This window comes from Hypanus sabinus, chromosome 16, assembly GCF_030144855.1.
Source record: "Hypanus sabinus isolate sHypSab1 chromosome 16, sHypSab1.hap1, whole genome shotgun sequence".
NCBI lineage: Eukaryota > Metazoa > Chordata > Chondrichthyes > Myliobatiformes > Dasyatidae > Hypanus > Hypanus sabinus.
In genome coordinates, this window is record NC_082721.1 from 44,947,306 (window position 1) to 45,019,394 (window position 72,089).

At 39.4% G+C, this 72,089-nt stretch overlaps 1 protein-coding gene across 3 annotated transcripts; it reads left to right on the top strand.

The window, feature by feature from the left end:
• The first annotated feature begins 10,222 nt into the window (after window positions 1–10,222).
• On the top strand, window positions 10,223–36,085 carry LOC132406260 (procathepsin L-like). Of its 3 annotated transcripts, none has more exons than XM_059991657.1 (8): window positions 10,223–10,262; window positions 14,322–14,463; window positions 17,359–17,481; window positions 21,325–21,492; window positions 27,499–27,714; window positions 31,236–31,398; window positions 32,912–33,017; window positions 35,643–36,085. In XM_059991657.1, exons 2-8 carry the CDS (start codon window positions 14,329–14,331, stop codon window positions 35,740–35,742), a joined length of 1,011 nt encoding a protein of 336 aa, XP_059847640.1. In that variant the 5' UTR covers window positions 10,223–10,262; window positions 14,322–14,328; the 3' UTR covers window positions 35,743–36,085. The 3 variants fall into 3 exon arrangements, with proteins under 3 accessions (XP_059847640.1, XP_059847638.1, XP_059847639.1); XM_059991655.1 differs by lacking the exon at window positions 10,223–10,262 and adding an exon at window positions 13,195–13,215; XM_059991656.1 differs by lacking the exon at window positions 10,223–10,262 and adding an exon at window positions 13,195–13,215 and having other exon boundaries at window positions 31,239–31,398.
• The last annotated feature ends 36,004 nt before the right edge of the window (window positions 36,086–72,089 follow it).

Sequence of the window (72,089 nt, forward strand, 5' to 3'; positions counted from 1 at the left end):
CAAACTTGTATAAGAAACATCATGGAATCCTTAGCAATTTATTCCACAATAGCAGTGTAGCAGGAAGCACTGCAGGAATCAGTTGCTACAATATAGATAGTTTCTTAATATCGTTTCCAGTGGCTGGGCTAGTTCGTTATAACGTCTAACCAAAATTTCCAAATACTTTTTATTTCTGTTGCAGGTTCTCTATTGGTACCATTCTCTTTTCTCTGTAGGTACTTCTACAGTTTCTACACCTTGAGCTCAAGCCATACCTTAACAGACAACATTAGCCTTAAAACTGAGTTACTGGTTGTATTCCTTGGAGCCACAAAGGTCAATTTATATTTAATTTTTATAGTCACCCACAAGCCTACTTTTTAGTGTAACTTACACCATTCAGTAGATCCGATTACTCAGTGAACTGGTGCTCAGAGAACAACCTGTCTCTTAATACAGCAAAGACTAAGGAGCTAATTATCAACTTTGGAAAGTCACAGGATGACGAGTACTCTCCAGTTTATAATAACGGAGACATAGTGGAGAGAGAGTCCAGTTTCAGGTTTCTGGGAATACACATCTTAGAAGACCTTACCTGGTCCACTAACATCACAACAATAGTTAAGAAAGCACAGCAACACTTGTTTTTCCGCAGGATGCTGAAAAAAACTGGTCTACCTGAACAGATACTGGTGACCTTTTACCACTGCATCATAGAGAGCATCTTAGCATACTGCATCTCTGTGTGGTATCTCAGTTGTACAGCAGCTGATAGGAAAGCACTTCAGCGGGTCCTCTCTAGCGGACAGAAGATCATCGGGCACAGCTCCCAGCCCTGGAGGACACCTACAGCTTACGCTGCCTAAGCATCTGTAAGGACAATACACACCCATGCAATCACCTCTGAACTTCTTCCATCTGGCAGATGTTACAAGATTTTCTATGCCTGTACTTCCAGATTGAAAAATAGCTTTTTCCCCAGAGCTATAATTGCTCTGAACCAATCAATCAAACATCATCCATAAATTTGTTATATTGCTACTTTCAATACTGGTTTTATAGCAATCATACATCTGAGTCGCGCATTTGTACTGCTGGACATTGCTTGTACTGGCTGGTTACTTGATTTCATTTATTGTTTAATTATTTTATTTGTTGTTTTATAGCATTGAGTATGAGGGTTGCAAACTCATTTTCGCTGTATTGGTGCATCACAAATTGTACTATGCAATGACAATAAAGATATTTCATTTCATTTCATTTCATTTCAGTTGCTCACCAACAGGGAGTATACCATATGGGCATTTGGTGCTATGAGTCTTCACTGAATTGATTTGATGCCTCATTGTGTCACAACTATTCCACCAAGACCAGTATGAAGGTTGTAGCTCACTAATGTGAAAACTGATTTCCACCTTGGGCCTCAATGACCTGCAAGTCTACAGTGGATATGTCATTCCGAAATATAAAACAAAGATATTTGGAAAGATTTGATCTTGTTTTGTAATGATGATTCAGCTTGACACCAATATCATTAGGAGCAGGTGATATTATTTGTCCACCCAAATTTAGTGAAAACCATCTGGAAGTGAAAGATTTCAACAATGAAACAGATGATAAGCTCTTCAATTCTTCATTCAGATACTTCTTGCATATGGTAAAGGTTTTTGGCTTCACCATTCTTTCAGTCCTGTTATGGCTTATTGTTTTCAAAATTACTTCTTAGTTGCATTTCAAGACTTAAATTAGTTTTTTGTAGCCTTAATTTCAAGTAATGAAAGGTCAGGAGATAGAATGTGTATTTCTACACCGAATATAACAGCATAGTGAGGGTCTCCACTTGTACTGATAACAATGCATTGGAAGCATTTTTATCTCCATTGATGTTTCCTACCTGCTGGATAAGCATTTTTATTTCTGACTTCTATCATCTAAAGTGCTTTGCCTTTCTGATACAGATCCTTATTCACTCTTGTAATAATTAAACACTCTCCCTTCCCGATCTGAGCGGAGAACACATAGACTAGCAGTGTTTATCGGGTTTAAAATCTCCAAATATACCTTTCTGAGTCTGGTCTGGACTCATAATTTTCCCTCAAGACTGAAAAGAGGTTACAGTCTATTCAATATGAATCCCTAGAAGTTACCAAATTCCAGATCAGGAAATACTAATTTTGCCATAAATATATATGGAAATTTTAGTTTGAAAGTCAGAAAGCAGTTTTCCCATCAGAGCCACCAGTTTAATGATAATGATAGATGTCAAGAATTGACCATAAAGATATAATGCTTTCAGTATTTGTCTTCTCTGTGAAATATTTGCCTGTGGTTGGTGTGGTGTTGACTTCACATGCAACCTGTTCTCCTTAACTGTGTTAGTATTTACTTATTCATCGAATGAGTCTATTCAGCCTGACAAATCCCATTAGTCCCATTCTGTGGAATGCTGAGTACTTCCAACATTTTATGTTTCCGTAATATCTGGACAGAGTTTCCACTGAGGAAGTGTGGGGCAGGCTAGGTATGTATTCACTGGAGTGTAAAGGGACATTTGAAACAAATGAGGCCCTGCAGCTCTTGAGAGGGTGAGTGTGGAGATGTTTCCTCTTTTAGGAAAATCTAGAATTTGCAGACATTATTTTAAAAATTGAATCACCTAATTTAGGCAGAGATGCAGTGAAATTATTCTTATCAAAAGGCAGTGGAAGCATAGTCACTAATTTTTTTTAAGGGAGAAGTAAATAGATAATAAACCAAATGTGAAAGGTGACCGAAAGCAAGTGGGTGTGTAAAATTAATGTTATATTCAGAACAGCAGTAAGGGGCCACGTGACTTATTCATACTACCGATTTGTACATTGTCAACATATACATGCTCCAGTACTAGATGGTTTATGCTCCCTGTTTCAAGGAGTGATAGCCTCCTATAATAGATTTATATGTTAAATCAACATATACCCATTTTGCAGACCTATATTTAGAGTTGCAAATTGATAATGTGTATTTGGAGTGTAAGTGCTTTAATTTGAAAGTGAGCACATATTGCTCCACAATTACAGGATATCTAAAAAAAATTCAGACAGTCCAACAATGTCATGAAGCCTGAACATCATTGGTATTGTCCACAAGCAGCAGAGAGTGATTTATTAGATGAGAATCTGAGATCTTTCCATTAACAGAGTCCCATGAACATTCCCATTCCATCATTGGTCAAATGAATTCTTCCCTCTATGATCCCACAAAGGTCTATTTCTTCATAACTGTCTCCACTATTTCCATTGCAAACAGTTATTACTGACAGAGGTTGAGAAACATATTTCCTCAACTCATACGTTATAATTTTTGAGGTCAAGTAGAAATTGTAAAAACGTTAAATGCAATTCTAGCCAAGACTTCTCATACTTAAAAACACTGATAACTTCCCGAAATGTAAACTGCAAAGAAGTTTATTTTGTGCTCCTTACTTGATCTAACACATTGCAATGTGCTTATGCTGGTCAGTGCCGTAGTGGCATCAAAAACAGAATCAAATTTCATATCACTGACATATGTTGTGAAATTTGTTACCCACACCGGACTTCAAGGTAAGTGGACCTGGGTTCAAATCCAGCCAGCTCCTTGCACACTTACCCTCAGCGATGAGCCAGACAAAAAGCAGACAAAATACTAAAGTAACAGCAAGGCTCATGCCTGATGTGCCAAAAGGTGCAGAAAGGAATAACAATCGCAATGTGTTTGCCTATTGAATAGCCTAACACATCACGTATTTGTACCACGGAGAAAAACCCATGTAGAAAGAGTTTTATAGGGAAAAGGTCATTGCACTGGGGCTGTTCTACTCTCTTGGCCTCAAAAATCTTGGTCCAATGGTGACCAAAATCACCTTGGCTGGAGACTTCCTCAGCTGCAGTGATAGTCACAGTGCCTTCAGTGCTCTGCCATGCCACTCGCTCCTCACAAAGCTTTGCAGTACCACCTACTTGGCCATTGGGTCTTATAGTTGATCTCATTTGCCCAGTCTGCTGGAACTGGATTTGCTTACTGGGGTCAGCCGTGGTTAGAGGTTCCCGGCTACGCTCACCTGTCAAAGCACTTGTACCATTACTGCTATAGAAAATGGATACATCCAAGCAGACTGTGCCAGCATCAACATAGCCAGAATATTCAGATAACAATGTCATTCTCTACACAATTGGCCTTTCAAACTTCAACTCACAAACATTTTGGGACTGCAGGTCAATCTAATGGACTGGTCAAACCACAGCCTGACATAGTTAGCTTTACAGATTCATATCTTAAAAGCTTTACGTGAATCTCCTCCATCACAATCCATGGGTATATTTTGTCTTGCTACCAAGGCACATATACCAGAAATGGCCACATTGTGGTTTATAGGGAGCAATGCATAGCCCATAAATTTCTCAACATTGACTTCAAATCCCATTAAAACTCATGGCAGCAAGTCAAACGTAGGCAAGAAACCTTCTTCCCAATTATCGCTGACTTTCCTCTTTCATCTGATAAATTAGTGCTCCTCCATGTTGAACAACACTAGAAAAATCAAATAAGAGTGAAGCAGAACGTACTCAGAGTGCATTGGTAGCTCTGCCATGCACTTAAGTGGCCAATTCCTAATTAGCATATCTGCCAGGTTATGTCTGTGAAGATTAAAAATTAATTGCTGACAAAAACACAAGATATTCAGCAGATGCTGAGAATTCAGAGCAACACACACACACAATGCTGGAGGAACTCAGTAGGTCTGGTAGCACCTATGGAAAGGAATAAACAGTTGGTATTTTGGGCCAAAACGCTTAATCAGGAATGAAAGAGAAGGGAGAAGATAACCTCCTCCATCACCACCATTCAGTCCTTCCAGATGAGACAGCACTTCACCTGCTAGTCTGTCGAGGTCATCTACTGTATATAGTGCTCCCAGTATGTCCTCCTCTACATCAGTGACATCCAACACAGATTGGGGGACCACTTTGCTGATCTCCTACGCTCCATCCACAATAAGTAGGATTTCCTGTTGGTAAACAACTTTAATTGCAGTCTCCATTCCCATTCCAACATGTTGGTCTATGACCTCCTTTGTTGCCTTAATGAGGCCACGCTCAGGTTGGAGAAGCAACACCTCATATTCCATGTGGATAGCCTCCAACCTGATGGCATGAACATTGATTTCTCCAGCATCTGGTAATTTCTCCCCCCACCCCACTACTTCTTTCTTTCTCCATTCTCCATTCTGCACCCCCCCCCCAATCCCTTCTCTTCTCGCTAGCTTATCACTTCCCTCTGGTGCTCTCCCTCCTTCTGTCTCTCCCATGGTCTACTCTTCTATCAGATTTCTTCTTCATTAGCCATTCATTTGCCCCCACCCAAATACCTTCCCCCACACCTGGCTTCACCTATCACTTCTAGCTTATACTCATTCTCCTCACTCCCACTATCTATGTAGGCTTCTTCCTTTTTTCTTTCCAGTCCTAATGAAGAATTTCAGCTCAAACCATCGACTCTTTATTCCTTTCCATAGATGCTGCCTGAAGTTCCAATAGCGTTTTATGCTGGAAAAACAGTCTGTTGAACAGCAAAGGGATGGTTGATATTCTGGGTAGAGATGCTGCATCAGGACTGGTGAAGGGTCTTGGCCCAAAACATTGACCATCCCTTTGCCTCCACAGATGCTGCTTGACCCACTGAGTTCTCCCAGCAATTTGTTTTTTGCTCCAGATCCCAGCATCTGCAGTCAAGTCATAAACCTTCACAACCTCAGACTATCTGTGACAAATATGCCTGCCGCTGAGAGAAGTGGCAGAAATGACAGCTGTAAAATCCTTGTGAAGACAGAATACATCTTCATCCTCCATTGTGTCACCTGCAATTACAATTGTGCTAAATCAGAGACTCAGAACAGATCTGGCGGCACAAAACTGGGCACATGAGAGTTTCTGTGCACTATCAGCAGAAACAAAATGTGCACCACCTGATCTGCAACCACTCTGACTTGATCCTTTTACCATCAAACCAGAAGGTAAATCCTGGTTCAATGAAGAGTGCAGAAGAACAAGTTGGAAGCAGCTCTGGAAATATCTACAAATAAGCTGGCTGACTTGAGAAAGTGCAATGCAGGACTACATACCACTAGCCAACAAAAGCAGCCTTAAGTAGATAGCTTCACTGAAAACAGATAGGATCCAAGATCAGCAGACCTGTGACACCTCATTGTAAATGTTGATAAGCAATTAAACAGTTAACTGGAGGAGGCAGTTCAAAGACCGTCCCTGTCCTCAACATATGAATGCAGCAGGTCAAGGTGAAGAGGTTGTAATAATTTATAACCAGAAATGCTATGGAATGGATAACACCTCGGCTTCCCTCTGAGATGTTCACCATCACAGAAGGATATTGAATCCAGTGCATATAATGTCAAGTATTGGCTAAGCATATTAGATGCAGCAGAAGCTGTGGAAGCAGGAGGCATCCCTGGTGATAAACTGAAGATCTGCACTCCAGAACCAGCTGCGCTTACTGGAAAGCAATTCCAGTGCTCTATATCACTGCCAATTACACAGCACGTGAACTTCTCCAGTTGCATTCAGTCAATAAAAAACACAACAAAATTAGTCAGGCTAATTACTGCACAATCCATTTACTGAAATCAGTCAAGAGTAGGGCATTCAGAAGACCTGATAAAACTGATGAGAGTTGGCGGCATAGCAAAAACATGATAGGGCTGGAGTCTTACTCGCACCAAGCAAGATGGTTATATATGTTGAAGGTCAATCACCCAGCCCAAGGACATGAATGCAGAAGTTCCTCATGGCAGTGTCCTAAGCCCAACCACGTTCATCTGCTTTATTACTGGCCGAACTTTCATCATAAAGCCATCGAGTGGTTGTTTTCTGATGTTCGCACGATATTCAATTTCATTCATATTTTCTCAGCAAATGTAACATCCCATGCCTGCAAGTAACAGGACTTAGACTACAGTCAGGCATGCTGACAAGTGGCAAATGAAACTCGGGTGGCCTCTAGTTGAGCTGCTTCCTGGAAGCGCCATGGACTCAAGTTCAGTCCTGACCTTCAGTGCTGTCTGTGTGGAGTTCGCACATTCTCCCTGTGACCACGTGGGGTTCTCCACTTTCTTCCTACCTTACAAAGACATGGTAGATTAAGATTAATTGACCTTTGTAAATTGCCCCTCACCACCACACTTATCATTCAAAGTCATTACCATTCCCTCTCTCTACCTGCTGTTGGAGGAGAATGCAAGAATCTTGGGTTCCATGTTGCAAGGATTGATCAGCAATGCTCATGGCTGTGGACTAGTTTTGGGAGACTTTGTGGATCGTGTTGTGTTTCTGGATTCTGTTTACTTTATTTTTGCTGATTTTGAGCAGATTGATAGGGGCGATCATACAGACTGGTGCACTTTGGCGAAGACCGGCCTTCGGCACAGCGCTGAACTGAACTAAACTGAATAAATACTCCTGGACTCCTGTTTTGATGTTTGATATCCTAAGTGCTGTTCGCACGCTTTTTGCCATTTGCACAATTTGTTCTCCTTTTCACACATTGGGTGTTTGAGGTTTTCTTAAGGAATTCCATGGCGTTTCTTTGTTTCGTGGCTGCCTGTGGGAGGGCATCTCTCAGAGTTGCATTTTGTATACACTGTTCGATAATAAACTTACTTTGAATCTTTGCTAGATTTTCCACCAATAACATCCTCGAAGTTAGCGTTAACCAGAAACTCACATGGACAGTCAGAGGCTGGGTATCCAGTGCAATCGCTTCTGTCACAGTCACAGAGAGATACCGCATTGAAACAGACTCTTCAGCTAGTGCCAGACACCAGCCTCCTATTTGGATTAATCCCATCTGCTTTCTTCTCCTTCCATATTCCCACCCCTTCCCCCTCCCCTCAGATTCAGCACTGACCTACACGCCAGGGTCAATTTTCAGCAAAAAAATGAACTTTCCAAGCTGGACACCATTGGAATGTGGGAGGAAACTGTAACAGCTGAAGGAAACCCACAGGGTAACATGCAAACTCCACACCACCGGTCAGAAATGAAGCCAGGTCTCCCGCGCTGTGAGGCCGAGGCTCAGCTGGTAGTGCTAAGATGCTGCCCACTTCAAAGCACCAGGGAGCAATGTGATAGAATATTTACTGCAAGCACAGAACTCCAGCAATACTTAAGAGGTTTAGTACCATTCATGCCAAGATACACAGTTAAACCACTTTCCAGCAGAGGTCGACCCATTTCACTGGCACTCCTTCCACCATCCAATCCATTTTTTCCCTCCATCATCAGTGCCATTAATAAAACTGTATTACTAACTCTGGCAGCACCTCCAAAGCTCAGAGCAATCACCAGAAAGATCAAGATCTGCGGGCTCATGACAGTGCCAGCATCCTTGGATTTAACCTCCAGGCCACTCATTGTTATGACTAAACAGAGATTGAGTAAACTGGACAAAGTAAAGTTTATTGTCAGATTACGTACAACCTTTTTTTGGGCATACTTAGCAAATCTATGGAACAGTAATTGTTAACAGGATCTGTAAGCTGTAAACATTGGAAACCATAAACTGTGCAAATGCAGACAATGAATAAATAGCAATAAATAATATGCATGAGATAAAGTGTCTTTAAATGAGCGTAGTTATCCCTCTTTGTTCAAGAGCCTGATGGTTGAGGAGTAGTAACTGTTCTAGAACAGGGTGGTGCAAGTCCTGAGGCTCCTGTACCTTCTACCTGATGGCAGCAGCGAGAAAGGAGCATGGCCTGGGTGGTGAGGATCTTTCCTGATGGATGCTGCTTTTTCATCATTGTTTTATGTAGATGTGGTCAATGGTTTGGAGGATTTTACCTGTGACGTACTGGGCCAAATACATTAACTGTTGTAAGATTTTCTGTTCAAGTGGTTTGGTGTTTCCATACCAGGTCATAATGCAGACAATCAGTACACATTTCTCCACATATTTATAAAGGTTTACCAAGATTTTTGAATACATGCCAAATCTCCACAGACTGCTAAGGAAGTAGAAGTACTGTTAGGCTTTCTTTGTAATTACATTTGTATGATGTATCCAGGACAGGTCCTCTGAGATGGTGACACCCAGGAAATTAAAATTACTGACCCTCTCCAACTCTGATCCTCTGATTTCTGCCTCAAGGACCTCTGGTTTTCCCCTCCTAAAGTTTACCATCAGTTCCCTGGTCTTTTTGACATTGTGTGAAAGGTTGTTGTTATTACACCACTCAGTCAAATTTTCAGTCTTCTTCCTGTGTGCTGATTTATCACCCCGTTTGATACTGCCCACAACAGGGGTGTCAACAGGAAACTTGTATATGGAGTTGGTGCTGTACTCAGCCACACAGTCACAGATGTAAAGCGAGTAGAGCAGGGGGCTAAGTACACATCTCTGTGGTGCTCCTGTGCTAATGGAAATTATGGAGGAAATGTTTTTTCCAATCCAAACTGACTGGGGTCTACAAGTGAGGAAATCCAGGATCCAATTGCACAAGGAGGTACTGGAGTGTACTGATTAGGATGATGGTGTTAAATGCCAAGCTGTAATCAATAAAGAGCATCCTGATGTTTGCATCATTGCTGTCCAGATGTTCCAGTGAAGAGCCAATGAGATGGCATCTGCTGTAGACCTGTAGATTCGGTAGGAGACTTGGAGTAGATCCAAGTTACCACTCAGACCGCAGCTGATATGCTTCAATACCGGCCTCTCAAAACACTTCAATAGTGCAGGCAGCTAAGTGAAAATTACCTCAGAAATCTCTCCTTCCAGGTGCTGACAATCTTTAGCATGGTGATATATGCTTCATAATCATTCTAGTCAACGCTGTAGTGCAGGAAATACCATTTATTCTTAACCACCTCCTTTTCAACGCAGGGGGCTGGGGGTACATCAGTACACTGCAAGGTCAATGAATGGAATGTCAAAGACTGTTGAAACACTAATCCAAGGATATCTGTTAGCAGGCCCAGTTATAGAATCCAGATAAACAAAACCTTAATCAAAAATAAGAACTAATAGGAAAAATTATATCTCATACTCCTTTGTTTACCCTTGAAAAAGAGGAATTTGATTTTGAGGTATTGCTCTAAAGGGCATGAAAAGTGTGATATTACTTCTCTAAGTTTCTTAATCAGTGATGTTGCCATATGAACTGAAGGCGGATCCTGGGATGCTGCACATGTATTTAACTGGGATACACCCAATGTTCAGTGAGACTTCAAGGGCACCATCATACCAAGGTGAGTTTGCTAATTCACGCCTTGTGTCTGATTCATCACATAACCTGAGTGGAACAGGGGACAGGATTGGATGGGGTGGAATCAATCTGTGCATATTTTATGCTAAGGTGAATGGAACAGGGAGCAAATTCCTTGGTTACAGTGTTTTGTGGAGTATATACCCGGTAACTTGTTACCTGGATGTTCCAAGTTTGTTACTGAGGCTGGAGTGCTTGAGTTATAGGGAGAAGTTCCATCGCCTGGGACATTTTCCTCTGGAGCATAGACCTTATGGGAATGTATTAAAAGGACATAGATTGGAGGGATAGTGACAGTCTATTTCCCATGGTACCTTCTACCTGATGGCAGCAGCAGGAGAAGAGCATGGCCTGGGTGGTGATGAATGCTGCTTTTCTGCGACAATGTTTCATGTAGATGTGCAGTGTCTAGTCAATTGTAAGACAGTGATGGAACCATTCAATTATCAAAGCACAAATCCTATCCTTACCCCAGCAGTACACCCTAACAGAAAAACTACTCATTTCTTTCTGCATTTTTCCACTGTCCTTTTCTGAATGCCAGTTTGGTGTCACTTTAGATTTTGAAATTGTCTCCAAAATTTGTAAGTTGCAAAAGGGTGATCCAAGCGTCATTCATCATTCATTGTAGAATATCACTTCCTAGTTTGAATAGCTTCCTTTAGTTCCATTTGCTTTATTTCAGGTTCTATTTGAGTTCTATTTTAGGTGCCTTTTTATTGACAGAGATAGGCAGTCACAAGGATAGAAAGAGCCATTACTCGTACTATTCCATAAACATTTACAAAACAAAGAGTACATTTCTGTTTCCACCAAAGGCATTAGAGATCATTTAATGTAAAACAGCAAAGAAAAATGCATGGCATTGCAGTATGCATCTACATATTGTATTACTTGGATGTTGGCCAGCATTCATTGCCCATCTCCTGTTGCCTGTGAGAAGTTGGTGACGAACTACCTTCTTGGATTTCTGCGGTGTTTCTGGTAAAAGGTTCTCCCATGGTGTGGTTGAAGATAGAGCTCAAAGATGAGTAGACCAGTGACAATATATTTTCAAATCAGGCTGGTCCATGACTTAGAAGGAACGTATAAATCCAAGCACCTCCTTCCCTAGACATTTTCAGAGGTTTGCAGTTTTGGAATCACTGTTGGCTTAGCAAAAGTGCCTAACCACAAAGGTTGGTCTGTGTTCACACTTTTGCAATTAAAAGAGGAACAATGAGATTGGGCAGGGCCAGGAGAGAACAACCACATTTCTACAAATAGCTGAACTGCCAGCTCCAAGTACTAGCTTCAATTATTATAATATGCAAATAATGTGTATAATTATTTATGCAGCTATCAGTGCATGATTAATAATCAGCACAGTATAATTATAATTTATTTACAGTGGTTAAAAAAAAAGTTCTGTTATGCAGAGTTTGGTGTCCTGATCTCACAACACTTGAATGGAGAAGTGTTCTGTTCCAAGTCCCTGCAAATATCATTGTGAATGTTTAATCCAGTGTTTGTGGGGCACAGTTCTTGCACTCTTCTATTGTAGAGCCTTTTTAGATGCATTTTTTGTCCACTTCCATTTGGAGTGGGACTGGATTCAAATGAGGTAAGGTCAAGTAAGAATAATTATTTGGAGAAAGAAATGAACAGATATTTTTCTATGACAGTCATGCTTTACGGTCACATTTCTGGTTGTAATAACATTTGCTGAGGAGAACTTGGGCACCAGATCCTGGCAGGCATAATATAGGACTAGGAAGAGTTAAGGAAGAGGGGCATTGGTTGGTTGACACCAGGTAAGTAAAGTACATCACAATCCTGGCACAAATACCTTACATCAAAATCTACAGTCTGCCCGCAGTCTAGTTATCCCTCTAACTTCCACTGAAGTACCAGTCCCACATCCCCAACATGAAACTGACCACATGCTTGTCCCAATCAGATCATTCCCCTTTCCTAAAATTCTGATTTCTTGACAACTTCCAAAACACAGCCTAGGCTCCTCTCATTGATACCTACCCTTCCAACAATGCCAGCAGGTTGAGGGCCAACATTATTTCAGGTAATTGATCTTATTTTGAAAGAATTAAGTCAATCTAAAGTAGATATTGAAAGAACTAAAGGAAATAAAAATACAAGTTGATGGAGGAACTCAACTGGTCAGGCAGCATCTGTGGAGCAAGGGGATAGTTGAGACCCTGCAATGGAACTCAGAGTGTGAATGTGAGGCAGAAATTAGCAAGCAATAGATGGACCCAGGCCAGGAGTTCTTAATGGGCAAATGACCCTGGGTGGGAGGAGAGAGGGGTAGAGATAACGACCGAGGCTGAGAGGTGATCATGGAAATAACAAAGGGCTGCAGACTATGAAATCTGATAAGGAAAGGTGTAGAATGGAACCAAAAGGAGAATAATGGGGTGGGGGGAAAGATAAGGAGGAGGACCCAGTAAATCCAGAATGTGAGTGATAGGCTGATAAACCAGGTCATGAAAGGAAAATAAACTGAAGTAAGTGATGGTGAGGTGGGTGACTGGAAAGAAGGGAATGTGTGAATGCACCTGGGTGAATCAGGAGATGAGGGAAAGCATTGGAAGGGGTGCATGCTACCTCAACTTGGAGAATTCTATGTTGATACTGCTGTGTTATAGACTACCCAGGCAGGCCACGAATCACTGCTCCTGTAGGCTGAGTTTGGCCTCACCCTGGCAATGGAGAAGACTGAAGACAGGCGGGTCAGTGTTGTAACTGGGAAGCATATTCAAATAGCTTGCAGCCTTAAGCTCAGAATGATCATTGCAGACAAATCAGGATTGTGCATGACTTAGAAGGAACATATAAATCCACGCCAGTTCTTCTTTTGTCCTGCCCTCTCCCACAGTTTTTTCTTGCTCCAACTCCCTACGTTCCAGTCTCTTGTGACTCCACTAATCATAAACCATGTGAGTATTGTATTTTTCTATTTAATGGGGCTAAAATATGAAAATGTGAGAGGGATTGCCGCAGTATGATATCAGGACCATTGCTCTCAATTTTAGAGTTGCCTATATAAAACAACTATCCTCATAACTTTTCTGATGGTAGGACAGTGTTTTGCCGCAGGGATCATTGTTAGTCATATTCATAAATGATTTGTATGAGAGTGAAGGAGATATGATTAATAAAATTTAAGATAACCCCAAAAACAGAGTCTGGTTTTCAGTGAACGTCTGAAGTCACAACAATATATTGAATAACTGGGAAGATGGGCAAAGGAACAGCAGATGCAGTTTAACTCTGACAATTGGGAGTTGATGCATACTTGTAGTTAAACTAGTCTAGGACATACACAGTGAAAAGCAGGATACTGGGGACTTGTGTAGAACTGAGGGACCCAGGGACACGATTACAAGAGTCCTTTGAAATTGGCAATATAGATAGACATGCTTGCCTTCATCGACTGTGGCATTGATTATAGGACTTCGGACATCAAGTTACTCTTGTACATTTTACACTCGGCCCAAGTGCAATTCTGGTCACCATGCTATCGGAGGGGTGTGACTGAGCTGTTAGAGGGTGCAGAAAAGATTCACATGAAGGTTGCCTAATCTGGAGGGCTTGTGTTAAGAGGAGAGATTCAATAGTTTGGGACTCTTTTCCCTGGAGTGAATAATGCTAAGGGATTGCCTGATAGCAGTTAAAAAAGGCTGTGCACAGATAGGCTTTGTCCCAAGAAAGGGAACCCTAAAGCTAGAAGGCATAGGCTTAAGGTGAAAGGGGGAAAATCCACAGGGCAAGTTTTTCACAGATCTGTCTCATTGACAGATTTATCTCAGGGCCTATAGAGAAGGTGGTAGAGGCAGGTGCAATTACAACAGGTACATTGATAGGAATGGTTTAGAGAAACATGAGCCAAATGTGGCCAAATGGATTAGCTTAGATAGGGATCCTAGTTGGCATGGATGGATTGGGCTAAAGGGTCAGTGTATGTGTTTTATTATTCAATGAATCTATGAATAATTGGAAATGACCTGCTCAAAGTCTGACGTAATTTCTATTATTTCTTTAGGTTGTCCATGATGAAGTTCACTTTGTTCCTGGGCTTTGTGGTGGGGTTTATTCTGACTGCAGCCTCAGACTACACATTCAACACAGAACTGGATGAAGAATGGGAGAAATGGAAACTACGGCACAGCAAACAGTACACAGAGGTAAAACAGAATTTGTTCTCTGACAGCGTATGACAGGAGGAGGAAAAACAGCCAAAGCAGCTTCATTCTCACTATCTCATCAGTGACCATCTCATTAAACTAACCTGCCCTTGATTCCTGATTGCCACTGGTCTAATATATTACTTCCCCATTGATTACCACAGTGTTACCCTGCTACACTGTCAAAACAAGCACTCCTACCGCACTGATGAATCATATAAATCCCTTTTAATTAATGGATGTTGACACTTGCCCCCTACGTACCTTTACATGATTAAAGGAGGCAGGGGTCACAAAACATGTTAGAACATAACCTGGAGTACGACCAAGAATGGCCAACTGTGCTAGCGGTATGCAGATTAAGAACAAATAAGCAGGGCTGCTGGCTGCTAGCAGAATGGTAGGGTTTTTGGATGATGGGAGGAAGTAGTGGTGGGGTAAAGGAATTGCGCTGCGAATGGTTGTGTTTGGGGAAAGGTGTAGTGAGAGGAAGAGGTTATGCTGGTGCTCAAGTTTTGTGAGAGTAAGTGTTTCTTGGTGAGGGAGGTATGGATGCCATTGATGCGATCATGAATGCTGTCTCATAACTTTTGTGTGGTACCTCAGATAAAGGACGGGTGAAGAACTAGTTCCTGGAGCTGTCAAAATCCTTTCCAACACAAAACCAAAAACACATTGACAGTAGTCTGAACTTGGATATTGGGTAACTCTTGCTTGTACTGCAATTGATGCCAAGCCTTTGGGTACCAAACAATTCATATGGTTGTGTTAGCAAGAATGCTAAGAGTAAATGGCAGGGACCTGGGAAAATTTACACAAAGGGTAGTGAAAATCTGGAATGAGTATCAGAAAAGGTAGTGAAGGCATTTGTAAAGGCACTTAGAATGTGAGCCAGTAGGAGTAGTTAGATAGGAAATGAGTGGAGAGAAATGGGTTAACATGAGCCAGTGGGAGTAGTTAGATAGGAAATGGGTTAACATGAGCCAGTGGGAGTAGTTAGATAGGAAATGGGTGGAGAGAAATGGGTTAATGTGAGCCAGTGGGAGTAGTTAGATAGGAAATGGGTGGAGAGAAATGGGTTAATGTGAGCCAGTGGGATTAGTGCAGATGAGCAAAGTAACCGACTGGTTTAAAATGCCCCATTTTGGTGCTGTACATATCAATGATTTTCTGATTCTGCCATTGGTGAGTTCACCACTGTCAGCTTCCTAGTAGTCACCACTAACCAGAAACTCAACAGCTCCAGTCACATTAATACCAAAATCACAAAAACATGTCGGGGCTGGGGTTCTGCAGTTCTTTTTGGGCAGACACATCAAGACCTTTCTCCATCTACAAGTGAGAGTCAAGTATGTGTCTGGATGAGTACAGCTCCAACATTCACGTTGACACTGTCTAGGATAAAGCAGCCTATTTGATGGGGATCACACTGACTACACTCCACATTTGTTTTCTCTAACACATTACACAGTGGCTTCAGTATGTGGCATCTGAAAACAGGGACAGCATTTACTACTTCAACTACTCTGACAAGCACTTAGCAAGCCCCTGATGCCCCCCACCATCATAAAGATCAGAGAAAGGAAATGCATGGGGTTTCCAGCACTGCCAGTTCCACCCCCCCACCCCACCAGCTCACACACTCTGCTTACTTGCAAATGTGTTTCCAGTCCTTCATCACAACAGGGTTAAAATCACGGAACACCCTGTAAGTAGTGCTGTAGAAGCATCTTCACGTAATGGTTCAGGAAGGCAGCTCAGCCATGGCTTCTCAGCAGCAATAAGCACTGGCCTCGCTAGTAGTTACCACATCCTGAGAAACAAAGAAATGAAACACAGGACATCTTTCATGTCTGGTAATACCATTTTGAATCTGTCTGCTGGGTTATGTGGAGCATTAGTACTTGCGCCTGTGGTTTCAGAAGTTATAAAGTGACTATGTGAATTCACTGTCTTCTCTAATTCCTTAGCCAAGTTCCGTTGTTGAAAGGAAAAGGCTTGATAATGGAGGATGGTTTGGTGGATGGTTAGAAGTGGTTAGCTACAACATGTGTTGCTTGCAAATCAACTTGTAGGATGAGGGCACAGAGGGTCATGGAATATGCTTGTGTTTCCACCTCACTGCTATATAACAGCTCAATGGCCACAGATGACATGCTCTGCCTTCTCCATTGAAGTAATATAATGCTGTCTCATCTAACACTCTTCAGGCAGCTTCTGGTGACTCTGGTTGTCTGCCACCCTGTAAGAGAAAGGAAATTTGCCCTTGAAGGTCTGTATTCTAACAGTGGGTAAATGAATGTTAGGTAGGTGATGTACAATTGACGGAGTTTGTGGGTAAAAGAGAAGTAAAGATGTGCTGCAATGAGTTGCACAGGATATGTCAATCAAGCATGTATTCAAAGCTGGTGGTTGCACATTAAAACTGTTGAACTGTTTGCAGCATTGAATGCAACAGGCATTGTCACACTGTATTGTGTGTGTGTGTGTGTGTGTGTGTGTGTGTGTGTGTGTGTGTGTGTTTGAGACTGATGTCAGATATCTCCTCCTGGGCCGACTCACCAATGTTAGATAACACTTCAAACTAACCTTTCCCAGGTTCTGCCATTCTTGAAAGTGTTCTGAATAAGCCTCAATGCATCCTACCACAGCCACCATGTACCGCCCCTTTAAGATGAAGGCTATTTTCAAATGGCACTGGTTATTTGCAAAATTGACTGACATGGTGAAATGTTGTCCCTACATGTGGAATAAGTCTCTTGTCTCAGACAAACTAGGGGCAATTTAAACATTGCTGTAAAGCATTAATTCAGATTTTGCATGCAGCCTTTGAAAAATTTGTAGAATGATAATGTAGAAAGGTGCTACAGATTGACGTCATGATGTCTTTTTCAGGACGAGGAGATCAACAGGAGAATGATTTGGGAAAGTGCCATGAGCTACATTGAACAGCACAATCGAGAGTATGAAATGGGGAAGCACACATTTACTGTGGCAATGAACCAATTTGGAGATCTGGTGTGTACAATATCTAAAATATTTCTCTATCAGATGCTAGTTATGAGGTGCTTTTAGTGACTGAGCTGTTTGCACTCATTGATATCATGTAACAAAGTCCAATCTCTTTTGTCGATGTCTGATTCTTTCGTCTGATCCCTTAACATCATATTTCATTATTTCTGCTCACCATCGTGGTGAGCTGCTGCCAAGAGGCTAGTGCCACCTTTGTATTTGCTGCTGTGAAGTAAAGAAACATGATGGCCGCAGATGCACCAGAACAGGAAGCACTAAGGAAATGATAACCATATACAGGTTGTGTTACATGCCTCCCTGATCCTCACTCCTTCACTGGAATAAAATAAGCTTCGATAATGATAATTATTATAAGACAGTTGTTGGAAAATTGGTGAGAAACAAAGTTGACTGTGAGAATGAAAATGAGAAATATTGACACTTAGTTCAAAATGTCAAGAGATTCTGTAAGTACTAGAGGTTATATTCACAACGTAAGATGGCTTCTACAATCACAATAGAAAGTGGTTCACATTCAATTAGATGCATGAATAATAATAGCTCCACTTCTGAATGGCCTTTTTGGGTTTTTTTCAATTTAAACATGGAAAAGATTCTGAAGAAAAGTGGTTTAGAATTTGTTCACAAAACAAAGCTTTAATTTAAAAAGGTACTATAAGTCATTTGCCAGTTGAATTCATACCAATCAGATAGATTTCCAATTATGATGTACTAAAGCACTTTCCCTGGAGTCTAGCACATCTAATTTAGGACTCATTTCTGGTAGAAATTTCATCTGCTTTGTTTGGAACCATAACTGTCCCTTTCCTTCACAGAACAAAAGTGTCTTTAATAATACCATAGGCTCATACTGAGTATTATTTAAGAGGATAGACACGTCTTTCTTTCAGCCACAGACTGCAAAGGACAAACCTCACATAGACTAACTAGCCCAGGGTCCCAATTAGCACTGCCGTACCCCATCCACACACCCAGGTTATTTTAGCAGGGTGATCCCTGAAATTAAGCAGCCAGAAATGAAGGAGATAGGTTGCTGAAACAGAAATTGTACCCTCCCCACCATATCAGAAACAAGTAAAAGAGGAGAAAGACATGAGGAGGGAGTTTTTGCAAATAAGTACCCGGGGCCTGACGGAATATTCCATAGGCTGCTCCATGAGGCGAGGGAAGAGACTGATGAGCCTCTGGCTAGGATCTTTATGTCCTCGTTGTCCATGGGAATGGTATTGGTGGATAGGAGGGAGGCAAATGTTGTCCCCTTGTTCAAGAAAGGTAGTAGGGATAGTCCAGGTAGTTATAGACCAGTGAGCCTTACGTCTGGTGGGAAAGCTGTTGGAAAAGATTCTTAGAGATAGAATCTATGGGCATTTAGAGAATCATGGTCTGATCAGGGACAGTCAACATGGCTTTGTGAAGGGCAGATCATGTCTAACAAGCCTGTTAGAGTTCTTTGAGGAGGTGACCATGCATATAGATGAGGGTAGTGCAGTGGATGTGATCGACATGGATTTTAGTAAGGCATTTGACAAGGTACCACACAGTAGGCTTATTCAGAAAGTCAGAAGGCATGGAATCCAGGGCAGTTTGGCCAGGTGGATTCAGAATTGGCTTGCCTGCAGAAAGCAATGGGTCGTGGTGGAGAAGGTACATTAGGATTGGAGGGTCGTGACTAGTGGTGTCCCACAAGGATCAGTTCTGGGACCCCTAATTCTTGTGATTTTTATTAACAACCTGGATGTGGGGGTAGAAGGGTGGATTGGCAAGTTTGCAGACAACACAAAGCTTGGTGGTTTTGTGGATAGTGTAGAGGATTGTCAAAGATTACAGAGAGACATTGATAGGATGCAGAAGTGGGCTGAGAAGTGGCAGATGGAGTTCAACCTGGAGAAGTGTACACTTTGGAAGGACAAACTTCAAGGCAGAGTGTGAAGTAAATGGCAGGATACTTGGTAGCGTGGAGGAGCAGAGGGATCTGGGGATACATGTCCACAGATCCCTGGAAGTTGCCTCACAGGTAGATAGGGTAGTTAAGAAAGCTTATGGAGTGTTATCTTTCATAAGTCGAGGGATAGAGTTTAAGAGTTGTGAGGTAATTATGCAACTCTATTAAACTTTGGTTAGGCCACACTTGGAGTACTGTGTCCATTTCTGGTTGTCTCACTATAGGAAGGATGTGGAAGCATTGGAAAGGGTACTGGGAGATTTATCCGGGATGCTGCCTGGTTTAGAGAGTATGCATTATGATCAGAGATTAAGGGAGCTAGGGCTTTACTCTTTGGAGAGAAGAGGATGAAAGGAGACATGATAGAGGTGTACAAGATATTAAGAGGAATAGATAGAGTGGACAGCCAGTGCCTCTTCCCCAGGGCACCAATACAAGAGGACATAGTTTTAAGGTAAGGGGTGGGCAGTTCAAGGGGGATATTAGAGGAAGGTTTTTTACTCAGAGAGTGGTTGGTGTGTGGAATGCACTGCCTGAGTCAGTGGTGGAGGCAGATACACTAGTGAAGTTTAAGAGACTACTAGACAGGTATATGGAGGAATTTAAGGTGGGAGGCTATATGGGAAGATGGGAAGCAGGGTTTAAGGGTTGCTACAACATTGTGGGCCAAAGGGTCTGTACTGTGCTGTACTATTCTATGTTCAATGTTCTATGGATGTGCCTGGGAAGGATCACTAAGGGCAAGAGTGTCCTCAGTAAATAGTGATACTTTGGAAACCTTCAACTCTGGTTCAATACCCCTTCCAAGTGTAAATGCTGAGGTCATACCAGAAATGAAAGGTTCCCCACTTTGCTATTGGGACTATTTTTGATAACTCCATAGCAGCAACGAACAGCAAAGAGTTTCATTAGAGATAACCTGTGAAGGATCAGAGGCAGGGTTTCTGAGAGTAAACCCAGACTTTACTGCAAGAATAAGCATCTGTTTGGTTGCTGGTTAAAAATCTCAAGTAGCTACATTGTTCTCAATTACTAGACAAGGGTCACCCTCTCAGAAACATTTCCTGAGGATTCCTGCAGGCTGTTCTTTCTGCGGTGAGCTACATCATGCCTTTACGGTGCTGCAAAGTTAAGATTAGTTCCACTGAGAAAATAAGAAGTACTTCTGATAATGCAGCAATAACATTCACAACTGGAGCTGGCATTGGACTATGGTGCAAACATTTGAAAAAGGCACATATGCTTACGGCCTTCTCCTTAGCAAGTTCTTGCCACGAATGCCCTTTGTAGGAAGAAGCTGTTACCTGGACAAAAACTTCTTCATTAGCATGGGTTGGTTCCACTCTCCATACCTCACACCACCTTCCCCGGGTGACTTTGCCAGGCACTTCATCAATTACTGTAGCACACATTTATGCTTTACCAGTATTCCCCAGTAGCTCTTTGAGCATGGCTGTATTGTGGCATAGCCCATTAAGAGCAACTTCTTGATTCCAGAAACATATCGCTATTACAAGAAACTTAATCCCCTAGTATCCTCAGCTCATGAAACATGAAGGAGATTGTTAGTGAACTTTGAAAAGCTGCTAAAAAAAATCTGGTTTTGGAAACTGTTTTAGAGGTGCCATGATCATTGTTTTAACACCAAAAGATGATGTAGACAGCTTCTAGAGCAAAGTAGCTATAAACACTTTGGCTGTCTTGGCTGAAAAACTGGATTTCAGTCAAACGGTATGCAGGAGCATAAGAGTGCTTGATACTCTCATCTCTTCTGATATTCTAAACTAAATATTGGTGCTTTGTAATCCCAGGAGGTTTCCTATCCTCCTCCTCCTCCATATTCCTCATGATCTATTACTTCAGTATCTTTGCAATTGTTTTTCTAGACCAATGAAGAGTTCAATACACTCATGAATGGTTTCCTCAGTAACGAAGCTGAAAATTCAACAGAGGAAGAATTTGAGGAATTTGATGATGATAATGAAGATGGTTTCGAATTACCACGTACTGTTGACTGGAGGTCAAGGGGTATGGTTACGCCAGTGAAAAACCAGGTAAATATCGGAAAACAACAGTCCAGCCCAAATTGTGACATTCTAATGATGTCTTTTAGGAACCAGTGAGGTTAACGTCTTATTTATCTGAAAGTCCTGCCCTACTTGCTAGATAATTCTACTGCTGTCCACTGAGTTCAGCCACACGCATGGAGTCATGCACTCGGTAAAATTCATCCTCAATCCCACATTGGATTTTGAGAAGGAAGGTATAGTATGCATATTCCTGCAATAAGCGTACTGTTCTGTGTTTCCCAAAACTAGTTTTTTTCAAGTCAAAGAAACTGAGTGTCAGATGTGGACTACAACATTGATACAATGCTACATTAGGAATTTAGAGTACGTTACAAATTCCATTACAGTTGACGGCATTAGATCGATCCTCAGTACATAGAATGAATTTGTAATTTATTTCAAAATATACTCTTCATGTTGCAGGATATTATAGATTCTAAGATGCAATATACAGATAGAATTAAAACAAATTAAATCAGATTTTGAATTAAAACCTGGTTATTCTCGAAGTCAACTGTGTCATGAGATACACTCTTGACATATCCAAGATCTGCATATATACCTTCATTTTGTCCTTGTTCCTGAAACCTTTAACATAAACAGCTCTCAATATTACTTAACTAAGCTTCACATTCCATCTCCAAGTAAGTTAAAGTATTTGGTAAAAGCAGTAAGAAATGGAATGTTTTTGGATGTTATATTGAGTCCCGTAGTGTCCACAGGGCCTGCAGCCCACAATATCCATGCTGTCTATGGTACCTACCTAACTAATTCCACTTATTGACACTAGGTCTGTAGCTTCTGGATCTCGGCAAAAGAAGTATTTGTCTAGCTACACCTTAAATATTATGAGAGTATCTGCCTTCACTATTGAGACAGCACATTCTAGATCACAACCACCCTCTGAGTGAAAGATATCCCCTTCAGATCCCTTCTAAACCTCCTCACTCTCACCTTAATCCTGAATCATTTGACTTAGACACCCCCACAAGGGCTTAATGAGTAGAACCATTTCCTCATGGCACCAGAGTCCTGGGTTCAGTCCTGCCCTTGGGTTTTGTTTGTGTGCAGCTTGTACCTCCTCCCTCTTAGGTTGACCAATGTAAACTGCCCTGCTGTAGAAGTGAATAATAGAAACAGAGAAGTCAATAAGAATGTGGGGTTAAAACACAAAATTTTAAAACTGGATTTCTGTAGGATTAATGTAACTGGATGGTGATGGTCAATTCAGACTCATTGAGCAAATAGGTTTGCTTTTGTGCTGTGTCTCTGTGATTAAGGGCAAGGCCATGGCTGTAATCCAAGATGGAACTACTGAGGGATTGACCGGAGAGGTTTTTGGGTGGAGCTGAAGGATATTGAAAAACAAAGGTTGCCTTGTTGTGATTCTGCTAAAGGCCTCCTAATAGTCAACAAGAATCAGAGAAACGGACATGTAGGGAGATTGCAGGAAGTTGCATGTTATCAAGATTGGGACTTCCATAGTGCTAAGGGCATAGATGTTGTGGAATTCATTAAAGCAAGTGTACCAAAAACTTTCCTCAGGCAACATATAGAAGGCCAAACTTGGGAGAGGGCAAAGCTTGACCCACTCTTGGGAAATAGGGCAGGACATGTGAGTGGGGGTGCACTTGGGACAGTGACCATAGTTCTATTAGATTTAGATTACTTATAGAAAGAGCCCCAAGTTCTTTTCTTTTTCAATATGTTTATTGATTTCTTACAAAAAAGAATACAGAATACAGGAAGATATATATCATATATCAATTACAATATATTTGAATCACACTTATCGTCTCATTACCCCAAATTCATGTAAATTAAATTGAATCGTAATATTGCAAAGTAATAATTTTATTATACAAAAAAAATCTACACCCACTACCGAGAAAAGCTGTTTGGTAAAGAAAAAAAAAGGGAAAAAAATCCTTATCATATAGTAAAACATATCATTAGCCAACATCTATACTTGATAACAAATCAAAGATTTTGAAAATAATTCAAAAAAGGTCCCCACAATGGTAGAAAGTCTTGTCTTGATTCAGAAATTGAACAACAAATCCTCTCTAAATTTAAGCATGACATAACATCACTTAACCATTGAGCATGTGTAGACAGAGCAACATCCTTCCACCTAAGCAACATTGCCTGCCTAGCTATAAGAGAAATAAAAGCCAAAATGTGCAAATCAGGTGTCTCTCAAGATAATATCTTTTCCTCCAACAATACCGAATAAGGCAGTCAAAGGGTTTGGTTTAAAATTTACTTTAAAAAGTACAGAAAAAGTTTGAAATACATCCTTTCAAAATTTTTCAAGACTTGGACATGTCCAGAACATACGAATTAATGAAGCCTCTCCATTGTTACATCTGTCACAATAGGGAGATATGTCTGAAAAAAAAACGAGACAGATTATCTTTAGTCATATGGGCCCTATGGACCACTTTAAATTGTAGAAGGGAGTGAAGGGCACACAACGATGAACTATCAACAATTTAAAAATTTCAGTCCAAGTCTCCTCAGAAATTGAAGTCTGTAAATCTTGTTCCCAGAGATTTTTTAATTTTGTCTAAAGGAACGTTTCTCATTCCCAGCAACATACAGTAAGTATTAGATATTGATCCATTATGAAAAGATTTCAAATTAAAAATTACATCTAATAAATTCTTATCAGGACATTTAGGAAATGTATGTAATTAAGATCGCCGAAAGTCTCTAATTTGTAGATATTGGAAAAAGTGGGGTTTTGGTAAGCTATATTTAGCTGACAACTGCTCAAACGAAAAGAGACTTCCTCCAACAAATAAATCCTGGAAGCATTTAATACCCAGTCTATCCCAATCTTTAAAAATTACATCAGTCATAGAAGGTTTAAAAAATAGTTAGAAAAAATGGGACTTGAAAGAGAAAATCTCAATAAACCAAAATATTTTCTAAATTGTACCCAAATCCTCAAAGTATGTTTAACTACAAAATTATCAGTTAGTTTACTTACCTCGATTTTACCCTAGCGTTAGTCCTGTTTGTGATGTGTAAAAGTGGTGAGGCTTCCCTTATTCATATGTACTGGGTCTGTCCTAGTCTAGAGAAATTTTGGAGAGAAGTTTTCCTAACCTTATCCCACGTTCTTATCTGCCACTTAGAACCTAATCCTCTGATTGCTCTTTTTGGTACCTTGGGTGAGACGGATATACATTTGAGTCCAACTAAACGTCGAACATTATCTTTTGCTTCTCTTTTGGCTAGACGTTTAATTCTTCTTAGGTGGAGAGATGTTGCCCCACCCACTCATGCTCAATGGCTTAACCATGTTATGTCCTGTTTAGATCCTGAAAAAATTCACTACTCACTTCTCAATTCGGACATTAAGATTCATAAGGAGTGCAGACCTTTTCTTGAATATTTTCATAACTTCTCTTTAGATTAAGTTTTTTTTTCAGTCCCTTACTTTCAGCTTTTTTTTTCCCTTGGTAGTAGGCATTATTATCTTTTGTTCCTATTTTCATTTACAGTTTTGGGACTTTGAATGCTCTAATTTATATTTCCTACATCTTGCAGTGGTTGGTCTGGAGCTTTTTTTTCTCTGTGGGAGGGGGTGGACACTAACTTTACATGACTTTATTTTGGGTGCCTTTTCAACATTATTTAGAACCATATTATTGTATGTTTATCTTGCACTGTATTAATCTCTTATTTTGTAGTTGGGTTTTTGTCATGCATAAAAAGTTAATTTAAAAAAATTAAAAATAAAGGAATTGAGGATCTGAGAAGAGAGATGATAGAAAATTCATTAACAGAGTTAACTTCTAAAGAAACCCAAACCGGACAGTCCTCTCAGTTAATATAATATAATCAAAACATGAGATTCCGTATATTGACTGCCCAGTGATAAAACCTAAAATTTGGTAAAGTTAAACCTCCATTCTTTTTAGCTTTTTGAAGCTGAACTTTATTTAGTCGAGAGTTCTTATTTTTCCATATATATGAAGATCTGATAGAATCAAGAGAATCAAAAAAGGATTTAGGAATAAACACAGGTAAGGCCTGAAAAAGGTGTAAAAATTTAGGTAAGATATTCATTTTAATAGAATTAATTCAGCCAATCAATGATAATGAAAGGGGCGACCATTTTGATACATTCTCTTTCTAGCCACCAATTTTGTCTACACACTGTGATCCTCTCCCTTCATATTCAATATATTCAGAAGCACCTTAACGAGAAAGTTCTCCACCAGTTATTCTTTTTATTAATTTTTTATGTTTCTACACTACAACAGAAAAAAACCACCAACAAAATGGAGATTTATACAGTGCAAAACAAACGTGTCTAATATACAATTCATAACAATACAGAAAAAGCACCCAAAATGAAGTCATATAAAGTTAGTATCCTCCCCACCCTCCCACTACAAAACTCCAAGCCAACCATTACAATGTAAAGAAAACTTAATCAGAGCTTTCATCACCACAGAGCTGTAAATATTAAAAAGTATAATGTCTTCTACCTAAACTATAACATATTTCACATCAAAAACAGTAAAACTTAACCAGGGAAAAAAGCTGTAAGTAAAGGATTGTAGTACAAAAAAAGGATATACCTTTAATCTAAAGAGGAATTGTGAAAAATTGTGAAAATATTCAAGAAAAGGTCCCCACACCTTATGAAACTTTATGTCCGAATTAAGAAGTGAATGATGAGTCTTTTGAAGGTCTAAGCAGGACGTAATCTCTCTAAGCCATTGAGCATGAGTGAGTGGGGCAACATCTCTCCACCTAAGAAGAGCTAACTATCTAGCCAAAAGATGCAAAAGATAATGTTCGACATTTAGCCGGACTCAAATGCATGTCAACTTCACCCAAGCTGTCAAAAAGAGCAATCAGAAGGTTAGTTCTAAATGGCAATTAGGAATATGAGATAAAGTTTAAAAAAAATCTCTCCAAAATTTCTCCACACTAGAATAGGCCCAATACACATGGGTAAGAGAAGCCTTGCCCCCTTTACACTTATCACAAAAGGGACTAATATCAGGACAGAACCATGATAATTTAGTTTTAGACATATGAGCCCTATGTACAACCTTGAACTGCAAAAGGCAGTGGCGACCACATAAAGAGGTTGAGTTAACTGATTTAAGAATTGAATCCCAAACCTCATCGGACAGAGAAATATTTAAATCATTCTCCCAGGCAGTTCTGATTTTAGCAAAGGGGGCATGTCTCAAGGTTGCAAACTTATCACAAATAGTAGATATTAAACCTTTGCCCAATGGGTTTATACAAAGAAACAAGTCCACAACTTATTTCTCGGGCATCTCAGGAAAGTTTGATATCAAAGGGTTAATAAAATGTCTAATTTGAAAATATCTAAAGAAATTAGTGTTAGGTAGGTTAATCCTTGCAGACAATTGTTCAAAAGTTGCAAAACAATTATCAATGAAAAGATCTTCAATGCCCTAATGCCCTTTCTATACCAGTCATGAAATGTTAAGTCTTGCATAGAAGGTTGAAAAAGAAGGTTATGTAAAATAGGTCTCTACCAGTTATTCTTAATGACACATTGGTAACTTAGGCATTCTTATCTCCTACACCAAAAATTCAATCTGGCTCTGGGCTCCCTTTGGGCTCTTTTTGATGTGGCTCTCATGTTCATCCAGAAATGAGTTGATATGGTCCAGCTTTTCCTCTGACTCTCTGTCAGCAGAGAGAACCAGGTGTCCAGAAGCATGCTAACCTACAGTGATGCTGATCTGATGCCTCATTTATCTTGCTCAAATTCTTCTGTATTAATCACATCTCTGTCCAAAAGAACAATGGTAGACACACCACTTTCATAACTCTGATGTTCATAGTCTCTGTGAGTCTCTAAACATTTCCTAAAAGAAGGCAGGTTAGTTTATCCAGTGTAGAATTGTACTCCATCTCAGTAAAGATGAAAATGATGTGATGTCAACATTGGATTGTTTTTAGTGTGACTGTGTTTCTAATTTCCAGGGATCATGTGGCTCCTGCTGGGCCTTCAGTGCAACGGGAGCCCTCGAGGGACAGTGGAAAAAAAAAAATTCACTTATATCTCTGAGTGAACAGAACCTGGTGGATTGTGATAGAGGATCTCATGGATGCAGAGGAGGATTTATGGGAAGTGCCTTTCGGTGTATAAGGAAAGAAGGTGGCATAGAATCGGAAAAAACTTATCCCTACAAAGCACGGGTAAGTCTCTTTTCAACATTTATTTATTTCCCTAGGTCATTAACAGTGTTAGCTGACAAAGCATAACATACGTCCAAATGGGATGTCCTCTCTGCTCAGATACATACCTTAGTTCAGAAGATGAGAAGATATAATGAGTACCTTATTATAAGCATAGTCATTTGCTAAGAGATTTATCCATTAAGAATAAAAACTGAGCCATTATCTGACAAACTCAGAGTTTTGTATATTGAGTTTAAATCAAGAAATAATCACTTAAATTGTCAGATAAATATTTATACCATTAATCTGCATCAGTGCCATTATTCAATTAAACACATTATATTCAATAAAAGTTAATTTCTTGTTTCTCCAAATTCCTACATGATACAACTAGTCTGAAATTGTATTTGTGTTCAGCTTCAAGTGGTCTGTCATAAACAAAATAAAAATTCCGAGGACGCTACACTTTTGAAAAAATTGTTGCCGAGTGTAATGATTAGAAGTGTTGTTGGGTAAATATTTATACCATTGATCGTTAACACTGATGCTGTTTCTACAGTAGTACACCTCCTGCTATTGAAGACACTCAGAGAATTAAAGTTAAGTGCTATCCTGATTGGTACACCACAAACATCTCCTGACTGTTTTACCAATACCGTGCAGCTTCAGCTTCCTTAAAATTGCTCCTTCGGCAATTCTACACACTCATCTTTGAATTCCTTACCTGCATTATATATGTTGCCAGGGTTTATTCAAAGCAGATTAGCTTTTTTTTGTCTCAGCACCTCTCATTGGCTTCTGATGTCCTAAGTTTTGATATCTATAATAGCTCTGATGTGTTGTGATATTCAAAAAAACGTCTGTGGATGCTGTAAATATCAAATATAAACTGAAAATGCTGAAAAAAAATCTCAGCAGGTCAGGCAGCACTTGTGGAATGGAAATCCGAGTTATTGTTTTGGTTCAAAGCCCCTTCATTCCAACAACAAGTAATTGACTTGAAACATTAACTTGTTTTCTCTTTCCATAGTTACTGCCTGACCTGCTTGGTGCTTCCAGCATTGTCTGTGTTGTGAAACTTGTCGGGGTCTCCGATGTGCAGGGGGATTTCACGTAGGTAAAATATAACAGGAGAGTATTACAACAAGAGACACTAATGACAGCTTTGGTGGAACCTGAGGAACATACGCAGCATTAATTAGTAATTTAGTTTGTTTATTATTGTCACAAGTAGTGTGGTAAATGCTAAAAATAACTATTTTTTTTACATCTCATCCCCTGCAGACATTTCACCAGATTGGTACAAGGGACAAGTCATAACAGAATATAAAATATAGAGTTAGAGCTACAGGCAGACAGTAAGGTTCAAGACCAGAAAAGAAAGATTGTAATGTCAAGAGTCCATCTTATTATACAAGAGGTCCATTTATTAGTCGTATAACAGCAGAATTGAAGTTGACCTTGAACCTGGTGCTGCGTGCTTTCAGGCTTTTGTACCTTCTGTCTGATAGGAGAGAAGAGAGGACATCCAGAGTGGGAGGGTATTTGATCACGTTGGCTGCTTTTCTAAGGCAGTGAGAAATGGAGACAGGAGGCCAGTTTTTGTAATATGCTGAGCTGTGTCTACAACTCTCTGCAGTTTATTGCATTATGGGCTCAGCAAGCAATAATGCATCTGGACAGGATGGTTTCAATGGTGCATCTATAAAAACTGGTGAGGATCAAAAGGGATATGCTTAATTCCCTTAGCCTCCTGGAGAAGCAGAGGCATTGCCACACTTTCTTGGCCATTACATCTATGGGTTGGACCAGGACAACAACTGGGAATTTGAAGCTCACATCAGCTCTATTGATATAAACTGGAACATTCTTACCAAAGTAAATGAGCATTTCTTTTGTTTTGTCAATACAGGGGCAAAGGTGGTTGTCATGTCACCATGCCACCAGACTTTCTAATTCCTTTCTGTACTCCTACTGTCATTATTAGAGATGTGGCCCAGTACTGCGCTGTCACCTGCGATTTGTAGATTGAATTGTAGCATAATATGGCCACACAATTATGAATTATTGAATAAGGGGCTAAGGACGCAGCTTTGTAGTGTACCAGTTTTAAGCACAATTGTGGAGGATGTGAATAATCTCCTCCCGGGCTTCCAGCTGGATACGGAATCAGAATCAGGTTTATTATCACCAGCATGTGACATGAAATTTGTTAAATTAGCAGCAGCAGTTCAATGCAATACATAATAAAGAAGAAAATAAACAATAATAATGATAATAAATAAATAAATCAAGTTCAGTGTATTACAGTATACGGTACATGTATTAACTAGATTAAAAATCGTGCAAAAAAACCCAGAAATAATATATATTAAAAAAAGTGAGCACAGCCAGCTGGTGGCGTAGTGGCATCAGCTTTGGAGTGAAGGCTCCCAAGTTCGAATCCAGTCGGCTCCCTTGCATGTTTTCCATCTGTGCTGGCTTGAGCATCGAGCTAGCAACTCGGCCTCGTAGAAACAAGAAAGCTTGTTAAAAAAAAAACTCGGTCACAACGGTGTCCTGATGACTCCACTCAGAGTTCAGGGCTTTCTTCTTCCTCTTCAAGGGATGAAGCTGTTCCTGAATCACAGTGTTTGTGCCTTCAGGCTTCTGTACCTCCTGATGGTAACAGTGAGAAAAGGGCATGTCCTGGGTGCTGGGGGTTCTTAATAATGGATGCTGCTTTTCTGAGACACCGCTCCTTGAAGATATCCTGGTTACTTTGAAGGCTAGTGCCCAAGATGGAACTGACTCAATTTACAAACCTCTTCAGCTTCTTTCATGCAATATCCCCACCCCTATACCAGACAGTGATGCAGCCTGTCAGAATGCTCTCCACAGTACAACTATAGAACTTTTTGAGTGTATTTGTTGACATGCCAAATCTCTTCAAACTCCTAATAAACTCCATTGTCTTGCCTTCTTTATAACTATATCGATATGTTGGGACCAGATTAGATAGATCCACAGAGATCTTGACAGCCAGGAACTTGAAGCTGCTCACTCTCTCCCCTTCTGATCTCTCTTTGAGGATTGGTATGTGTTCCTTCATCTTATCCTTCCTGAAGACCACAATCAGCTCTTTGTCTTACTGACATTGTTGTTGCTACAACATCATTCCACTAGTTGGCATATCTCACTCCTGTATGCCCTCTCAACACCACCTGAGATTCTACCGACAATGGTTGCATCATAAGCAAATTTATAGATGGTATTTGACTTATACCTAGCCACACAGTTATGGAACCTTGGATTGAAGTAGGGAGAGGTTAAGCATGTAATTGTTGTTATGAGGAGACTTTTCAATATTTACCTTGTTCTCAATTTTTACCCTTTTTAGTCAAATGTTCAAACGGTGGTTGTACCTTCAATTTCCAAAACTGTATGAGTCTAAAATTTGCAAAGCTAGTAAAATTAACAGCATCTATATTACCAGCACTTTGAAAATCACCATGTTGCTGTAATAAACTTCAAAACCTAATGGTTAATTTATAATTTAGCAGGAAGGCTGCAAATTTCAAAGAAGTAGAGCCGTGGCCAGGCTCAGAAGTTGGCGAAGAGTCAGACGCTGTGAACCTTGTTTAGCAAGAGCAGTAGCAAAGGTTGGACCAATTGCTGTTGCCATTAATGCAAGACGTAAAACCTTCCAGTTTTACAAACGAGGTAAGAAGCAAGAATTAGTAATGATATGCTTCACTTTCCATTCCATGATTTATATTAACAACCGTATCCATGCAAACAGATGCTCTGTCAACTTCCTCATCGTCAACCACTCCCATTGAATACTTATAATGGAAAAAACTTATGTTTCTGTCTGCTTTTACCATCCCACTGGCATAAGCATCCTGGTCCTGTTGAAAGCTACCTGTCCATTCCAGTGTTCCCATTTACCAACACCTCCTTTTGCTGTTCGCACTTTCCCTCTCCCTGAAAGGAAATTTCACAAGACCTGCACTCTCCATCCCATATCATCTTGTCTATCCATTTCATTCCAGAGAGGAACATGTCAGAAAACACTGAAATCACCCTTCCACTTTATTCAAAACCTGCAGCTTAAAGATAAAAGATTAGCCTACAAAAGCTTCCTATCAAGTTTTGCATTCCTGTTTTGAATAGAATATGATTAGAATCCCAGCAACTGGAATTGCCATCATTGTTATTAAACTCAATTCCAGGACAGAAATCATAACACATCTTAAAGTTATTTCCTCTCATATTAGCCATTTCTGTCCTAGGAAAAATTCTCTGGCTGTCCATTCTCTTTACGCTTTTTATCATCTTATGCATCTCCATTGTGACCTCTCAACCCCCCTTTGCTCAACTTATTCTCAGAAAACTTGTGCTCTAATCCAGGCATCATCCTAGTAAATCTCATTTGTACCTTCTGTAAAACTTCCACATCCCTCCTGTAATGAGACAACCAGAACTGAACCTAATACCCCAAGTGTGGTCTAAGCAGAGTTTTAAAGAGCTGCAATATCACCTTATAGTTCTTGAACTCAGTCCCTGACTGATAAAGGCCAACCATATTCTTTCTTAACCACCCGATCAACTTGCATGACAACTTTGAGGGATCTATAGATGTAGACCTCAAGATCCCACTATTCCTCCACACTGAGGAGTCCTGTTATTAACCCTATATTCTGCCTTCAAGTTCAGCATTCTAAAGTGAATCACTTCACACTTTTTCTAAATTGAACTGTGCCTGTTACTTCAGCAAACTATCCATCACACCACCAACCTTTGTATCCCCCACAACAATATTGTTGCATCTTTCAATAGTATAGCCAATGGCCTCTTCACATTCCTCATTGTAAAGCACTTTATTTTGAGAAGAATTTTTAAAAATTGATCCCCAAATTGGATTCATTGAAGCCAGCATACTGGCTATACTAACTGTTCCATCTGCTGCCTTTTCTATCCTGACTTTTTTGCTGTGCTCCCACTTTTGGCAATCCCCAGAAACAGCTTAGAAAATATGACAAAATGAAATTAACAAACTTTATACGGATATGGAAATGATACCACGGGACAAGGTTCCTCATTGAATGCAATTCTAGCATCAGACGTTTAACTGGAGTGGTGATAAATGAATGGCAAGATAACAAAGAACAAATTTCAAAGGAATGTGAGGTTAGTCATGTTTTTCAATTATATGATAAATGTTTCCTTCCAGGAGTCTACTATGATCGTCGCTGTGGCCACAGAGTTGTGAACCATGCGGTGCTGTTGGTTGGATATGGTTCAATGAGGAGAAGGAAGTATTGGCTTATTAAAAACAGGTATGTATGGTAAAGGATGAAAGACTAAAGATGAGTGTTCAGCTGATTACCATCTTAAATCAGCAGAGAAAGGAATCACAAGACTGATAGATGAACCAAGAACTATGTTTATCAGGAGAAGCTGACAAAGGTAAAAGCAGGGTGACCTGAAGTCAATCTATAAAATTATAAATTAAATGAATATGCAGAGAATGTTTCAATTTGTGGAAATATCCACATCTAAAGGTGTGTACTGATACTTATACATCCATTGGGAAATTCAAAGAGTGTCTTTATCTGAAGCATTTAAAAAATACAGAATGTACTAACACTGGGAATACAGAGGATGTAATCAAGGAGAAGATGAACAAATACCTGGGTGAGAAAGTACCAAAAATACACTTAAATAGATGAGTTTCTTGTAGAACATTGACATTTGGCTCAAATGATGTTGTAGATGATGTAACTTTGTGACTAACACCATATAAAGTGTACTTAAGTGGATGTGAAAATTTAATATTTGGATGGAAGCTGTCCTCAATTATATCCAATCCTTTCCCACCCTTCTCCCAGTCCGTAGAACCAGGATAGGATTCCTTTTGTCCCCTGCATCCTCCCCATTGATCATCATCTGCAACTTCCAATATTTCCAGTATCTTTCCCCTCTTTTAGTTCAACCATTCCAAAAGGATTCTCCACTCTTTCATGTGTCCCACCACAGGAGATGTAGTTATTCCTCTTCCCTCTACCTTCCAAATTCCAAAGTATGCATTTCATGTGAAGCAATAAATTGCTCATACTCTCTTCAATTTAGCATACTATGTTCACTACTTATTAATATGGTTTCTTCTACATTGGATAAACCAAATGAAGATTGAATAATGTGAAGCTGGAAACCTGCGATCAAATCACAAACCTGATTCTGAACTTCTCTTATTTATCATTTTAATTGTCATCTCACTCACAATGGGGCCTTTCAATCCTTCACCATCTTCATTATTCCAGCAAAGCTCTAAGTAAACTCAATGAACAATACCTTATCTTCTAACCAGCATATTATAGCCTCCAGACTCATCAATTTCAAATAGCATTTACCGGATTTATATTTAATTTTCTACATTCCTTCGTTAATTTCAGGTAATAGTCAGCATTTACATCTCACTTGGCAATCACCTCTATTTCATTTACTTTCTCTTAGTTTCCAATCCATTAAAACCTTCCCTTTTATTGTCTCCTTGCTCTTCCCACTTTCTCAGCATCTGGCAGTTTATTTTATTGCTAACCTTTTCCCATTTCTGACGATCAGTCATTAGTCCGTGAATTAGTTCTTTTTCCCTCATTATGGATGCTGCATGACTATTGAGTATTCCCAAGATACTCTGGTCTATTTGTGGGATGGATTTATGAGGCCAGTAGTGGATAGGATTGGTGGAACAACTCAAGGGAATGTATTGTAGCAGCATCTAATGGAGTGGGTGGATAGAATGGTGGTTTGCAGCAGGAAGCAAAGGAAGGTGGCAAAGTTAGATGATGTGAATGGTATTAATGCTTGTTGACATATTAGAATTGTTGATTGAAACCCACAGTAGATGTGTTGACTGGAAAAACAACACTTGTAAACAAGAAAATAAAGTAATCTGTCCACGAGTAGGCTACTAAGCTTTTCCAGCCTGTTCCATCATTCAATGTGATCATGGCTGATCTGCCCCAGACTCTACACCTATTCTGTGCTATTCCCAGATTCCCAATTAATTCAAAATGCACTTACCCCATATTAAATAGCTCAAATGATCTATTTTCCAAAACACTCCAAGGTAGAGAATTCCAGAGGTTCACTATCCTATTGATTGGTCAGGGCATGAAGGGAGAAGGCAAGAGACTGGGAATGTGAGGAAAATTGGATCAGCCATGATGAAATGGTGGAGAAGATTCAATGGGCGAAATGGCCTAATTCTGCTCCTAAATCTTATGGTCTATGCAAGAAAAAAATTTCTCATTCTCAAATGAGAGTTAATAGTCAACATTTTGATTACTCTCACTAAAGTACGGGCTTTTTGACATTAGATTTAGGGGCAGGTTTTTCCACGGGGGGGGGGGGGGGGTGAATATATGGAATGGGTTGTCAGAGGAAATGGTAGAGGTATGTGCAATTACGACATTCAAATGGGTTCATGGATAGGAAAGGTTTAGAGTGATATAGGTCAAATGCATATAAATAGGATTAGAGTAGATTGCCATCTTGAAGACACAAGAGGTTACACATGCTGGAATGTATAGCAATAAACTAACTGTTAAAGGAACTCAGTGGGTCAAGTGGGGAGACAGAAGTTGATTGTGTTTTGGGTCAAAATCCTGCATTAGGACTGAGAGTGGAGAGAGGCAGGGGTGAGACAGGGCCAGTCACTAAAACTTGTCTCATGTCTCAAGTCTGGAGCCTCCCACCTTTCATAAGCTTGCCTCCACTGTCAAGTCATGGACTGCCTAACTCAAATAATCTATGTGCCTTGATATTAATTTCAATAATCACTTTAAATAATAATTTCCATTCAAAATCCCTTTTTTGCAAAGTATAAAACCTTGTTCTTCAAGATAAACACTTTAACAGAACAGTGAAATTAACACCATCTTGTTTTTTTAATTTTCCAGTTGGGGAAAAACATGGGGTGACAAAGGCTACATTAAGATGGCAAAGGACAGACGCAACCATTGTGGAATAACTAATTACGCACTCTATCCTATTGTGTAACTGCTTCTCAGCCTTTTAGCTAACATCAACTATGTAGTTTAAAAAAAAAAGAGGTCCACCATTCAACCAGAGCTTCAGAACTTGGCCTGAAAATCTGTGGAAATTCTTCTGCTTTTGCTTATTAATTTAGCACTGTTGCTTTAACAGTCTATAGCAAATAAAAACCTGTTCAGGGGAATAATCACAGCTCTGTATCTTCTACTCTGTAGTATAAAATGCAAACTAATGATGTGTTGTTAAATGCAGTCCTAAGTGAGACTGCTATACAAGATGTGATGAGACAATTTATTATAGTGCTGAGAAATTAATAAAAGCTGCCGGCAATTACTTCAACTGTCTCTTTTATTACAAGCATTTTGAATGCTTTTAGTTCTCATTTGATGGCCTTGTTTAATTTAAAGCTATGTGTTCTTTTTTGATGCCAAAATAATTAAAGGCCAAATTGATCAGTGCTTACTCAGCACTTTTCCAGCCTGTCAAACTGCATATTAACACATACTCCGTAGAAGCAAATTCAGACAAGATGTGTTGTTTAATCCAGTCAATGGACAAAGTGTTGCCTAAATTCACAACTTCAGATAAAACACATTAAAACCTATTACCTTTAGAAATAATGTAAGAATATGTGATGAGACTGACACTACTGTGTTAATCACATAGATTAGATTTGGTCAGCATGGATCAGGAAGTAGAATTTCCTCTCCTCTATATCCTTAGTTCAAGTTCAGTGACCTGAGCACAAAACTTACTTCTATGTTGAGAGAGTGCTGTTTTTTCAATGAGGAATATATTGAACTGAGGTTCTGCTGGACCAAATAATTGAATTCCAGAGAACTGATGTGTTACATCTCCCGTGGGTAGCTTGTGACTGTCTTATGACCATGATGTAATTGAGTATCTGGTGAGCTTGATGTAATGGTCTTGTGAAGGTGGGGTGATGTAATTTCCTGCCAGTGTAAGGTCACACGATGTAACTTTCCCACCAGTGTGAGGAAATGTGATGACATGTTCTCAACAGGTATGAAACTGAGAAGTCTGCTGTGACGCAGAAGTTTTTGTGTTGAGATGTCAGTTAAGTCATCAGTTACTCCGTTATGCTGCGTATTTGGTTTCCTGACACAGTTTCATTTTAAAGTGGAGGTTTAACTTCTACTGTATGGTACATAATCGTTGTGCCGGCAGTTTTTTAAACCACTGCCAGTTATGTTTGATGTATCTTCGATTTAATTTTAAAGTCTGAAGTACTTAAATCCTTACCTCCAATGTTTTCACTTCTTGACCAGTTTAGCCAGTTCTCTGGCTATAAACTTAATTTACATAAGAGCGAACTTTTCCCAATTAATAAAGAAGCACAAGAATTAACATTTCGTGATCTCCCTTTTAAAGTAGTTCATAATCAATTTACCTATCTTGGGATTACAGTCACAAGGAAGTTTAAAGATCTCTTTCGTGAAAATTTTGCCGATCTTTCATATACTATAAAACAGAGTCTGTTACAATGGTCACCTCTATCTATGTCTTTGGTAGGTCGCATTAATGTTGTTAAAATGTATGTTCTCCCTAAACTTTTATATTTATATCAATCAATACCAATTTTTATTCCTAAATCTTTTTTTGATTCCTTAGACTCTATTATTTTGTCATATCTGTGGAAGAATAAGCGCTCTAGAATTAATAAAGTCTATCTCCAAAAACCTAAAAAAGAGGGTGGCATGGCTTTACCTAACTTTTGTTTATATTATTGGGCAGCCAATATACGTTGTGCTACCTTTTGGTCTTTTTTCCATGGCCAACCCGAGTGCTCTAATTGGGTGGCAATGGAGTTGAGCTCCACTAAAGAATTATCTATCTCTGCAATTCTTGGCTCTGCACTCCCTAGTAGCTTGTCCAGATTAATAGTTAATCCTCTTGTTAGACACACTTTGCGTATATGGGCTCAGTTTAGGAAATTTTATGGTTTCCATGGTTTTTCCGTTTCTAGCCCTATTTTACATAATCACCTTATTTTTACCTATTATGTATGACTCAGCATTCCGTGATTGGTATAGGAAGGGCATTAGACATTTTGAAGATCTTTTTATTGATAATCGCTTTGCTTCTTTTCAACAGCTCTCTGCTAAGTTCAATCTGCCTAATGCTCATTTTTTCAGATATCTCCAAATTAGACACTTTATTGTTCCTTTAATTCCTAACTTCCCTGAAATGCCTGAGAAAAATGTTATGGACTTATTTTTTTCCATTAATCCACTAGGTAAAGGTTTAACATCATTTATTCGAGATAAATTAGTAGCCTTACGACGTGCCCCTGTGGATAAAATTAAAATGGCATGGGAGCAGGATTTAAATACCTCCTTATCTGATGAGACTTGGGACTCGATTCTCAAATCGGTTAATTCATCCTCACTTTGTGCTTGCCATTGCCTTTTACAGCTTAAGATTTTTCATAGAGCCCATATGTCTAAATCAAAATTATCTCGATTTTACCCTAACATTAGTCTGCTTTGTGATAAATGCAAGAGGGGCGAGGCCTCTCTCATTCATATGTACTGGTTTTGTCCTAGCTTGGAGAAATTTTGGAAAGATGTCTTCATAACATTATCGTATATTCTGAATCACCACCTAGAACCAAACCCTTTAATTGCTTTGTTCAGTTTCTGGGATGAGACAGATTTACGTCTGAGTTCGACTAAGTGTCGAATATTATCTTTTGTCTCTCTCCTGGCTGGATGTTTAATCCTCCTTAGATGGAGAGATGTTGCCCTGCCCACGCATGCTCAATGGCTTAATGATATTATGGCCTGCTCAGACCTTGAAAAAATACATTATTCAGTTCTTAATTCAGATTTAAAGTTCCATAAGGTCTGGGAACCTTTTATTGAGTACTTTCATAACCTTCCTCTTAACTAAGGTTTTTTTTCGGTCCCTTGCTTTCAGCTCCTTTTTCTTTTGGTAGTAGGCATTAATATCTTCTGTTGCTAAGTGTATTTACAGCTTTGGGGGTTTGATTGTCCTGATTTATACTCTCTATATTGTGTTGTGGTTGGTCTGGGGTTTCTTTTGTGTTGCGGGGCTTGGGGAGGACACTAATTTTACTTGTCTTCAATTTGGGTGCTTTTTCAATGATCTTTCTTTGTATCATATTGTTATTGTATGTTTATTTTTGCACTGTATCAATGTTCTTCATTTTGATCTGGGTTTTTTTATCTGTAGTTATGTAGAAAATGTATAAAAAAATTAATAAAAAGAAGAAAAGTCTGAAGTACTGGAGAGTGAAAATTTTACCGAAGTACAGGAACCCAAAGGATCGAGTAAAGTTCAGCGGTTTAATACAAGGTCTACCTTATTGGATCTTTGTTCAAAGAAGTAGTAACCTGCATCCTGTGCTGGCACGTGGTGAAGTGGTTAAGGCATTCGTCTAGTGATCTGAAGGTCGATAGTTCAAGCCTTGGCTGAGGCTGTGTGTATGTCCTTGAGCAAGGAACTTAACCACAGATTGCTCTGTGACGACACCACTGCCAAGCTGTATGGGTCCTAATGCCCTTCCCTTGAAAAACATCACTGGCGTGGAGAAGGAAGTTTGGGCAACTGCCAGTCTTCCAGAAAAAAAAACCTTGCCCAGGGTTGTGCCCTGGAAATTTTCCAAGGTGTAAATCCATGGTCTATCAAGACTAACGGAGGCCTACACTACACTACACAACCTGCATCCGAAATAACCCCTGCCTGTAAGAACCCTGCAGAAAGGGTTGGAGCAGTGCTATTCACCAAGGAAAAAGTCAGTTCCTTTAAGTCATTTTTATTTCCCTCATCGTGAGTCTTTTGGGCAAGGCATATTTCGACTGGGATCAGCAGTAACTTCATGTCATCGAGCAATTCGTTACTTCAGGAAAGTATCTCCTAATTGACTGTATAAATCATTTGGACTTTCACTTTTACCACTTTAAGAACTGTAATTGCATTTATCACATTAAGAACTGTTCGAGTTGCTGTATAACAGATAACTTCCAGTTAAGTTAGATGTTTGTTTACATTTCATTTTTGTTGAGCAGAGTTAAATAAATGCTTATTTGTTTATAAAAGTAAACCTGTCTCAGCTGTATATTCATTGTTGCTGGAGACGTACCTGTAAATAAGCTTAAGTGCTTATTTAATTATCAGTCGGATTTGGAAAAGGGTAATTCCTGATTCTTTAGTTTGATTGGTTTGTGGGTGGTATTCAGCAGCAATGAATATTGATGACTTTCTGGCATCGCCAGACCCAGAGTTATTAGCAAAGGTGAAAAAGTGTGATGTATCTGAGATTGCTAGCAGGTTGGACCTTAACAGTATTTCGAAGGCTACAAAAAAGCCTGTAATTCAGAGGAAAATTGTGTCACATTATGTAGAGTTGGGTGATTTTGATGAAGTGGTGGTAGATACGTTAACAATAAGTAATCTAGAGATGTAGTTACAAATCAAAGAAATTAAGTTAGAACAATGTAAAGCGGACTTGGAATGATGTAGGTTAGAAGATGAAAATAAAAGGAGAAAATCTGAAGCTAAAGAAGCTGGGAGAAAGAGGGAGTTTGAGCTGGCAATGGAGAAATTAAGATCCGACAATCAGTTTTTTTGGTACTAGGAAACAGTTTGTCACTAGTCAAGAAGCTATATTAGCTCCTCCATTTAATGAAACAGAAGTGGAAAAATATTTCCAACATTTTGAAACTGTTGCTCTGATTTCAGTGGGACTGAAAGAGAAATGGCCAGTGATGTTACAGAGTCAAGTCACTTTTATTGTCATTTTGACCATAACTGCTGGTACAGTACATTGTAAAAATGAGACAACATTTTTCAGGACCATGGTGTTACTTGACACATTACAAAAACTAGACTGAACTACGTAAAAACACAACACAGAGAAAAACAGACACACAACAACTACACTAGACTACAGACCTACCCAGGACTGCATAAAGTGCACAAAACAGTGCAGGCATTACAATAAATAATAAACAGTGTAATTTGGCAGTTTAATACAGGATCAACCTTATTGGATCTTTGTTCAAGGAAGTAGTAACCTGCATCTGAGATAACCCCTGCCTGTAAAAACAGAGAGGGTTGGGACAGTGTTATTCACCAAGGAAAAGGTCAATTCCATTAACCTGTTTTTATTTCCTTCATCATGAGTCTTTCAGGCAAGGCATATTTCAGCTGGAATCAGCAGGAATGTCACATTGTTGAGGAATTTGTTACTTCAGGAAAGTCTCTCCATTTGACCATATAAATCATCTGGACTTTCACATTTACCACCTTATTTTTTTTTCCTTTTTCAATCTTTTTATTTTTATCAAAATAATGGATATGCATAGAGTTGGTACATAATTGTTAAAGTTAAATTCCTAACAGAAAACATATATAATTGCATATTCAGTTAGTGCAAAGGAAATAAACCTCCCATGGATGTTCAAAATAAAAATGTAAAGTTAACAAAAAAGAAAAAATTGAGTTATCCAAAAAGTCAAAAAAAGAGAAAAAACCAAAAAAGAAAAAAAAGAAAAAAATATATCCCCCTCCCAAAACAAACTAACCTAACCAATACTAAACTAACATAAAAAGAAAAAAGAAAAAGAAACATGGGCTGTTTATAACATCAAAAAATAAACACTATCATTAGTGTCACCAGCTTTGAACCTCCCTACATATATTAACACAAAAATAGGTTTGGAAAGGGGTCAACTCACATCATATGGAAGTGTTGAATAAAAAGCCTCTAAGTCTGATCAAATTTAATAGAAGGGTCATATATAACACTTCTGATTTTTTTCTAAGTTTAAACATAACATAGTTTGAGAAAACCAGTGAAATATGGTGGGAGGATTAGTTTCCTTCCAATTCAACAAAATCAATCTTTTAGCCATTAAAGTAAGAAATGCAATCATTCGACGTGCTGAGGAGGTTAAGTGGTGTGGTTCTAACATTGGCAAGCCAAAACTTGCCATAATAGGATGAGGTTGTAAATCAACATTCAAAACTGTTTAAATGATATCAAAGATTTCTTCCCAATATTTTTTCAAGGTGGAACATGACCAAAACATATGAGTTAAAGAAGCAGTCACACATTGGACTTATATCAGAGTAATAGCAAGCTAATTTACCTTTAGATATGTGAGCTCTATGCACTACTTTAAGCTGTATCAGCGAATGTTTAGAGCATATGGACGATGAATTAACTAATTGAAAACTTTTTCTCCATTTTTCAGTAGGTAAAGTAAGCTTAAGTTCCCTTTCCCAATCATTTCTAATTTTATTAGATGCATCTGAACAAATTTTCATAATTATGTTATAAATAAATGCTATTGCACCTTTCTGCAAGAGATTTAAGTCTAAAATGTTTTCCAAATTATCCGTAGGGTATATATTCAGGAAAGTAGGAAGGACAGTATTTAAAAAGTTTCTAACTTGCAAATATCTTAAAAATGAGATCTAGGTAAATTATATTTATTAGATAATTGTTCAAATGACATGAAACAATTATCCAAAAATAAATCACAAAATCATGAAATACCTATAGATTTCCAAATCAAATAGGCTTGATCTATAATAGAAGGATTAAAAAATTAGATATAATAGGACTTGCTAGAATAAATTGGTTTAACCCAAAAAAATTCTGAAATTGAAACCATATTCATAATGTATGTTTAACTAATGGATTATCTAGTAGTTTATGCAATTTAGAAAGAGCAAAGGGAAACGAGGTCCCCAAAATAGAACCCAATGAAAACCCTTATACCGAGTTACATTCAAGGTTTACCCAGTGAGGGCTTAAAGTTCTATCCAAGTCCCATAACCAAAATTTCAAAATTCTAATATTAATTGCCCAATAATAAAATCTGAAATTCGGCAATGCCAATCCACTCTCCTTTTTAGACTTCTGTAAATATTTTTGGCTAACCTCGTATTTTTATTCTGCCAGATCTAAGAAGAGATTTTAGCATCAACACTATCAAAAAAGATTTCGGAATAAAAATTGGTACTGCTTGAAATAAATATAAAAATTTGGGTAATGTAATCATCTTGATAGCATTGATCCGGCCTATCAACGACAAAAACATCGGTGACCAATTAGTAAATAATGGTTTAATCTCATCAATTAAAGGTAGAAGGATAGCCTTAAATAAATCTTTATGTTTTTTTGGTAATTTTAACCCCGAAATATATGAAATAATCGGTAACCAATTTAAAAGGTAAACGTCCATATATTGGAATGTGCTTATTTAAAGGGAATAATTCACTCTCATTAAGATTCAATTTATAACCTGAAAAATTACTAAACTGATCCAATAAAGATAAAACTGCGGGAATGGATTTCTCAGGTTAATAATCTCAGGTTAATCAATAATAAATCATCTGCTTATAATGACAGTTTATGTATCTCATTCCCGCTGGTAATACCAAAAATATCAGATGATTCCTGAATAGCAATTGCTAAGGGTTCCAAAGCAATATCGAATAGTAATGGACTAAGAGGGCAGCCTTGCCTGGTACCCTGAAATAAATGAAAAAAGGGAGAACTTTGATTATTAGTATTGACCGAAGCTACTGAGGTATGATATGTCAATTTAACCCAAGATATAAATGTCGAATTAAAATTAAAATTCTCAAACACAGTAAATAGGTATGGGCAAATACTCTGTCAAATGCTTTCTCAGCGTCTAATGAAATGACACATTCTGGAATGGTACATGAAGGAGTGAAAATGATATTCATTAATCTCCTAATATTAAAATAAGAGTACCAGATTTTAATAAAACCAGTTTGATCCACGGAAATAATTCTAGGTAATACCTTCACCAACCTAGTCGCCAATATCTTAGAAAAAATCTTGGAATCTACATTCAACAAGGATATCGGTTGGTAAGATGCACACTCAGTAGGTTCTTTATTCTTTTTTAATATTAGAGAAATAGAAGCCCTATAAAATGATTGTGGTAATTTACCCAATTTAATTGCTTCTTTAAAAACTTTGTCTAACCAAGGCGAGAGAATAGGAGAAAAACATTTTAAAAATTCTGTTGTATAACCATCTGGACCTGGTGTTTTACTAGAATTCATTGAATGAATGACAATTTTTATTTCTTCATCTGTAATAGGAGTTTCTAACATTAAACAGTCTTCAGGTGATAATTTTGGAAAATTCAATTTTCTTAAGAAGTCATGCATAGTATTAGAATCATTAGGAAAATCAGATTTATATAAAGCAGTATAAAAATCTTCAAAAGATTTATTCATTTCATCATGATTAACTGTGAAATTATCATCTTGTTTACAAATCTTAATGATTTGGCGTTTAACCGAGGCAGTTTTTAATTGATTAGCTAATAATTTACCTGATTTGTCACCATGTATGTAAAAGTCACTTTTGGTTTTCAATAATTGATTTTCAATCAAGGATGTAAGTAATAAGTTATATTGCATTTTCATTTTTAAAATCTTTTTATTAATACACAATCTTCTATAATTATAGAATAATATAAAATGTCAACAAATTAATATGTATACAATTAATAGAGCTAAATAAAAACTAATCATAATATATAAAAATGAAAAAAATCATATAGAAAAAAGAAGGAAAAAAAGAACCCCATCTAACTGAGTAAAAAACCCCATTAACTACAAAAAAAAACTATTAGGAAACAACCGCCAGAAGCAATATGTTTAACCATCATCTAGATACATAGAAAAAAATTCATCAACCGCCGGTTCACATTTAAAAAAAAAATTGGAAGGAAACCATATAGGAAACCATTCAAATTAAATGGTAATATTTGGCAAAAGAACCCCATCTTCTCTCAAAATCAAATCGAGGTTCAAAAGTTCTACTAATTTTTTCCAAGCTGAGACATATCATTACTTGAGAAAACCATTCAATTAATGTAGGGAAAGAAATATCTTTCCATTTTAATAAAATAGCCCTTCTTGCCAACAATGTAACAAATGCAATTACATGTTGATCTGAAGATGAAATACCCGGACTATGGTGGGGAACTATTTCAAATAGAACAGTTAATCTATTAGGTAGTAAATTAATTCTCAAAGCTTTAGAGATTGTAGAAAATAAAGATTTCAAAAACAATTTTAATGAAGAACATGATCAGAACATATGTGACAAAGTAGCTACTTCAGTTTTACATCTATCACAATAATTATCTACACTAGGAAATATTTTAGATAGTCTCTCCTTTGTTTATTAATAACGATGGACAATTTTAAATTGAATTAAACAGTGATTGGCACATGTAGAAGAATTTACGTTTTTCAAAATTTGAACCCAATCTTCATTCACAAAGGTCATATTAAGTTCTCTCTCCCAAGCTTGTTTCATCTTTAGAGATAGGTTCTTTTTTTGTAACAAGAGTAAATTATAAGTTCAGCTAATGGAACCTTTCACTAAGGGATTCAATTTCAAAATGGTATCCAACAAATCAGATTATTGTAAGTATGGAAACTTAGGTAAATATTGTTGTAAAAAATGTCTAACCTGAAAATATTGCAAAAATGTGTATGAGCAAGAGAGTAATTATTAATTAACTCTTCAAAAATCATCAATCGACCATTATAAAATAAAACGGTAAAAAAAAACGGATCCCTTTATTTTTCCATAGGAGAAAAATGGGGTCGGTTATTAAAGGTTTAAATGAAAACCTATTTTAGAATAGGTATATTTTAGAAAATATGTAAAAATCTAGGTAAAATCATCATTTTCACAGCATGGATGTGACCTATTAAAGAAAGAGTAAGTGGATTCCATCTAGAAAATAGTAATTCCATGGAGTCTACTAGAGGAACTATATTGGCTTTACAAAGATCTTTTGTTTTGAGTAATTATAATACCTAAATATCTAAATGTATTAACAATTCTAAAAGGAATATCATTATATGTACTAACAGGAGCATTTAATGGAAACAATTCACTTTTATTCAAATTAAGTTTATATCCTGAAAATTTTCCAAAATCTTTAAGTGTTTCCAAAAGATTAGGAATTGATTCCTCAAGATTCGAAATAAAAATCAAAAGATCAGCTGCTTAAAGGGAAATCTTATGTATGGTTCCATTTATAGAAACACCATGAATGTTTTTGGCCTCCCGTAATGTTATAGCTAAAGGTTCCAATACAAGATTAAATAATAAAGGGCTTAATGGACATCCCTGTCTAGTACCATTAGAAAGTGAAAAGAAAGAAGATCTTTAATTGTTAGTAATGACCATGGCAATAGGGTTCTTATAGATCATTTGACTCCATCTATTAAATTTATTACCAAAACCAAATTTTTCTAATACTTTGAACAAGTATAGCCACTCAACTCTATCAAATGCCTTTTCTGCATCAAGAGAGATAACACATTGCGTTTGCTTAGATAATGGTGAATAAATAATGCTCATCAATCTCCGAACATTAGGAGGAGTTACGGGCTTTAATAAAGCCCGTCTGGTCCATAGAGATAATTTTAATCAAAATATTTTTCAAGCATTTAGCCATTATTTTAGAAAGAATGTTTGCATCCACATTTAATAGCAAAATAGGTCTATATGATGAACATTCAACAGGGTCTTTATCTTTTTTAAGAATTGAGGAAATAGATGCTTCATAAAAAGAAGAAGGTAAATTACCCTTCTCAAACGATTCATGAAACATTTCCAAAAGATGCGGAGAAAGTAATCTTTCAAATTTTTTGAAAAATCCCACCGAATAACCATCAAGTCTGGGAGCTTTACCTGATTGCATTGATAAAATAGCTTTCTGAATTTCATGTTCGGTAATTGGTGCAGCAAGCATTTGTTGATCTTCATCAGAAATTTGTGGAAATTGAATCTTATGTAAAAAGCTTCCATTTTGGAGGAATCTGTAGGAAATTGAGATTTATAAAGATCAGAATAAAAATCTTGAGAAGTATTATTAATATCCCCATAGTTACTTACTGTATCTCCCATTGTTTTTACGAATCTTTAAAATTTGTCTTTAGCTCTAACTGCTCTTAGTTGGGAAGCTAAGAGCTTATTATTTTTATCCCCAGAGATATAAAATTGACTTTTCAATTTAAGCAAATATCCTTCAATAGGATATGTTAGTAATAAGTTATACTGTGTTGTAGTTCTAATCTTCTTTTAAATGAAACAACATTTGGAGAGATTACATTAATGTTATCCAATTCTTTAATTTGTTTAGAAATTTTATCTAATTCCATTCTCATTTGTTTCTTCAATTTAGTTATATACGATATAAGTTGACCACGTAAATAAGCTTTCAATGTATCCCAAATTAATAACTTGGAGACGTTTCCTATATTATTAAAGAGCAAAAACTCTTTTGACTGAGTTTCAATAAACTCAACAAATTGTGCACTTTGTAATAAATGTTCTGGAAAACGCCAAAATGATCTGGTAGAAACAACGTCTTTCAATTCAAATATTAAATTTAAAGGAGCATAATCAGAAATACCAATCGCAACATACTCACATTGCTGAACATTACATAAAAGTCGAGAGTCGACTATAAAATAGTCAATTCTGTAATATTCATTATGAACATATGAGAAAAAGGAATATTCTCTATCATTAGGATGCATATGCCTCCAGACTTCAATTAAACCATAATCAATTAAAAAGGAATCAAAAAGTGATGCAGAATGGTTAGGAAGTTGATGTTTGGATGATGACTTATCCATTAAAGGATTTAAGCAAGTATTAAAATCACCACCCATTAATAACATATATTCATTTAAATCAGGTAATAGAGCAAAAACGGCTTTAAAAATGAGGGCTCATCAACATTTGGTCCATAACTATTAGCCAACACCATTTTCTTATTACAAATTATTCCTTTAACAAATAAAAATCTACCATTAATATCAGCTATAATATCCTCCTGACTAAAAGGAATATTAGAATCGATAAAAGTAGAGACATGTCTAATTTTACTCTGGGAATTTGCATGAAACAGAGGACCCTTCCAAAATGTTAAAAATTGATTTTTATCACATAAACTGATATGCGTCTCTTGAGCAACAATTATATCATGCTGGAATTGATTTATAACCTTAATTGTTTTCTTATGCTTAATAGGATGATTCCAACCACGAACATTCCAAGTTAAAACATTTAACTGTTCAGTTGTCATCATGAAACTTTGTATCTAAATAAGTAGTTTGATGCATCTCAGGATAAAGTGATCAAAAATGGTGGAGATGAACAACAGTAAAAATAATTAGCGTATGCTCCGGGATTCCATAATAGGGATAAAAAAAGAAAAAAAAAACACCCAAACTACAAAGCCCAGAAACAAGTCGATGTCAATCAACGCAAGCCCCAAGAAAAGCATAGACGCAAATACAGGTCTGCCTAGCTGAGTAAAAAAAAAAATTAAAAGTAATCTCCATCTCCCTCTACCGAATATAAATCTAATTTCAGTCAACATATGTCTCAGTGTAATTAACTTGGAAGGATAGTGTTTTTCTTGTGAAAGCAAATAACCTTCAATTTGAAAGTAACCTTCATAATATTAGATAGGGGAAGAAAAACACATCCAAAACAATTCTTGGAATATTTTCACAAAAGAAAACAATCACCATCTTTAAATTGTCTAATCTGTCTTTAAAACACAAGGAAATCCAAATAATTACTTTAAAAAAATCTTCATAAAGCATACGGAATAAAAAAAAATTGATTCATTTAAATACTGCAAAAAAAGTTCTAGATAATTCAAACTTAACTACAACCTAACAATAGTTCTCGCACTATATCTTCTAAGGTTGAAACCCTCCAAATTAGTCTTTTTCAAAAATAAAAATTCATTTTAAAACAAATACTTTCTGTGACCATCAAATCTTCCAATTTTATCAGTCTTTACACCACGAGACACTCAAACCATTATAAGTCATTCAACTTCAGGCATTAAATTCGTCATCATTGAAATATTTGCACAGAAGGAAAAAAATCACCATCTTTAAATTGTCCAGTCTTTCTTTGAAACATAAGAAAATCCAGATAATTACTTAAAAGAAACTTTACAAAAGCACATGAAACAAAAAAAAACAGTTGGTACATTTAGATGCTTGAGAAAAAAAAGTCTAAATGGTTCAGACTTATCTACGATCTTTCAACAGTTCTCCCGTTATATCTTCAGAGGTTAAAACCCTCCAAACCAGACTTTTACGGAGATAAAAATACATTTTAAGGTAAAAACCTTTATAACCATCAAATCTTCCAATTTCTCTCTTTACACCACTAGACAATCAAACTATTAGAAATCATTCAATCTTCAAACTTCAGATTCACCATCAGACTTATCAAAGAGTTAATAAAATGCAATGCTTCAGCTGGATCATGGAAAATACGAATTCCAGAATTTTTAATAATGATCCTTAATTTCGCTGGATACTGTAGTGATGGAAAAAACTTCTTTTGAAAAGCTAGTTTCATGGAAGGACCAAAAGCAGCGCATTGTTTCACAATTTCACATGGAAAATCATCATAAAACGGATTTCTGAGCCTTGAAATGAAAATATTCTTTGTTTTCTTGCAAGCTTAATAATGTGATCCTTATCTCTAAAATGGAGAAAATGCACCACAACATGCCTGTTTTTACCTTCATCCAAAGATTTTAAAGCCTGGGTTCTGTGAGCTGATTCGATCTCCGGGATTTGCGAACAAACCTCTGGGAATAAAGACTGAAACAGTTTAGCAAAATAATCCAGTGTGTCGGCAGATTCTGGTTTTTCTTTTAATCCAACAATTCAAATATTATTCTGATGTGATCGAGCTTCCAAATCCACGATACTTTTTTGAGCCTTTTCCAAATGAGAAGAAAGATCAGCCACATTTCAACTGACTTCTTTAAGATCGACGTTCAAAGAGTCAATTTTTTCTTCAAATTTCCCTTTTCATTGAGCTACTTCAGTGCAGATACTGCTGATTTGAGATTCTAATCTCTTAACCCAAGGAGGTTCTTCCATGTATTCATCGGTCTTCTTAGCTCTCCCATTAGACGGGTCCAGATTTTGTCTGGTGGTCTTCGAAGAAACCATAACTATTGCTGTACAAATTCGACTGAATAAAGTTGAAATTTCAAAGTTTAAATTGGAAAAGGGAGAGATTAAAGGCAGACAGTAAGCAACTGGGCCTTACATGTCCGAAAGCTGGAGGCGTAGTCTTATATCCCATTTGAAGCTCAACTCACTGTTTATAAAGTTCTTTACCAGGAACAATAGAATATTTCTTATCAATTTCTTTGATCTTATCAACCAATAATGATGCTTCCTTCTTGATACGTTTCCTCATACCAACAGAGTAAGAAATAACCAGTCCATGAATATATCTTAAAAGTGTCCCAAAGTGTCCCAAAGGAAATTTCTTCTGTAAAATTAGTTGAAAAGAAAAAATCAATTTGTTCCTTCATAAACTCAATGAAATCCAGGACTTGAAGCAAATTGGAATTAAATCGCCATTGTCTGATGGTAGATGCTGCATCCATTAATTTATTCGAAAGTTTAATTGGAGCATGGTTGGAAATGGCGATAATGTCATAATTACAGTCAATCACAGATGGGATGAGACAAGAGTCTATAATAAAGTAATCAATTCTAGAGTAAGAATGATACATATGAAAAAAATGAAAATACGTTGTCCTTAGGGTGTAAGAATCTCCAAATATCCAGAGTTCCAGAAACATTCATGAAAGAATTGATAAGAGTAGCCGACTTGTTCGGTAAGACTTGAATAGATTTGGATCTATCCATCGAAGGGTTCAAACAACGATTAAAATCACCACCCAATATCAGCATATATTCATTAAGATCAGGAAAAGTAGTAAATAAATTCTTTAAAAATTCGGGGTAATCTACATTCGGAGCATAAAGATTTGCCATAAGCACTTTTTTATTAAAAAGTAACCCAGTAATAAATAAAAATCTACCATTCGGGTCAGAAATAGTATCATGATGAGGGATAGTATCAATGTAATTGAGGAATCAATAAAAATTGACACACCTCTTATTTTTGCCTGAGAATTCAAGTGATACTGAAATTCCTTCCAAAACCTAAAAAGACGCTGATTATCCTCCTTCCTTACATGAGTTTCTTGTATAAAAATAATATGAGCATTTAGTCTTTGGAATACTTCAAAAATCTTCTTCCATTTAAGTGGATGGTTTAAACCATTTGTATTCCAAGAGACAAAATTAATATTTTGAGCCATAATTATAGACAATAGACAATAGGTGCAGACGTAGACCATTCGGCCCTTCGAGACTGCACCGCCATTTTGAGATCATGGCTGATCATCTACTATCAATACCCAGTTCCTGCCTTGTCCCCATATCCCTTGATTCCCCTATCCATAAGATACCTATCTAGCTCCTTCATGAAAGCATCCAGAGAATTGGCCTCCACTACCTTCCGAGGCAGTGCATTCCAGACCCCCACAACTCTCTGGGAGAAGAAGTTTTTCCTTAACTCTGTCCTAAATGACCTACCCCTTATTCTCAAACCATGCCCTCTGGTACTGGACTCTCTCAGCATCTGGAACATATTTCCTGCCTTTATCTTGTCCAATTCCTTAATAATCTTATATGTTTCAATCAGATCTCCTCTCAATCTCCTTAATTCCAGCATGTACAAGCCCAGTCTCTCTAACCTCTCTGCGTAAGACAGTCCAGACATCCCAGGAATTAACCTTGTGAATCTACGCTGGACTTCCTCTACAGCCAGGATGTCCTTCCTTAACCCTGGAGATCAAAACTGTACACAATACTCCAGGTGTGGTCTCACCAGGGCTCTGTACAAATGCAAAAGGATTTCCTTGCTCTTGTACTCAATTCCCTTTGTAATAAAGGCCAACATTCCATTAGCCTTCTTCACTGCCTGCTGCACTTGCTCATTCACCTTCAGTGACTGATGAACAAGGACTCCTAGATCTCTTTGTATTTCCCCCCTACCTAACTCTACACCATTCAGATAATAATCTGCCTTCCTGTTCTTACTCCCAAAGTGGATAACCTCACACTTATTCACATTAAACGTCATCTGCCAAGTATCTGCCCACTCACCCAGCCTATCCAAGTCACCCTAAATTCTCCTAACATCCTCATCACATGTCAAACTGTCACCCAGCTTAGTATCATCAGCAAATTTGCTGATGTTATTCTCAATGCCTTCATCCAAATCGTTGACATAAATTGTAAACAGCTGTGGTCCCAATACCGAGCCCTGTGGCACCCCACTAGTCACCACCTGCCATTCCGAGAAACACCCATTCACCGCTACCCTTTGCTTTCTATCTGCCAACCAGTTTTCTATCCATGTCAATGTCTTCCCCCCGCTGCCCTGAGCTTTGATTTTACCCACCAATCTCCTATGTGGGACCTTATCAAATGCCTTCTGAAAATCGAGGTACACTACATCCACTGGATCTCCCCCATTTAACTTCCTGGTTACATCCTCGAAAAACTCCAACAGATTAGAAAAGCATGATTTACCCTTGGTACCCTTGGAGCCATGCTGGCTCGGCCCAATCCTATCACTGCTATCTAGATATGCCACTATTTCATCCTTAATAATGGACTCTAGCATCTTCCCCACCACCGATGTCAGGCTGACAGGTCTTCCAGTTAGGAAGTCGAGGATCCAGTTGCAGAGGGAATTACAGAGGCCAAGGTTCTGTAGATTTTCAATCAGAACTGTAGGAATGATGGTGTTAAGTGCTGAACTATAGTCAATAAACAACATCCTGGCATAGATATTAGTATTGTCCCAGTGATCCAAGGCCATGTCAAGAGCCAATGAGATCCCCTCTGCCATAGACCTATTGTGGTGATAGGCAAATTGCTGTGGGTCCAGGTACTTGCTGAGACAGGAGTTAATTCTAGCCATAACTAACCTCTCAAAGCACTTCATCACCCTAGGTGTGAGTGCTACTGGACGATAGTTGTCAAGGCAGCTCTACCTGCTTGTCTTGGGCACTGATATAATTGTTGTCCTTTTGAAGCAGGTGGAAACTTCAGAATGTAGTGTGAGAGATTGAAAATGTCTTTGAGCTCACTCGGCAGTGGGATGGCACAGGTTTTCAGAGCCCTACCAGGTACACCATTGGGGCCTGTTACTTTGCAAAGGTTCACCCTCTGGATAAACAGTCTGACATCGGCCTCCAAGACAAGATCACAGGGTCACCAGATGCTGCAGGGATTTGCACAGGTGTAGTTTTATTCTCCCTTTCAAAGTGTAGATAAAAGGCATCGAGCTCATCTGCGAGTGAAGCATTACTGCCACCCATGATGTTAGGTTTTGCTGCGTATGATATAATGGCCTGCAAAACAAGTCAGAGTTGATGCGTATTAAATTCCGCCTCCAAACGTATTCAGAATTGTTCCTTTCATCTTGAGGTAGCTCTCCATAAGTCGTACCCAGTTTTCTTGTATAGTCCTGGGTTGCCAGATTTGAATGCCACAGATCTATCCCTGAGCAGGCTATGAACCCTCTGGTTCATCCACGGCTTTTGATCTGGGTACGTACAGTATGTTCTTGTATGCACACACTCATCCACACAGGTTTTAACGAAGTCAGTAACAACTAATTCAGACTGCTTTTCTCTGTTTATCAGCCATCTAAGGGATCTCATAGCTTTGGATCAGGAGCACAATCTGAGGAGATATCTCTGATATCACAATTCTGTTCTCACACATTATATCCAGAAGTAAGTTCTGCCCTGTTACACTAAAAGGTCCTCAACTACCTCTGGTAAAAAGGAGGCAAAAGGAATATCAAATGAAAGTGTTACATGTCCTTCTATTAATACACTGTAAAATCCAGGCAAAGAACTGTGCACTGCATTGGCGTGTCAAACTTAAGTCCCAGCTTCATTGCAGTAACAGAGGCTCTGAGAGCTATGATAATCAAAGGAAAGGACTTCAGGGGGTGTACATAAAGCAGCCGCAGAACAGGACCTACCTTGCAACTCCGCAGAACAGATATGTGAGAGGTCTCCATAGTTCTGGCCACTTCTGGTTTCAATTCGAAAGTCTTCTGTGAACATACTTGGGTCTCTTTTCAATCGGAGATGAAATTGCCTGCAACAAAGATGTAAGTTATTTGTTCCATCTCATGTTCACAATTAGCCCTGGGTGTGTATAACAATGGAGACCAGTGAAGTGGCCTTCAGTATACAGGGGAAGCCCCCTCATCTCCCCTACGGTCTTGAGCTTTAGACTCCCTTTCAGCAGAAAAACTCTGTGACTATTCACCACATAATTTTAAAAACCTTCATAAGGTCATCCCTTGGTCTTCTAACCCTAACCCATCTCTAGCCCTCCAGTCCCAGTAAAATCCCTGTGAATCATTTCTGCACCCACTCAAATGGGTGTCCTTCGCTGAAGAAAAGATCCAGCACCCGCCGTTTGCGTTAATATTTCAGTGGGTTGCATAGTCAGCTGAGGGGAGGGGCTGGTCTAACCCCAGACCCCATCAAATAATCAGCGATGATGACACCCTCTCCTTGGACAGTGGAGTCCAGTTGAGTTCCCACAACTCTGCCTGCAGGACATCTCCGAGTCCACTGCTGCCTGACGCACTCCCCAGAGAGGAGGGGCTCAGAGGGGAGAAGGTGGGAGCTGGGTTCCGAAAGATAGTGTGCTCCCGGGCTGAAACTGTCATGGTTATTTGAAATGACCAGGAGACGCAGACAATTCTTCGAGAAGTTTAAACCTTTATTTACAAACAAAGGCTGAGGCAATCAATGAACTTGTCACCGAAAGCCTGCCGAGCTCCGGTGTACAGCATTCTTTATAGTAATTTCTTATCTCAGTTACATTTCGATTTCATCAGCATACCCAATCAATTTTTAGTTGCATATCATCTATTTATTAACTAGTCAATCGCTCTTGCCCAGCTCTCGGTGCGCCACCGTTATTTCTCTCCAGTTCGCATTGGGGTCCCATTCCTGGCCAAGGTTATTTTTTCAGACAACCTCCCTCACATTACATTACTGCTCGCACCATCCTGTCCACCACCGTTATCTCGTACTAAACAAAGGCTGAGTGTAATACATGGAGTACATTTCAGCTAATAGTGCTGCTAGCTAAACAGGTGTTCTGTAAGTCCCACAGTATGCAGCTAAGAGAGTCCAAGGTATCTAGTTAAAACAATACATAGCAAAATGTGTCTAGTAAAATAATACATAGTAATATTCAGTACCTAGAAGTGATTACATAGTATAGTAAATAGCTAGTACATAGTGATTATATTTCAGGTATATATAATGATTATGTCAGGTACATTTCTCAATAAAACCTCAGCCACCTTAACCTCCTGGCCAAGTCCAGGCAGCGTTGACTGTTGCATGTCTCTCGGCTCCAGCCAAGGACTCAGGTGCTGGAGAGAAGTTGATCTCATCACGGTGTCTCCGTGCTCAGGGGAGTCGGTCAGCATTCACAGGAGTAGAAACCAGAAATGTGAATGGGCCAGTATGGGACTGAGGGTTCGATGGCAGTGGGGTCAAAGTGGAAGGGGAAGGGTTAAGGGTTGGGTTAGGGTCAGGGGTGTGGTGGAGATGGTCAGTATGCTGGGCTTGGAGTGGGTGTAAGAGGGGTAGGATAGAGGTGGGGCCAGGCTGGGCTTGGAGGGAAGGGGTAAGGGTGGGCATGGTCGGGGTGCTAGGCTTAGGGTAGGGTGGAGGTAGGGGTGGGGTCAGGGTGTGGTGATGGGGAGGGGAAAGGGAACAGGCAATGACATCAGGTGTATATTTCCATGTTCCTATGGTATCAGGAGAAGACACATGGAAGGGGGTGTGAGGGAGTGGGGAAGTGGGTAGGAGTGTGTGGTGGAGAGCCTGTGGTTGGGCAGGGTTGGTGAAGGGTAGTGAGGAGGGCAGGAGATGGGGAATGGAGATAGGGAGGATGTGGTTGGAGTAAGGGTGTAGGAGCAGTGTAGGGGGTGGGGAGATTTGGTTGGGGGCTGTGGGAGGGGTGGGGAAGGTCATTCTGGGGACAATGATTGCAATGTACTGCAAGTAATGCAGTCTGACTGAGCAGCTCCCTAGGCGCACCCCACCCCTCCAGCCCGCGAGGAAGACTACCTTTGATGGGCCATGAAGTGCAGCTGGACCCTGGGCTCAGCCTCCGGCGCTGACCGCCTCGCCCGCTCCTGCTGCCTCTGCAGTGACTCTCGGTCGTACCACAAGGCCTCGTATCTCCTGAGGAACGGAATGGCACTGGCTCCGGTCATCCCTAGGAATGGACAGGAAGATCCTTCAGCCTTCGCTGGATTTGTGATCAAAATAAGCTTTGTCGCCACACCCACAACCAACTCCCACTGTGCGATGTGCCCCCCGCCATTGTACCTGGTCTCCTTGTCACAGCTGTGTCAGCAGCAGTGTAGTCCTAAACGTTACACCTGCGTTTCACCTCCTCCCTCACCAGTGCTCAGGGCCATGAACAGCACTTCCCACACGAACCCATCTGTTCACTTATTGCCAGCGGGGTCTCTGCTTCGGTGAGCTCCATGCCGACTGGGGAGCACCTTCAGTCCATCCATACAGCCAACATCTCCCAGTGGCATAATTCTAATGTTAATTCTACTTCCCGCTCCCATACCGACGTGTGTTCCCACAGCCTCCTCCACTGTCCTCGAGGCCAGAGGCAGGTCGGAGGAGCAACGCCTCGTATACTGTCTGGATAGCATTAAACCTGATGTCATGAACTTCGATTCCTCTAACGTCTGGTAACCACTCCCTCTGTCTCTTGCCCCCCTCCCCCATTTGATTTCCCTCATTCCTCTGGGACCATTACTCCTCCACCCCCTCCCCCTCCTTAGGACCTGCCCATCAAGTAGAGTGGGAGTGGGAGGCGTAGGGGGAAGTGTGGGGGAGGAGGGAAATGGAGGAAGGAGGAGATGGATAAGGTGAAGGGGAGAGGTGGAGGAAGGAAGTGGTGAGGGATGAACAGACAGGGGAGGTGGAGTAAGGGGAGAGGGAAATAGAGGGGAAGTGGAGGGAGGGGATATGGAGAGGTAAGTGGAGGGAGGCGGAGAGATGGGTGTAGCTGGGAGGGGAGACAAGAGGCAGTCACTCAGCCCTTCTTCCCCACTTCCCAGTTCAATGAGATAGATTGATAGTGCACAATAACAGGCTCTCTGTTCCATGCTGACCACCTACACTAATCCTAGCTATGCCATGTTGCCTGGGTTTCAGCACCTAAGTTACAGGGAGAGGTTGAACAAATTATGTCTTTATTCTTTGGAGCGTAGAAGGTTGAGGGGGGACTTGACAGAGGTATTTAAAATTATGAGGGGGATAGATTGAGTTGACGTGGATAGGCTTTTTCCATTGAGAGTAGGGCATTTGATAACATTGATTTAAAAATTTCCTCATTTGTGTGGCAAAATAAAAACCCTAGGTTAAGTAAAAAGCAATTACAAAAATCTAAAAAAGATGGTGGTTTAGCTTTACCTAACTTTAGATTTTATTATTGGGCAAATAATATTCGTAATTTAATGTATTGGAAACTAGATTTGGATTCACCATTGTGCCCACAGTGGGTAAATTTGGAATGTAATGAGGTAAAGGGATATTCTCTATTCTCTGTTCTCGGTTCTTGTCTTCCTGCTGATTTAGTTAAATTTAATAAACAAATATCTAATCCTGTTATTAAACATACATTACGAATTTGGTTTCAATTTTGTAAGTTTTTTACTTTGAAAAACTTTGTTCTTGATAGCCCTATCTTACTTAATTTCTTTTTCAAACCCTCTTGGACAGATCAAGCTTTTAACATATGGAAAAGGAAAGGTATAAAATGTTTTTGTGATCTTTTCTTTGAAGGTACTTTGATGTCATTTGACCAACTTTCCAACAAATTTGAATTACCTAAATCTAATTTTTTCAGATATTTACAAATTAGTAATTTCTTACATAAAGTTTTACCATCTTTTCCTAATTCAACTTTAGTGGATTTTACAGATTTGATTTTTACCTTAAACCCTTGTCAGAAGGGATTAGTAGCTTTTATTTATAATATGATTATGAAGATACAACCAGAAATATCAGTTAGAATTAAACAAGAATGGGAAAAAGAACTTCGATATAATATATCAACAGATAAATGGGAAAAAATTTTGCAAATGGTTAATTCTTCTTCTATATGTGCTAAACATGCTTTAATACAATTTAAAATTGTACATAGAGCTCATATGTCTAAAGATAAACTTGCTCGATTTTATTCTCATATTAACCCTCAATGTGACAGATGTCATTCAGAAGTGGCCTCATTGACCCATATGTTTTGGTCATGTCCCACTTTACATAACTATTGGAAGGACATATTTACTACTATTTCCTCAATTTGGAATATAGATTTACAACCTCATTTTATTACTGCAATTTTTGGCATACCAAATGAAGATGGTAATCAGTTTTCCCCTTCAATCAGACGAATGATTGCTTTTGTAACATTAATGGCCAGAAGGTCTATATTACAAAACTGGAAAGAAGTAAATCCTCCTACCACGTTTCAGTGGTTTTCTCAAACTATTTCTTATCTGAGCCTGGAAAAAATTAGAAGCACTATTTTTGACTCATCAATTAAATTTGAAGAAACTTGGAGACCGTTTATTCGACATTTTCATATGAATTAATTTGGCCTTTTCCAGACCTTCTTTCTGCTTATTCATGTTCAGGTATGGAGTTCTGGAGTTTTTTTGACACTATCATATACTTGTAAGCTATTACTATTGCCCATGTTAGTTTAGTTTAGTGTTTTATTTTTCTTAATATATACTTTTTTCACATATTTTCAAATTTTTTCTTCTTTTAATGGTTATTTTTGTTTTTTTTTCATATATAATTATATGGACTTGATTGATTAAGGTATTTTTTTTCTGCTGATGTTTAATAGGATATTGTTATCTTATTATCAATGTGACTTCAAGTCTATTGTATTCATAATTTACTCATTATTATGTTATGTTTTTTTTTATATGTATATATGAAAATCAATAAAAAAATTGAAAAAGAAAGAAAGAGAGTAGGGGAGATTCAAACAAGAGGACATGAGTTGAGAGTTAGGGGGCAAAAGTTTAAGGGTAACACGAGGGGACATTTCTTTACTCAGAGAGTGGTAGCTGTGTGGAACGAGCTTCCAGTAGAAGGGTTAGAGGCAGGCTCGATATTGTCATTTAAAGTAAAATTGGATAGGTATATGGACAGGAAAGGAATAGAGGGTTATGGGCTGAGTGCAAGTCAGTGGGACTAGGTGAGAGTAAGCGTTTGGCATGGACTAGAAGGGCTGAGATGGCCTGTTTCCATGCTGTAATTGTTATATGGTTATATTTGTTGGCGAGCTCTATCTGCAACCTTCTACCTTTGTTTGATTTTTCTGCTCTATCCCTGTGTCTCAATACCTTCCACAGCGGAATCTACTCGGTGACTGAGCACCCGGATCCCTGCAGCACAGGGAATTCCCAAAATTCACCACCTTCCGTCCTTGTGTCTCGTTTGCCCTAGAAACTGACCCCTTTTCTTGAGCCTGTTATGGAAATCCAGCAGGGACATCCTCCATCTGTCTCACCGGGCAACTCATCAGAATCTGTGAATCACTCCTCGTCTTCTGAACTATAGGGTGCAGGCCCTGTTTAATATTTCCACCCGCAAACCCGCCATGCCAGGATTCAGTGGCAGAGTCACTGTCCTGATTCTGCCATTCTCTGTGGATGTGGAGACCAGACTGGTACACCACACTCCTGAAGCTGTCTCACGTCTCCCTGCACAATTTCTAAATAACACTTCTCTTTTTCTAAATTATGTAATCAAAGCAGGAGTTCATGATTATTGGCCTCCGCATCTGGAGCTAAACTTCAGGGCCCTGATCTCCAGTTGCCACTTTGTAAGTATATTGAAGAGAAGAAAGTCAGATTCCTCTTTCTAATAAAACTATCAATCGACTGTGCTAGTCCAATCACGTGGGTGCCACGGCCAAGAAGTGCTTCTACTTCCTCAGGAGGCTAAAAAATTGGGCACATCCCCTTTGACCCTCGCCAATTTTTATTGAAGCACCATAGAGAGTATCCTATCTGGATGTATAAGGCCTTGGTATGGCAACTGTTCCCCCAGGGTTACAGAGCTGGGACATGGCCCTGCATATCACAGAAACCATCCTCTCATCCCTGGATTCTGTTTATACTTCCTGCTGCCTCAGTAAAGCAGCCAATATAATCAAACACCCCACTCACTCCAGACGTTGTCTCTTCTTCCCCAACCGGAGCATACAAAAGTCTGAAAGCACATACCACCAGGTTCAAGGACAGCCACCATGTATGATAAAACAGACCCAATGCACTTTCGCTGTAGGTTTTACACTTTATATAGTGAAAAGCTTGTCTTGCACATTTTTATACAGATCAAATCGTTACTCAATGCATTGAGCTAGAATAAGGAAAACAATAGCAATGCTGACAGTGTAAAAGTAAATGGTAAAATGCTAAAAATGTAAACGGTAAAGTGCAAGATCATTACAAGGTAGACCATGAGGCCAAGAGTCCATCCTATTGTACAAGTAGTCCATTCAAGAGGCTGATCTCAGTGAGATTAAAGCTGTCCTTAAGCCTGGGTGTATGTTCTTTCAGATATTTGTACTGTCTGCCCAGTGGGAGAGGGGAGAAGAGAAAATATCCAGGGTGGGTGGTGTCTTGAAATATTGTAATGTCTGTATGAATAACATACCAAACAAAGTTTTCAGAGTTCCATGGTATATGTGATAATAATAAACCAACTTATCAATTTTAATGTAGCCACAGTGAAGTCCAGAGTGGTGAGGTGACTCAGAGCTAGTACAGTGCAATATACGGTACATGAATGGCCCTGCACTTTACTGTTCACCTGCACTGTCCTTCAGTAGCGTTTACCCTTTCTACATTGTTGTTGTTTTACCTTACTCTAGCTCAGTACACTGAGTAATGATTTGTATAAACAGTATCCAAGACAAGCCTTCCACTATACTCAAGAGGTTCAGTTCTTCACCATAATGGGGAAAAAAATGATCTAATTGACTTTGATTGTAGAATGATAGTGTTAGATGAGGTGATTTGAGTATCTCAGAAACTGTTGATCTCCTGGGATCTTCATGCACAACACTCCCTGGAATTTACAAAGAATAGTGTAAAAACAAATATAAAACATCCAGTGAGCGGCAGTTCTGAGGATGAGAATGGTTTGTTAATGAGGGAGGTCAGAGAAGAATGGCCAGGCTGGTTCACGCTGACAGGTTACTACAGTGGTGTGTAGAAGTGCACCTCTGAATGCACAACACATCGAACCGTGCAGTGGATAGGCTACAGCAGTAGACGATCCCAAATATACACTCAGTGGCCACTTTATTGGGTACATAGCCCCCTCCACAACACTTTGGATACTGCAGGGAGTGGGGAGATGACCTAACGGTTGGGTCTCTGGCACTGACTCTGTGACTCAGAAGGCAAGTGGGGGAGAAGAGGCACACTGTGGTGATAGGGAATTTGTTGGTTAGGGAAATGGACGGGAGGTTCTACAAACGAGCACAAGATTCCTGGATGGTATGTTGCCTCCTGGGTGCTAGCGAGGGTGAACAGTCTCTATGTAGGTACCAATGATTATGGGTAGGACAAGTGACGAGGATCTCCATAGGGAGTTCAGGAAATTAGGTGTTAAGGTGTTAGGACCTCCAGGGTTGTGATCTCAGGATTGCTACCCATTCCATGTGCTAGTGAGACCAAAACTAGAAAGACTATATACACATGGCTAAGGGTCGGTGTAGGAGGGAGGGCATAAAATCTTTGATCATTGGGCTCTCTTCCAGGGAAGGTGGGACCTGTACAGAAGGGACAGTTTGCACCTGGACTGGAGGGGGACTAATATTCTAGCAGGCAAGTTTGAGTACGGTGGGGTTTAAACTAGAGTTACACCGAGATGGGAACCAGAGTGCCAGAACAGTAAGTGGAGAGGTTGTGGAGGCAAATTCACGACTAAGTCATGATCAAAAGGTTGAGCATAATGTGACTAGTGTCCTGAGCTGTGTAATGCAAGTAGGACTGTAGGAAAGGCAGATGTGCTCAGGGCATAGATCAACACTGGAATTATGACTTTGTAGCCTTTAGTGAGACAGTTGCAGGAGGGGCAGGACAGACAGCTCAGTATTCCGGGGCTCCATTGTTTTAGACATGACAGAGCAGGAGGAATTAAAGGAGGATGATTGGTGTTACTAGTCAGGGAAAATGTCACGGCAGTGCTCCATCAGGTAGAACTGGAGAACTCATCTGGTGAGGTGTTACAGGTGGAAAGAGAAATAAGAAAGATATGACCACATTAGACAACATTAACTACGAAGATCCATATAGTCAAGTCTATGGTATTTCTAGTCGTGATGTTTGGCTGTGAGATACGGAAATTAGAGATTGCATAGCATTAAAAAAAAGCAAGTATGACAGAGCTAAGGTGAGTGGGAGGACAGATGATTGGGAAATTTTTAAGGAACAACAGAACTTAACTAAAAAGGCAATACGGGGAGAAAAAATGAGGTACGAATGCAAGCTAGACAGGAATATAAAGGAGGATAGCAAAAGCTTTTTTAGGTATGTGAAGAGAAAGAAGATAGTTAAGAACAATGTTTATCATGCCTTATCAAATGCCTTCTGAAAATCGAGGTACACTACATCCACTGGATCTCCCTTGTCTAACTTCCTGGTTACATCCTCGAAAAACTCCAATAGATTAGTCAAGCATGATTTACCCTTGGTAAATCCATGCTGGCTCAGCCCAATCCTATCACTGCTATCTAGATATGCCACTATTTCATCTTTAATAATGGACTCTAGCATCTTCCCCACTACTGATGTTAGGCTGACAGGTCGATAGTTCTCTGTTTTCTCCCTCCCTGCTTTCTTAAAAAGGGGGATAACATTAGCCATTCTCCGATCCTCAGGAACTGACCCTGAATCGAAGGAACATTGGAAAATGATTACCAATGCATTCACAATTTCCAGGGCCACCTCCTTTAGTACGCTAGGATGCAGACCATCTGGACCTTGGGATTTGTTAGTCTTCAGTCCCATCAGTCTACTCATGACCGTTTCCTTCCTAATGTCAATCTGTTTCATTTCCCCTGTTACCCTATGTCCTTGGCCCATCCATACATCTGGGAGATTGCTTGTGTCTTCCTTAGTGAAGACATATCTAAAGTACTCATTAAATTCTTCTGCCATTTCTGTTTCCCATAATAATTTCACCCAATTCATTCTTCAAGGGCCCAACATTGTTCTTAATTATCTTCTTTCTCTTCACATACCTAAAAAAGCTTTTGCTATCTTCCTTTATATTCCTGGTTAGCTTGCGTTCGTACCTCATTTTTTCTCCCCGTATTGTCTTTTTAGTTAAGTTCTGTTGTTCCTTAAAAACTTCCTAATCATCTGTCCTCCACTCACCTTAGCTCTATCATATTTCCTTTTTTTTAATGCTATGCAATCTCTGACTTCCTTTGTCAACCACTGTGGCCCCTTTCCCCCCTTTGAATCCTTCCTTCTCTGGGGGATGAACTGATTTTGCACCTTGTGCATTATTCCCAAGAATACCTGCCATTGCTGTTCCACTGACTTTTCTGCTAGGCTATCCGTCCAGTTAACTTTGGCCAGCTCCTCCCTCATGTCTCCATAGTCCCCTTTGTTCAACTGCAACACTGACACCTCCCAGCTGCCCTTATCCTTCTCAAATTGCAGATAAAAACTTATCATATCATGATCACTAGCTCCTAATGGCTCCTTTACTTCAAGATCGCTTATCAAATCCTATTCATTACATAACACTAAATCCAGAATAGCCTTGTCTCTGGTCGGCTCTCATACAAGCTGTTCCAAGAATGCATCCCGTAGGCACTCTACAAACTCCCTATCCTGGGGTCCAGCACCAACCTGATTCTCCCAGTTCACCTGCATGTTGAAATCCCCCATAACTACTGCGACATTACCTTTGCCACATGCCAATGTTAACTCCCTATTCAACTTGTACCCAATATCCATGCTACTGTTTGGTGGCCTATAGACGACACCCATTAGGGACCTTTTGCCCTTACTGTTCCTCAATTCTATCCACACAGATTCCACTTCTCCTGATCCTATGTGTCCCCTTGCAAAGGAGTGAATCTCATTCCTCACCAACAGGGCCACCCCACCCCCTCTGCCCACATTTCTGTCCCTACGATAGCACGTACACCCTTGTACGTTCATTTCCCAGGTCTGATCTCCCTGCAGCCATGTCTCCATTATCCCAACAACATCATAGTTACCCATTCGCACCTGAGCTTCAAGCTCATCCGCCTTATTTCTGACACTTTGCGCATTCAGATATAGAACTTTTAGCCCATTTCTCCTCTCTCTGTTTGAATCTCTGCCTATTGTGCTTAACCTAGCTCCCCGAACTCCCATCGGGCTATACGCCCCTAGTATTTTGTTGTCCTTCCTAAATTTACTTATTCTTTCTGCACATTGAACTCCATGTTCCGTCAGACCATCCCTCTGTACATGTGTCCTCCTTATCACTTGTTCCGCCTCACCTTTCTCTACTACACACTTAATATTCCAGAACCATGTAGTCCCCACCTGTCCTTTATTCTTCATCTCACTATCCTCTCTCTCATTCTGGATCCCTGCCCCCTGCAAATTTATTTTAACCCCCCCCCAAGAAGCACTAGCAAACTTCCCTGCAAGAATGTTAGTACCGCTCCAGTTCAGGTGTAAACCGTCCCTTCGGAACAGATCCCACCTTCCCTGGAACAAAGCCCAATTATCTAAAAACCTGAAGCCCTCCCTCCTGCACCATCCTCTCAGCCACATATTAATCTGTATAATCTTTCTGTTCTTGCCTCACTCGCACGTGGCACAGGTAGCAATCCTGAGATTGTTACCCTGGAGGTCCTGCTCTTCAGCTTCGCACCTAACTCCCTGAACTCCCTACGCAGGACCCCCTCACTCATCCTACCCACGTCGTTGGTCCCTACATGGACCACAACATCTAGATTCTTGCCCTCCTTCTTGAGAATAACCTGCACCCGATCTGAGATGTCTCGAACCCCGGCACCAGGGAAGCAACATACCATCTGAGACTCCAGATCTTCCCCATAAAATCTCCTATCCGCCCCCCCCCGACTATAGAATCCCCTATCACTACTGCTCTCTTCTCTTCCTTCCTCCCCTTCCTAGTCAAGGGTCCAACCTCAGTGCCAGAGACAGGACCACTGCAACTTGTTCCTGGTAGGTCATCCCCACCAACAGTATCCAAAACAGTATACTTATTGTTGATGGGAACGTCCACAGGGGTGCTCTGCTCTCTCTGCCTGCTCCCCCTGCCTCTCTTGACTGTCACCCATTTGCCTACCTCCTGTCTTTTCGGTGTGACTACCTCCTGATAACTCTTATCTATCTCTGCCTCTGCTTCCTGAATGATCCGTAGTTCATCCAGCTCCTGCTCCAATTCCCTAACTCGGTCTGATAGGAGCTGCAGCTGGATGCACCTTTTGCAGGTGTGGTCATCAGGGACAACTGTGTTGACCCTGACCTTCCACATACTGCATACGGAGCACACCACTGTCTCCCCCATTACCTGATCCTAGATTAATCAGAATAAATGAAAAAGGAACCTACTGACCTTACCTTTTTACCTCAGCAAGCACGTATATAAGATAAACCCTTATATAAGGATTATATATAACCTTTGGTTTATAAAGAGTTAAACATAACTCAAACTCATGAACCCGGAAGAGGAACAAAAGCTCAGGGAGGAGCCAGAGGTGACGACACTGTATACATCTTTGTAGTTCTAAATCAGCCCAAAAAAGAAAACTAAAAGGATTGGAAACCACCCTCCACCCAGAAAGCTCCCAGACTAAGCCTCAAGAAAGATAGAAAAAGAAATGATACTAATTCTACCCCCATTTCTCCAGAAGGCAACTCCAAAAAAGATGTTAAAATAAGGACCACCTGAAATCCCAAAAAATAAAAATTAAAATATAACAATCATCATAAAATGATTTTTGAAAACAAGGAAAAGAAAAAAAATAAATGCCAGTGTGTATTATAAATCAAAAACCAAGACACAAGTCATTAAAAATAGCATTTCAAAAAAAAAGAACCAAAGGCATTTTGGGAAGGAAAATGTAAAAAGAAGAGAAAAAATGGTGGAATGAAAGAGCAAGAAGAAATATATAATCAGAACAAAGAACCGCCATCTTAATCATACAAAACTAAAAGAGGACAAAGATATTCCTCCATAAAAAATAAAAATCCCCCTCCATTCATTAAAAAATGACAAAAATCAACAGGATTAAACAAAAGATTATGAAATTTAAAGGGAGAAAAGTAAAAAATAAGTATTTCAAGTAAAAAATATCTGTAAATTAAAAAGTAAAATATCACTACACTAGTTTATAAAGATCAAACTTAATAGAGATTATAAACTTTTCTTTTTTTAGAAAAAAAGAAAAGCGCATACGCACAGAACCGGAACTACATTACCATAGATTAATTAAAATTGAGTGACTGAAACAGAGGGATAACGTTCATCCAAAAAGCTTCGAGTGGTGGCTGTAGTGAGAAAGACATGGCGATACCCATCAGTGATTGTGATTCTAAGCCGCGCCTTATAGAGTAACATTGGTTTGAGACCCTTTTCATAACATTCCGATATCGGAGGTTTAAAGGCCATTCATGCCTTCATTACTTCTGGGCTGTAATCTTACACCAGACGGAACTGATAATTTTGATAGTGGATTATATCTTGCTGTCGAGCGACTTGGAGAAGATGTTCTTTAACATGGACATAATGGAACCGGACAATTACTGCTCTCAGTTTGTCTCCAGAGTTCAAATGTCGTAGAACAGAGAGATGTGCCCTTTCAATCAATGGAGGATAATTTGGAAATACAGAGGTAAATGCATCTTTTAAAAGTTGAGAAAGAACGTTACCAGATCTCCTTTCTCGATATCTTCGGGAAGTCCAATTATATGTAGATTCTGTCTTCTGGGTGGATGATCTTAGATTTGCAACCCTCCAACTTTTTAATTGTCAAAGATAGAGTTTGTTGCAAAGACTCAATTTTTTGATCTTTCTTCTGAGCGTCGTCCCGTAGTTCTATAATAACAGCTTGTTGTTGTTTAACTTCATGGTCGAGCACAGCCAGAGAATCCAGAAGTACTTTAAGATCTTTAATTTTTTTTTGTAGTTCAACAGATTGTGCGTTCAACAGATCTAACATTGTCTAATAAGTTAATTCAGGTTGCTTAAGTTCACCTCTTTTCTTTTTACCGTTCCCATTGGTATCTTTCCTGTCTTTGGAATCAACCCCTTTGGCTCTAATGGTCATCATATTCAATTCTGTGCATGATTCCTCAAAAGTTCGCAACAAAAGTCCCAGAAGAAATGAAAACTAAGGGTCTTCTAGTGTAGCTGAAAGTGGGTTATATAAGGGTGATCCTGCGTTAAAAAAAGTAACGGTAATGGAGAGAAACCGGATCCCACTTCACCCGTTGAGTGCCTAGTGGAGAATGACAATTACCACTTTAAGAACTGTGTTCACATTTATCACGTTAAGAACTGTTCGAGTTGCCATATAGCAGTTAACTCCCGGTGAAATCACAGCAAGAGGCGGAGAGGGAAGAGGTAAAAGAAGGTCAGAGAGAATCTGTTTTTTCTTAACTGATCAGGGCAAAGAGGCTAGACTGCACAGGAGCGTGACATAGCATGCCAAAGGTTTAAAAAGAAAGACCGCCATATACAGTGGTCATCATCGTAGAGGCCATTGTCGGAGTGGACCGAGGCAGAGTGGGATGGCTTTGGCTCAATCAGGCTTCGGCAAGAACAGGCAGAGGCAAGGTTTGAATGGGGCACAACTGCGCAAGCGTGTTTAAGTCGGCCTCTGAGATCAGCGGGGGAATTTAAAAAGTGAGCAGAGGCTGAGAACGAGCTTCACTCCAGGTGAGGTAAGGCCGAGTAAGCTCCTTTAATTAATCTAATTAGCTTAGGAGTAGGTAATGGAGGCAGCAGTTAGGGCAGTTGAATGCTCCGTTTGCAGTGTGTGGGAAGTCAGGGCGAGCTCAGCTGTCCCTGATGACTACACATGCGAAAGATGCATCCAGCTGCAGCTCCTGACAAACTACATTAGGGAACTGGAGCTGGAGCTGGATGAACTTCTGATCATTTGGGAGGTAGAGGCAGAATTAGACAGGAGTTTCAGGGAGATAGTCACCCCTAAGAGTCAGGAGACAGGTAGTTGGGTGATTGTCAGGAGAGGAAAGGGGAATAGACAAGAAGAGCAGAGCACCCCTGTGGCTGTTCCCATCAACAATAAGTATACCGTATTGGATACTGTTGGTGGGGACGACCTACCAGGGACAAGTTGCAGTGGTTGCATCTCTGGCACCGAGACTTGACCCTGAGCTCAGAAGGGAAGGAGGGAAAAGAGGAGAGCAGTAGTGTTAGGGTATTCGATAGTTAGGAGGACAGATAGGAGGTTCTGTGGAAGAGATCAAGAATCCTGGATGGTCGGTTGCCTCCCAGGTGCCTCGGTCTGTGATATCTTGGATTGAGTTCGCAGTATTTTCAAGAGGGAGGATGAACAGCCGGATGTCGTGGTCCATGTCAGGACCAATGCTGTGGGTAGGAAGAGTGAGGAGGTCCTGAAAGGTGAGCTTAGGGAGCTAGGTGCCAAATTAAAGGGCAGGACCTCCAGGATAGCAATCTCAGGATTGCTACCAGTGCCACGTGCAAGCGGGTTTAGAAATAGTAAGATAGTGCAGATCAACAGTGGCTGAAGACATGGTGCAGGAGGGAGGGCTTCAGATTTATAGATATTTAGGCAGTTTTCCAGGGAAGGTGGGACCTGTTCCGACAGGACGGTTTACATCTGAACTGGAGGGGGACAAATATTCTTGCAGGTAGGTTTGCTAGAGAGGTTCCAGTGGATTTAAACTAGATATGAGGGGGGAGGGGAACCAGAGTGTAAGAACAGTGTATGGGAGAAAGAAGAAAAAGAAGACAGTTAAGTTCTTTGTACTACTAGAGATAAACAGAGAGGAAGAGGTGGAGAATTTTTTAAATGCATTTATTTTAATGCTAGGAGCATTGTAAGAAAGGTGGTTGAGCTTAGAGCAGGATTAATACCTGGAAATATGATGTTGTAGCTATTAGTGAAACATGGTTGCAGGAAGGGTGTGATTGGCAACTAAATATTCCTGGATTTCGTTGCTTCAGGTGCAATAGAATCGGAGGGACAAGAGGGGGAGGTGTTGCATTGCTTGTCAGAGAAAATATTACAGTGGTGCTCTGGCAGGATAGATTAGAGGACTCATCTATGGAGGCTGTTTGGGTGGAATTGAGGAAAGGGAAAGGTGTAATAACACTTATAGGGGTGTATTATAGAACACCTAATGGAGAGCAAGAATTGGAGGAGCAAATTTGCAAGGAGGTAGCAAATATTTGTAGTAAGCACAGGGTTGTGATTGGGGAGGTTTTAATTTTCCACACATAGATTGGTAAGCCCATACTGTAAAAGGGATGGATGGATTGGAGTTTGTAAAATGTGTGCAGGATAGTTCTTTTGCAGAAGTACATAGAGGTACCAACTAGAGAAGGGGCAGTGTTGGATCTTCTATTAGGGTATGAAATAGGTCAGGTGATGGAGCTATGTGTTGGGAAGCACTTCAGGTCCAGTGATCACAATGCCATTAGTTTCAATATAATTATGGAGAAGGATAGGACTGGACCCAGGGTTGAGATTTTTGATTGGAGAAAGTCCAACTTTGAGGAGATGCGAAAGGATTTAGAGGGAGTGGATTGGGACAATTTGTTTTATGGGAAAGATGTAATAGAGAAATGGAGGTCATTTAAAGGTGAAATTTTGAGGGTACAGACTCTGTATGTTCCTGTTAGGTTGAAAGGAAAGGTTAAAAGTTTGAGAGAGCCATGGTTTTCAGGGGATATTGGAAACTTGGTTAGGAAAAAGAGAGATATATATACAATAAATATAGGCAGCATGGAGTAAATGAGGTGCTCAAGGAATATAAAGAATGTAAGAAGAATCTTAAGAAAGAAATTAGAAAAGCTAAAAGAAGATACGAGGTTGCTTTGGCAAGTAAGGTGAAAATAAATCCAAAGGGTTTCTACAATTATATTAATAGCAAAAAGATAGTGAGGGAAAAAATTGGTCCCTTAGAGAATCAGAGTAGACAGCTATGTGTGGAGCTGAAAAAGATGGGGGAGATTTTGAACAATTTCTTTTCTTCGGTATTCATTAAGGAGAAGGATATTGTATTGTGTAAGGTAAGGGAAACAAGAAGGGAAGTTATGGAAACTATGATATGGAAAAATGTGCTTGGTGTTTTTCCCTCCCCCCCTTTCTGCTTTTCGCAGGGATCCCTTGTCCACTCGTCGTCCCCCCCCATCCCTTCCCACCGATCTCTCTCCTGGCACTTATCCTTGTAAACGGAACAAGTGCTACACCTGCCCTTACACTTCCTCCCTCACCACCATTCAGGGCCCCAGACAGTCCTTCCAGGTGAGGCGACACTTCACCTGTGAGTCAGCTGGTGTGGTATACTGCGTCCGGTGCTCCTGATGTGGCCTTTTATATATTGGTGAGACCCGACGCAGACTGGGAGACCATTTTGCTGAACACCTACGCTCGGTCCGCCAGACAAAGCAGGATCTCCCAGTGGCCACACATTTTAATTCCACATCCCATTCCCATTCTGATATGTCTATCCATGGCCTCCTCTATTGTCAAAATGAAGCCAAACTCAGGTTGGAGGAACAACACCTTATATACCGGCTGGGTAGCCTCCACCTTGATGGCATGAACATTGACTTCTCTAACTTCCGTTAATGCCCCTCCTCCCCTTCTTACCCCATCCCTGACATATTTAGTTGTTTGCCTGTTCTCCATCTCCCTCTGGTGCTCCCCCCCATCCTTTCTTTCTCCTGAGGCCTCCCGTCCCATGATCTTTTCCCTTCTCCAGCTCTGTATCACTTTCACCAATCACCTTTCCAGCTCCTAGCTTCATCCCACCCCCTCCGGTCTACTTCTATCATTTCGCATTTCCCCCTCCCCCCTCTACTTTCAAATCTCTTACTATCTTTCCTTTCGGTTAGTCCTGACGAAGGGTCTCGGCCCAAATCGTCAACAGCGCTTCTCCCTATAGATGCTGCCCGGCCTGCTGTGTTCTACCAGCATTTTGTGTTTGCACATAAAGTATGTGTTGTTCCATGAACTTATACTATTTCTTATTACTCAGTGGACCCTTGTTGAATTCTAATATCTTGGTGATGGATATTGTCAATGAAAATTCCTGAGTCATTACCACATTTAGAACAATCTGAAGTGTGCCCTTCTGGAATAATATCTTCTAAATTCATGCAGAGCTAGCTTTTATAGTGAACACATGAAAACATCTAATAGCTCCATCATGATCATTCAATGTAGATTTGGAGATATCTCAGGATATGACATGAATAGGATCATATAATGATTCCCTGATTCTTGCTGATTATATTTACATAAATGATCTATGTATTTAACACAGTATATGGGAGATATGATCATCATTTATTTATGTTTCCCTTGAGAATAATGAGTCATTGCTGGAAAGTTTAAGAAAGATAGAGCATAAATTACTAATATTATGGTAACAGAAACAGAAGGTCTCCTGATATGTGGGGGAGACTTAAATTTACAATTGCAAGCATTTGGACTCTTCCAATAGAAAAACCTATGAAACAAAATCCTTACATAATGCAGTTAATACACTTTTCGAGGATGTTGGTCTAATTGATATATGGGGGACCTTTTCCCCAATAGAAGGGATTACACTCATTATTCTACCCCCCTCCCCATTCTGTATATACAGTACAAGAATAGACTATTTCATAATATTTGGAAAAGACAAAGGTAAAATAAACTCCTGTGGAATTGGGACAATAGATGTAAGTGACCATGCACCTATATATTTATCTGTTGATTTTGACCTACAACCAAAGAATACTATCTGGAAACTAAATTCAAGTCTTCTTAATGACCTCTACTTTGAGGAGTAAATTAAAAAAGAAATTGGTCTTTACTTAGAATTCAATGATAATGGAGAGGTTTCACCTCTCATTCTATGGGATACTCTGAAGGCTGTTTTAAGAGGGAAAATTATAGTGATATCTTCATATAAGAAAAAAATAAGGAATAAAACATTAGAGGAATTACAAAATAGGCTGAAGGAACTAGAGAAAAACACAAATTGAATTTGGCACATGATACATTAGAGGAATTTTTAA

What these genes read in the sequence shown, in the direction of transcription:
- LOC132406260 (XM_059991655.1), top strand. An exon ending in ACAGCAAACAGTACACAGAG is followed by an intron (nt 14,464 to 17,358) that starts GTAAAACAGAAT and finishes TGTCTTTTTCAG; the next exon opens with GACGAGGAGATCAACAGGAG. An exon ending in TGAACCAATTTGGAGATCTG is followed by an intron (nt 17,482 to 21,324) that starts GTGTGTACAATA and finishes TTGTTTTTCTAG; the next exon opens with ACCAATGAAGAGTTCAATAC.